The 72,089-nt window shown below is 43.5% G+C and overlaps 2 long non-coding RNA genes across 4 annotated transcripts; both read right to left on the bottom strand.

Annotated features, from left to right (window-relative positions):
- Window positions 1–33,113: 33,113 nt before the first annotated feature.
- Window positions 33,114–48,151, bottom strand: LOC131901052 (uncharacterized). 2 transcript variants are annotated; one of them, XR_009376306.1, is made up of 5 exons: window positions 47,586–48,151; window positions 47,001–47,270; window positions 36,798–36,875; window positions 36,209–36,479; window positions 33,114–33,204 (listed from the first exon to the last, which is right to left on the bottom strand). It is a non-coding gene; the product is annotated as an uncharacterized LOC131901052 (long non-coding RNA). The 2 variants fall into 2 exon arrangements; XR_009376307.1 differs by having other exon boundaries at window positions 47,590–48,151.
- Window positions 48,152–49,724: 1,573 nt separating this feature from the next.
- On the bottom strand, window positions 49,725–51,131 carry LOC131901053 (uncharacterized). Of its 2 annotated transcripts, none has more exons than XR_009376308.1 (2): window positions 50,763–51,131; window positions 49,725–50,287 (listed from the first exon to the last, which is right to left on the bottom strand). It is a non-coding gene; the product is annotated as an uncharacterized LOC131901053 (long non-coding RNA). The 2 variants fall into 2 exon arrangements; XR_009376309.1 differs by having other exon boundaries at window positions 49,725–50,276.
- Between the last annotated feature and the right edge of the window lie 20,958 nt (window positions 51,132–72,089).

Below are 72,089 nucleotides of genomic sequence, written 5' to 3'. Positions count from 1 at the left end.
GGAGTTCTGACGCCATCTCTTGGCCACCCAGGCCATGATAAGAAGAGGAGACTTAGACCATAAAAATTTGTTTTCAAGCTGTGTGGTAGTGCATTCTTTTAGCACTCCTGACACAGAGGCAGGAAGATCACTATGGGTTTTAAATCCTCTGCTACATAATCTATACACACATACACACACACACACACACACACACACACACACACACACACACACACAACAGAGTATTGTAAAGTTGGGACAATACAATACCTATCAAAGTCATTTCATGTCTCTGCCACTGGTGACCATAGAACCATTTTCAAAAATAAATATTGCTAAGCATGTGAGCACATGCCATTAATTCCAGCCATTGGAAAACCCAAACATTTAACAGTGGGCTACCATCTTACCATGCAACCTCAACTGAGAATCATGAGCTGGGTGTCCCAAAACCAAGTCATAAAGTAGGATATGAACAGCAGCAATCTATTATCAAATTGAAATGGTATACTGTTGATTGGGACCAAGAAGGTCCTGAAGGCACAAGCAACTTACATGAAGAAGTTGTCCAAATGCCTATGCTTTCTACTGCTATTACAATATCTTCTGCTGCCAAGCACACACCTACAGCCTCAAGTGGGGAGGGGATTCTTTAGGATTGGTTGAATGAGGAAGAGAAGACTAGAGCTTGGTTTACTGATTGTTCTGTACATTATGCAGGTACCACGAAGAAGTGGACAAGTACAACATTTCAACCTCATTCTGGGAAAACCCTGAAAGATACTACTAGTGAAGGGAAATCTTCACAGTGGGCAGAAGTTCAGGCAGTACGCATGGTCATACCATTTGTTTGGAAGGAGAAATGACCAAATGTGCAACTATTCACTTATTGATGGGCTGTAGCCAATGGAATGACTGGATGGTCAGGAACATGCAAAAAGCATACTTGGAAAATTGGTAAGAAAGACATCTGGGGAAGAAGTATGTGGATAGATCTCTCCAAATGGGCAAAGGGTGCGAAGATACTTGTATCCCATGTGAATGCTCACTATTAGTTGACTTCAGATGAGGAGTTCAAAAATCAAATAGATAGGATGACTCTGCAGATAGTCAGCCTCTCCTCAGCCATTTCTGAGATTCCCCAATAAAACCATGAACAGTGTGTCCTTGTTGGCAGAGATGAGATCTATGTATGGTTTCAACAACATGAACTTCCACCCACTGCAGTTGACCTGTCTATTGCTCCTGCTGAGTGTCAGATCATCTAAAAGCAGAGACCAACACTGAGCCCAAGATATGGCACCATTACCTGGAGTGACCAGCCAGCAATCTAGTGACAGGTTGACTACATTGGACCACTTCCTCTGTGGGAAGGACAATTCTGTCCCTACTGGAGCAGATACATATTCTGGTCATGAATTTGCCTTTCCTACATACAATGATTCTGCCCAAACCACCATCAGTGGATTTACAGAATGTCTTATCCATCAACATGGTATTCCACACACTATTGCATCTACGAGGGAACTCACTTCCCGGCCAGAGAAGCACAACAGTGGGCCCACCCATACTTGAAATGTATGATGACACACTCGCTGATATTTAAATAAATAATGGACCACTAAATAATGGGCATCTCATTCTATATAATACAGCAGAAAAAATACCTATCATTAAATGAACAAAGGCCACAGAAGGAATAAAAGACCAGGAAATTATCATCACTACATGGATTTGTCAAACAGACAGCACATTTTAGTGTCTACCTGAAATGTTACAAAATAGAAACTATAGTGCAGTGATCTCTACCATCAGTCTTGAGGGAACATAGTAATTTACTTCCTTCAAGGCTACAATGAAAAATAAATGTGATTTCTTTTTCTTGAAGCTGAAGACAACTGTGACATCTAAAGTGTTTACCTAATTGTTTACATGAATAGTTTTTCTCTTGCATGAGTTTGTCCCCATTTCCTGAGTCAAAAAGCATACAAATTGGCTTTAAAATATTTACAGCACTAGTGACGTGGCTGGGCAGTTAAAAACTATTCATTCCCAGGACCAGGGTCTGATTTTTGAAAACTTCCTGTAATTTCTGCTACAAGATCCAAGGGTTTCATATCCTCAGGAACCACAACGCACAATCACATATCCACACAAACACAGTGACATTACAAAATTAAAAATCAAACAACTCTTTAAACCATTTTTCATGAAGATTTTTTTCTTGTAAGCATTAATTCCTGTAACAGGTATGGAGGCATGTAATGGCTTGTAGCATTTTTCATGATGAATTGGATCATGTAAGAGAAAGCTAACATGTATGCTTGAAGTCACAGAAATCAATCATTCTATGTTGGTGGTATCATTTGGTAAGATTTAGGAAATGTTGCCCTGCAGGAAGAAACATGCCACTGGTGGGAGGCTTTGACAATTACATCCACACACCATTCATAGTTCCCACACTCTGCTTCAGGGTGAAGTTTCATGATGTGAGTTCATGGCCTCCTGTTTTAGCTGTCATGTCTGACACTTGTTGCCATGCCACTTTCATGGTGAGTCTGTATCCCTCTGGAACCAAGGGCCAAATTAAATTTTTTTATAAGTTTACCTAGAAAATATACTACAACAACAGAAAAAGAACTAACAAAAATTCATAAAGTTTTACACCTGAATTAGATATTTATTGCAATTTAAGACAAGTACAAAATCTAAAAGGGTTTCATTATCATTTCAATTTATAGTGCAAGTTTTACAGCTCTAGAGAGAAAGTAACCAGCCTATCATAAGTCAGGCTATACTTTTTTCTGTGAAAGGAAGATATCCTAGATACTTATAGCTCAGAAGAGAAAGGAACACTGACTATTGGATGTCAGGCTCTACCTTCAGCTGCAAAGGGAGATAGCCTGAATACCTATTGCTGAGAGGCAAAAGGTACCCTGTCTATCGTGAAGTCAGGACATATCTGAACCTGTGTTTCAGGGGGAATTGTCTCCCCACAGAATGTCATAATTTGGCTTCTCTCCAAAAGGGAGCCCTTACAACTGGGCTCTGCACCATTCTGCTAAGAGTGTTTACCAGGAGAGATGTCCATTGTTGCTCTGCTCCACTCCTTCGAGGGAGATTCTCAGCACAGCTATCACATGTTTCTCTTCTTTGCTCTACTAGGGTGTTTCCAGCAGAGATGTCCATTTCTTCTCAGCTCCAGCCCAAATTCTTACTTCTATGATTCACTCAAGTAAGGGGGAAATTGCTGCAGAAGCATAACAGAGTCCAATGAAAAGCTGTTATACTCTACTTCTCTAACGGAGTTTGCCAGCAGAGGTGTCCATTTCTTCTCTTATCCAATCCAATAGTGAGTTTCTTATTTCCTTCAATTAAAGGTCTCCACTTAAAACACATTCAAGAGATTTATTTAGGAGGAAGGATTCCAGGAAACTGGCTGCCTTTTCAAGGGTGGAAAAAGGCAGCTGCCACCTGAACAGGCACAGGGCTTGAACAAATACAAAAACTGGCTGGATTTTATGCTCAGGAATTGGTTAATTTCAAACTCAGTGTTTGGTTGGTTTTGTGCATAGTTGGTCAAGGGCAGAGTGTGTTTCTTTGGTTCTGGTTTCAGGTCTAACATGTGTTTCTTTCACTGGCCCCTTTTAACAATTTTATTTATTTATTTACTTATATTTTATTTATGAGTGTTCTACATGTATGCCTGCATGACTGAGGAGGGCATCAGATCCTCTTATAGATGGTTGTGAGCCACCATGTGGTTGTTGGGTATTGAACTCATGTCCCCAGGTCCTCTGGAAAAAGCTGCTCTTAACCATTGAACCATCTGTCCAGCCACCCCCTTTTAACCCTTTTGGTCTGGCTTCAGGGTCAGGGTGTTTCTATATCTGGTTCTGGATTCAGAAACAGCCTGTGTTTCTTTGACTTTGGTTTCAGGGTTGGGGCATGCTTCTTCCTCTGGTTTCAGCGTCAAAAATGTGTCTTTGATGGGCTCCATTTTCAGGGTCAGAGTGTGTTTCCATGGCTGGCCCTTTTACCCTACACATAAGCTTTCAAAATTTATAAATTTGGTTTTCTTCATTAAGTTTGCTGGTGCAAACAATATAAAAATGGACAACATAATGTTTGAACAGTTTGTTGACACTGTCAAATATTTGCCTTCAGAATACATACATTTCTGTAACTGATTATAACTGTGTGGGCTGTAGATCTTTCCAAGTACTTTATAATAAGATGCCATGAGTATCTTTTTCCGAGAGTCAAAGACTCTTGTAGTGTAGAAAGGCTTTAATAGACTGATTGTACACCAAATGTTTTACTCTTGTATAACTTTACCACACTGACTATACTTATACGTTTCTCTGCAAAACGAGTTTTTCCTAATGATTTTGAAGATTACTGATACATGCAAAGGCTTTACCACACTGATTACATTCATAGGTTTTTCTCTCCAGTATGTGTTCATTTATGCCTTTGAAGATTACTGTGATGTGAAAAGTCTTTACCATGCTGATTACATTCATATGGGTTCACTCCAGTATGTGTTCTTTTATGCACTTGAAGATAACTGTTACATGCAAAGGCTTTACCACATTGATTACATTCAAAGGGTTTCTCTCCAGTATGTGTTGTTTTATGCATTTGAAGAGAACTATGATGTGCAAAGGCTTTACCACACTGATTACATTCATAGGGTTTCTCTACAGTATGAGTTCTTTTATACATTTGAAGATGACAATGTCAAGCAAAGGCTTTACCACACTGATTACATTCATAGGGTTTCTCTCCAGTATGTGCTCTTTTATGCATTTGAAGATTATTATTTTGTGCAAACGCCTTACGGCACTGATTACATTCATAGGTTTTCTCTCCAGTATGTGTTCTTTTATGTATTTGAAGATTACTATGATATGCAAAGGCTTTACCACATTGATTACATTCATAGAGTTTCTCTCCAGTATGTGTTCTTTTATGCCTTTGAAGATGACTGTTATGGGCAAAGGCTTTAACACACTGATTACATTGAAAGGGTTTTTCTCCCATAGGTGCACTTTCATGCCTTTGAAGATGACTCTCATATACAACAGTTTTACCACATTCAGTATATATGAAAGATTTCTTCTCTCCATTTTAACTTCTTTCATGCCTGCAAGCACATGTAAAATCTTTACCATAATCATTACACTGTTGACTCTTTATATCTGTATGAATTAAATTTAAATTTGGTCTAATTGTAAAGAGGAATCAGATCTTAAGATTTCATCACTATTTTTACACACATGTTTTATTTATGCAGTCCTAGTACTCATAGGGCTTCTCTGTAATGTGAGTTTGTTAATGTATTAACACTGAAGCTAAAAAATCAATTACGTGTATACTAGAATCAAATTCAACAAGTATACTCAATGTGGGGACTGCTAAATATCTTCTCATTGTTATGAGAATGAGGTATATTATGTCTTCCATATTCCTATGCTCATATGGCCTGTATCCAAAGTGACATATGATACACCTAGCAAAGGAAGAAGAACAAATAAAAGATTTCCACATTGAATTTCATTTGACTTTCTGTCCTCATAGACTTGTGGTATAGGGATTAAGGTTTCTCCTTGACAACATCCCATGACTTTTGACTCTAACTGCCCCACTCACTAAACAGCACAGTGACAACAAGTATATGAGTCACAAGTAATTGTTACACTAGCTTTACTATGGACTATTTGCTCAATAAAAAGCTTTGACAATATACTTATCAGCTCTTCACTGTGTATAAATTTTGTAATATGAATGTTATGAAATAAAAAGACAGACAGTTCTACAGCATAGCTCTCATGATGCTGTGATTTTAATGGTGATAAATTTTGAGAAATTGTTTCATTGACATTGTTCTTAGAAGAATGCCTGGCAAATGCAATTCACCAACCTGAAAATGAGGTTTATGGTGTTGTGAGAATTTAATAATGATCAATGAACTTAAGTGGTACTTATTTACACTGCTGCTTTTGTTTAAAATTTCCAGGACACAATATAATTTCTTCACAGGCATTTTTTTATCAGCTTTCACAAGAAAATTACCTTACATGTCTTCTAGAATTTTGGAAATGTTCCTCAATATTATGATTTTCCCAACTGTATCCTTAAATAGAGTACCAGAACATTTATATTATTGAAAGCATTGTAAAATTTATGTTACTATCTTCAGTGAATCTTAGAAACATGCCTGATTTATTCACCTCACTCTTCTTTCTCAATCAAATCACATAGTAACATCCAAAACCAAAAAACAGTTGTCCCCTTATTTTAAAATGTGAAAGAAAATACACTGTCTTACCTATAATAGTGAGGTTCCTGTAGGTCTCAATCATCACATCTTTGTAGAGATTCTTGTGAGAAGGATCTAGCAAAGTCCACTCTTCCCAAATGAAGTTAACATGCACATCATCATAGGTCACTGCATTCTAAAAGATCTCATACATATGTACAGCAGAAAGCATGACACTGAGAACATTATAAATGTATACTTCTTTGAGAGTATATTCATACAACTCTGGTGCTCCTCATACTTATTTCCTGACATTCATATTATAATGTAACCGAAAAGTCACTTTAGAAAGAAACTGAATGGGAGGGTAACATCTGTCATTTCTGTTCTCTTTGAATAGGATACCACCTTACAAGAGAAATGCCTATCAACAAACATAGAGACAGGGTAACTGATGAACAGTACAGAGTACACATCAGAGAAAATATATGAACAATAACTAACTACAGAGAAGAAAAAAAGATGGAAGAGCCGAGTGTACTGTCTTATGACTTTAAACCCAACACTCCAAAGTCAGGTGCAGGTATATCTGCCTCTGACTTGAATGCCACAATAGTCTAGGCAATCAGGTCCAAGACAGCCAGAACCTAGTTCAGCAATTATTCTTGTGGTAAGATGGAGAAGTATCATTGGGTATATGCACAAGAGAAGTATAACTGGGTCTTGAGTTGGGTTGACTCCCAATTTTCTAAGAATTGCATAGTGTTTTCCACAGACCCTGTACAAATTTCAACTTGTGATAACAATGAGTCCCCTTGCTCCACATCCTTGCTAGCGCTACCTGTCACTTGTGTTATTGATCTTAATCATTCTTATAAGTGTAAGATGAAAGCTCAAATAGTTTCCATATTCATTTCCCTGATGACTAAGGATGTTGAACATTTTTTAAGTCTTTTTCAGCCACTTTAGATACCTCTACTGAGAATTCTGTTTAGAGGTGTACCTCATTATAATTGCATTGCTTGGTTTGTTGTTGTCTAGTTTCTTGAGTTCTTTATTATCTTGTGTGAGAAGACCCAGAAGCACATAAACAAACATGTTGTACTCACTTATATGTGAAAATTAGTTGTTAAATAAAGTACTATCACAGTAAAAATAGTTAATCACATTAAAACCCATAGATGCGTAGAGGCTAAGTAACAAGAGCAGCTCTAGGGTACATGCATTAATCTTGTTGGGAGAAGGAAATAGAATAGATTTTGTGGGTGTACTGGAGGCAGTTGGGGATGGGAAGAGGAAGGGTCAGGTGAGTAAGGAAGGGACAGATGGGTAAAAGACAAGAAGAAATAACTGGAATAGGGAAGATTTTAGCAGAGGACATGGAAACAGTGCATTGCAAACTTTATGGAGTCTAAAAGGGTGGCCCTAGTGAGTACCCCTAGTAATTGAAAATATAGAGGCTGGCTGGCAATGGTGGCACATACTCTTAATACCAGCACTTAGGAGGCAGAGGCAGGCAGATCTCTGTGAATCTGAGGCCAGCTTTCTCTACAAAATGAGTTCCAGGGCAGGCTCCAAAACTTACACAGAGCAACCCTGTATTGAAAACCCCCCCAAAAAAAAGAAAGAAAGAAAGAAAGAAAGAAAGAAAGAAAGAAAGAAAGAGAATACAGAGGCTGAGCCAATGATCTTCTGTAACCACACAAAGCTCCCAGTGGTGGGATTGGGACACCAAGCCAGACACACAACATTCAGCTGACACTTGACACAGTATCCTGCCTGAAAGATATGCTATGGCAATGGTGGCTCAGAGCTTCTGTATTGTCTAACCAATGACTAGTCAAAATTGATGACCAAGCTATGAGTGAATTCCATGCCTGACACTGCCAAGATAGCTCTGTTTCAGACAGGTGAGCTGTATTCCCAAAGGGCTTACATAGCTCTATCTATGACATGTTTCTGTCATGTCTTTGGCTTGCTACTTCTATTCCTTGTGGTATCAAAGAAAAGGAGACAGGAAGAGAGACAGAAAGACAAAGAGACAGAGAGACAGAGAAAAGAGAGAGACACAAACAAAGAGAGAGGAGCTCCCTAAGAACTCACTGAAATAGAACTTAGTGAGTCACCAGAACTGTAACAAGGCTCTGTATTAATTCTTAAGAATGGCTCTTATCACAAGATGACACTTTCCAAAAGTCCTTCTTCCTACAAATATCTGTGCTAAATCTATAATCAAAATCTCTTTTTATGCATGTTTCATCACTTAAGGTAGAAACTGGTGGCTCTCTTCAAGTTCTAGTTCTAGCCAATCTACTACTTAGTGAGTTCAAGGTGAGACAGGATTAGAATGTGAGACTGTGTCTCAAAACAGATGTATTCAAAAATCACTACTTAATAAACCTCAAGGCTGTGAAAAAGGTTTAACAAATAAAGTACTCACCTTGTACCTATACCTTTACTTCTGTCTTATAAAAACAGTTGCCACAATGCATGCTTTTAATCCAGTAATTTTTAAGGCACCATAAAAGGCAGACATAAGAAGTCTTGCAAGTTTATTTACATGTGATATTAAACTAGGGACCCTGTCTCAAACATGCTGAAGGGAAAGGACCAACACCCAAAATATTCTCTGACTAGTATACCCAAACCACAACACACACCCATGTCTTTCCACACATAAATGAGGACATAGATACAAAGAGTTATAAGCAAATAAATAATAGAGTTACAATTAGATGATGTAGCACACAACTTTTATTCCAATACTTGGGCAGCAGAGGCAGGAAAAGATATGGGAGTTTGGAACCAAACTTACCTATATTTTAAGTTCAAGGAAAGCTAGAGATACATGGGTAAATCCTGTCTCAAAGTAAAATTCCAACTCTGATTTGTATTGTCTCATTCTGAAATCCTTTTCCAAAATGCACTAAAGTGTCCCAGCTTAACCTCAGCAGAGGTCTCATGGTTCAGGACAATATCTCTTAAAATCATTTCAAGTGTCAGCCACTGGTCCCTGTCAAATCATTCTCAGAAATAAATATAGCTTAGTATGTTAGCAGAGCCAAGAAGTTCTCCTTAAATTCAAGCCAGTTTGGTCTACGAAAGGAGTATGATAGTAAGACATTCCTTAATAACACACAGAACACACACACACACACACACACACACACACACACACACACACACATAGTTAAATATACTTTGCTTTGTTGTTTGAGACAAGATCTCATGAGAAAGTTCCAACTAGCATAATCCTCACACTATATAGTTTAATGGATAATATATATTGAATATTTTAAAACAAATCCCAGAAAACATTTCATTCTATACCATTGGCCCATTATTCAAAGCATGAAAGTTTTCTGAACAATAGGGACCTTTCAAACAATGGTCTTAGTACTCTTTTTTTTTCAAACAATGGTCTTTATATTCCCTTAAACTTCAGTAGATTTGGAAGTGGGAGAAATTTTATACTGTTTACATTCCTAGGTTGTTTCCCCTCCATCCAATCCATATACAAAATTAAAATCCATCTTTCCTTAAACTTCTTCTAATTTAGAAACATTTTAACTAATTTATTTGTAAATTGAGCTATTTACAGATTTTGTTTTAATACTAAGGCTCTAACTGTGGAAACTCAAACAATACCTATAAGAGTAAACATTCCAGCTACCAGTAACCTAATGAATTTTTAAGAATATTTTTCTAAAATAGTTGAAAATTTTCCAAGTATTATATTGAAATTTTTGGAATATCACTGTTTTTAATTTTAGTGGAATTAAAATAAAGAAGATTTCTGATAAACAATTTTATTGTTATTTATTGTGCTATCAACACTTTTGAGTTAAATACCTGTGGTTCTTTGTTACATGAAATAAAGAATGACTATAGTGGAGTACTAGGATTTATATTAATAAAACATGAAGAGAAACTACATGCCTATAGATAATATGATTCTATCAAAACTAAAATTACAGTGTTTCTCATATTATTTCCTCTCTAAAGAGTAATGAATCATGTACTGCCTAAGTTAGGGTTTCTATTGTGGCGAAGAGACACCATGAACATGGTAACTCTTACAAAGGAAAAATATTTAATTTGGGTGGCTTACATTTTCAGAGGTTTAGTCCATTATGATCATGGTGAACATTGCAGCGTATAGGCAGACATGGTGCTGGAGAAGATGCTAGGCATTTACACCATGATCTACAGGTAATCTGGGACACTGGACATGGTTTAAACATACATGAGTATTGGTGAAATTATTAAGGCCACTCCACGTAGTTAAAAGTAGATTTATTTAATGATGTATCTTACAAATTAAGGGGTAGGTGTAGGGCCCTGGTCTTCTCCCATATTGAGTAAAGCCGTTGCCTGCTTGCTGACCTTGACCAGATGTCCTCCCTATTCTAATTCCCTGCCGGTATCCACCCTCCTGAATGCTTTAGGGAAGTTCCTTGTTTGTGTATCCTGCATATTGGGCGTTAACAGCTTAGATGCAAGAATGTAGAACATTCAGTAGCAAACTTCTGCCCTCCGGGGATCCGCCATTGTGCTGTAAGCCTGTATTTAAGGTTTCCTCCCTCTTTCAATAAATGGCATTTGGCATTTGGCATTCTGCTGAGGCAAATGACCCGCTGTCTCTTGTCCCTTATTTTTTAATCCACAGCCCCTCGCTCGGACATGGTGAATGGGTGACAGTAACGCGGGCATTACCGTTACAAATGGAGGTCCCTACCGAGATTCTACCAAGACGTTACCGAGATCCGAGAAAGAAGGGACGAGCTGATGGACACCCGAAAGGTAAGGCTGGCCAGCAATTTAAAGAAAAAAAAAGAAAAGATAAGGGTGAATTGAAATGGGTGCAGCTAGCTCACAGTCAGTTGATTGGACTGTTGAAGCAGGAAGGCACCGAAGTTAAGAAAGGGCAAGACAGCTAAAGATTTTAAATAAAAAAGGAAATCTTCCCAAAAGAGAAGAGGGAAGGAAAGGAAATTTCCCATTAGAAAAGGGAGAAAAAAATTTAATCAAGAAAAAAGGATTTTCCCGGTAAAAAAGGGGAAAAATTTTGAAACTAGGCCTAAAGATTGGGGCCCTGTAGAGGAAGGATGAACAAAAGAAAAAAGCCTCTTCCGAGTGATATGGAGGAAGAAAAGACTTTTTCCAATTTTAGAATTTTCAGGATAGCTGAAACTCTGAGCTCTTTCTGCAGTGCAGCATCTGAATTACAAAGAATCGGCAGGTAGGCCTCATTGCTGCTGGCTGAACTAGCAAACAAGCCCAGAGCTTAAAGTTTTGCTGTCTGTTTGCTTAATTTTGGTTCAAATGTTTTTTATTTCTTTCCCTCAGAATGGGAATAATTCAATATTTAGGATCCCTTCATGGGAAATGTTTTTCTGTTTTTCCCTTATGGTGGGAATAACTCATTAGGTAGTCCCTTCATGGAAGTAAGAGAAAGTTTAAACGTGAGTGTGCTTGTGCGGGGCACGCGACCAGCATGGCAGTAAAGATGTGTGTGAGATAGCCCGGAGCAGCAGGCGGGAGGCTTAGCCACAAGGCCGATGAGGGCAACAGACTCACGGGCAGGCAAACAAGCAAAGGCCAGGAGAGGGACTAGCACTAAAAGTTTAAACGGGCCCAACTTCTGGTGAAAAATGGTTTCAGTCAGACATGGAATGCTAAGTCAATGTTGTTGAATTTCCAGGGATATTAATTATTCATTGTATAAAGGATGTTCTGTCCTTTTGACTGTCTTAATAAATGTTTGGATGAATATTTGATTCTCATGGTAGATAAACTAAGGAACAGAATTCATAATTGTGAACTATGTATTAGGTATGCTCTTGTCTGTTGATCATTACTGAAAATTTGGCCCTGCAATTTAAGTTGCTTTCTAGAAATTCTTGGTTTAATTCTATAGAAATATAACACCTGAAATGTATTGGGTTGTTAGCTTATTAAATAATGTTGCTAAGATAAACCCATAAATAATAATCTTTTATTGATAAAGAGGTTACAAAATTATTTTTCCAGTAAATAAAATACAAGTAAATTGTTTGGTCCACATTGTTAATATTTGGCAATTTACATTAATGTTACTTGGAATCTATAAAAAAGGATCCTCTTTTTAAGATTTTATAAAAATACTCAGAAGTATTACCTAAAGTTACCTCTTAATCCTGTAGAGACTGTATTTAATGCTTTTATAATTGGTATATGTAAAAAGGACCATGAAAATAGAAGCTGGTGATAAAATTGCTCGATTAATATTGCTTTCCTATTTTAATTGCAAAATGGCACCTATATGTAGAACTGGAGGCTTTGAAAGTATAGGAAAAAGGTGTTTTGACAAACAGTTATCAATGATAAACAGCCTAAATTAAAAATAAAATTATATGGGATTGAGATTAAAAGATTACTGGATTCTGGTGCTGGACATATCTATAACTTCACAAGAATCCTGAGATCCCAACTGGCCTCTACAAGAAGTCAGGAAAATGGCGGCTATTACAAGATCTTAAAGCCGTAAATAATACCATGCTTCTCATGGGAGCAACACAGCCTGGTTTGCCTGCCCCATGGCATTTAATTGTGATTGACTCATATGGATGATATTTTATTGGCTGCTAAAGATAAAAAACTTGTTTTTGATGCCTTTTCTAAATTACAAGAGGTTTTTAGCCTGGCTAATTTACAGATTGCCCCAGAAAAGGTACAGGTATCTTTTCCCTATCATTATTTAGGTCATGAATATTTTGTTTTACTCATTCACCTACTGGAGTGTTTTGGCAAACAGGTCCTATTCTATGGGTACATTCCCCAGCTTCTCCAGCTAAAACCATCACTCCGTATCCACAGGCTGTTGCTCAGATTATATTTAAGGGAATCAAGATCAGTGTTCAAACTTTCGGTAAGGAGCCAGATATTGTGGTGACCCCATACACCCAGTCTCAAATAACATGGTTGCAAGCTAATGATAATGATTGGACCATATTGACATGCTCCATGCAGGGTCGGTTTGATACTCACTACCCCTCCAATGATGTGTGTCATTTTTTTAAATTGCATCCTGTTATATTTCCCAAGATAGTACAGATGACTCCTATTCCTCAGGCCCGTGTAGTATTTACTGATGGCACTTCACGTGGTTTTGCTGTGGTGGTTTCTGGTAACATAGTAAAGAAAATAAAAGTCCAGGGCACTTCTGCCCAAATGGCAGAGGTACAGGCGCTGTGGCTTGCTTTACAGATGTTTTCTGATGAGAGTGTAAATATTTATACTGATAGTCAATATGTGGCACATGCCATTATGCCTTTGGAGACAACAGCCTACATACCATCCATTTCTCCCATTCATGAATATTTATTGGAAGTGCAAGGACTTATATGGTCCTGCTCACATAACCTTTATGTGGGCCATATTAGAGCTCACACTCAATTGCCTGGACCTCTAAGTGAAGGTAATCAGAGGGCTGACGCCATTACTCGTGTGGCTGTCACATTAGTTTGTTCTGCCTTTGATAAGGCTACTCAGTTGCATCAATGTTATCATCTTAATGCTGGATCTCTTCGTCATCATACAGGCATAACCCGGGAACAAGCCATCCAGATAGTTAAATCATGTCCTATTTGTGTTGAATTTTTACCTGTTCCTCATTTGGGAATTAATCCCCGAGGACTTTTACCTAATCACGTGTGGCAGATGGACGTCACGCACGTGCCTTCCTTTGGAAAATTACAATATGTCCATGTGTCTATTGATACATATTCTTCTCTAATTTTTGCTTCTGCTCATTCAGGGGAAAAGATTAAGGATGTAAAGAATCATTGCCTTAATGCTTTTGCTTACATGGGAGTGCCAAAATGCATAAAAACTGATAATGGTCCCGCCTACAGCAGTACGGGATTTTCAAAATTCTGCCAACATGTTTCTATCATTAATAAGACTGGTATGGTATTCCTTATAATCCTCAAGGACAGGCTATAGTAGAATACTGCCATCTTACCTTAAAAACATATATTTCTAAAGTAAAAAGGGGGGAGCTAGGGGCTCATCTCTCCTCTCCACATTCTATTCTTTCCCTTGTTTTATATATTTTAAATTTTTTATTGGTGGATTCTGCTGGAGTATCCACTGCAGATAAGCACTGGAGGGCTCCTGTTGCAAATCATCCTCTGGTGCGATGGAAGGATCTTTCTACTGGCACTTGAAGGGGACCCGATCCGGTGTTGGTGTGGGCCCGGGGATCTGTTTGTGTCTTTCCGCAGGACAATGAAGTTCCTCTTTGGGTTCCTGAACGCTGTGTGCACCCTGTGGCTGCTGCTGAATCCTGACATGGCAGAGACCTATTGGGCCTTCATAAAAAACTCTCCCCTTCTGATGCCAATGGGGATTGAGAGCCCAATACGGCCAGCCTTGGCAAACATTATTGTAAGCCTAGGAAGTGTAGCCATGTGGTTGGATTCTTCAGAAGGTAATGTATGGTAACCTTTTTTTTAAAAAATGTTGAGAATGTGTCACACCTTGGAGATTAAGAATAACTCTGAAGGTCAATGACCTTCATTTGTTAACAGTAGCATGCCAGCTAAGCCTTTTCACATTTTGCAACCCTCTTCAAGCTGGTGTAGTACCTACTTTTCAGGAATGGCTCTGTGCAACATTTATTGGCCTCCTGAAATTCATCTAGCCTCTTTTGTAGACACCTTAAAATTTGTGAGCCTGAATGTAGCCATTTATGAGACCATTAGTTCTGCTCCTTGTTTGCTGTTTTTGTTTTTGTTTTCTTTATGGTTCTTAGTTGTTCTTTTGCAGACCTGCCAGCCTAAGTAGTGCTGGGATGAAGAAAAATGGGCCTTGGTGGTTCGCGTTCCTGGAGCTGCGTCCATGCCAGTGGACTGTGGCAGTTAGACATAGATGATGCTCACACGCTCCAGAAGAGACTGACATCGCTGTTGCCATTGTTGCTGTTATAGCGGTGGTGGCCACTGCTGCTACTATTTCTGGGATGGCTATTTCATAATTGAGTTCTACAGCTAGCATAATGGAGACCCTGGCAGCAAAAGTAGCTACCACAGTTAGTTAATCTTTCATTCTATTGGGCATGATAAATTTAATTCAACAGTTATATACATTTAAATTGGCTTTGAAAGTTGCAAAAATTATTCAAACTCAAGTTCCATTTGCGTATGGGATACCACCTTACAAGGACTCCAATTTGCAGTAAGGCTCGTTTAAGAAGGGAATGGCTCAATCGCCTTTAGCCTCCTGGCTATGGGTGGGTTAGGACTACTGTTGGTCTTTTCTGGGTCGCACAGATTGCAAGCCCAGTGCCACTTTGAGATCTTTGGCAACAGTTTACTCTACAGCTCACGTGGTTGAGCCTGTATGATAATGAGTATTCAGAGACGGGTAATGCTTGGGGGGCGCTCACCAACCTAAGACAGAGCACTTGCGGGGCCTGGGCAGGTGTCTCCATGACGGGTAAGGTGACCTGCTGACGTCCCATGCAACCTAAGTCAGAAGCTCATTTTTTAGTAAAAAGGGGGGACCTGTAGGGCCCTGGTCTTCTCCCATATTGAGTAAAGCCGTTGCCTGCTTGCTGACCTTGACCAGATGTCCTCCCTATTCTAATTCCCTGCCGGTATCCACCCTCCTGAATGCTTTAGGGAAGTTCCTTGTTTGTGTATCCTGCATATTGGGCGTTAACAGCTTAGATGCAAGAATGTAGAACATTCAGTAGCAAACTTCTGCCCTCCGGGGATCCGCCATTGTGCTGTAAGCCTGTATTTAAGGTTTCCTCCCTCTTTCAATAAATGGCATTTGGCATTTGGCATTCTGCTGAGGCAAATGACCCGCTGTCTCTTGTCCCTTATTTTTTAATCCACAGCCCCTCGCTCGGACATGGTGAATGGGTGACAGTAACGCGGGCGTTACCGTTACAGGTAGGTAGGTCGCGGGGTCTGGGGAAGGTGTATCGCAGTCCAGCGGTGTTCTCTGGAGCTCTGCTTTGTCCACCTCCACCATCCAGGGTCCTGGAACAGAGAGAGTGTCCCCCGATCCAGATCTCGGGTCCCCAGGCGCCTCCCTCGGCCCCGCCTTGTAGGCGTGACAGTTGCCGAAGTCTCAATGGGGGTTGGAACTTCCAGATCAAAGCTGGAATGGCTACCCACTACACATGAGACCAAAAATCCTACCTCCACAGTGACACACTCCCTCCAACAAGCCACACCTTCTAATAGTGCCAATCCCTATGAGTTTACGGGGGAAAATTCCATCCAGACTACTACAATTACTAAGTATTAATGTTCACAAAGAAGTATGATATGTCCTGTGTGAGAAAACAATGAACCCATTCTATTGAGAAAGACTAAAAGTATAAGTTTGTTTCTATACCATAATTTATTAGACCTTGAAATTTTTAGTAGGGCCCACCTAATGCCTTATGATAGATTCAGTGAAATATTTAGCTTACATTTAATCTAATGTGGAAATAATGACAAGGTTGCTCATTGTCCTCTAAGTGAACATGGGGTCTAGTTGTGTATTTCATCAATATCAATTATGTTTTTTGAGATGACTGTTTTAATAACTTTGCTGCCAATAACTTTTACAGGTTAAACTTTTATTTTTCCCAATTTTAAGTACATAGTATAAAGCTATACCATTATTAATTCCAAGGAATCCTGGCATATTATTTGTTATTCATGGTCAAATGTATATGTGAATCAGAAGCCTAATTGGAATGAGTATCATAAGAAAGGTCTTTTAGACAAGTAAAAATAGCTTAGTCAATAAATTCACTACACCCAAAGCTGTACCTGATAAGTAGAACTCAGTGACATCACTCACTAATGACAAGCAGACACAGGCCCAGATCCTCATTAAACACACTTGACAGTATATAAGCAGAAATCAAGAGTAATGTTCTGGTCTATACATCTGGAGAGACACCACGGTATTATACCCTACATGTGAAAAGTCTCCCCCAGAATGCCAAAACTCAAAACAGATGTCTGTTAGAGATTAGATCTTACCTTCAGCAAACATACTTAGAACAGGTGAGCAGCCTTGGGGAAGGAGTCTTAGGACCTTAATTAGAAATTAGGAGTGAAAACTTTGTAGGATGACCATCAGCATCATAAAATATAATTTTTGTCACCCTAACTACATATATCTTTCTTGCTCATGACATTACTCTTTTCCCCAGTTGTAGATGTAACCAACCGTCTTATTAAATAAGAAACACAGAGCCGATTCAGAGAAGAAAGCCAAGAGGTCAGAACTAAGAGCCTTACCCTTCCTGCTTCAGCTATCCTGCTTCAGCCAAGAGAGCTCTCCGAAAAAGAGACCTACTTCCTGTGTGTATGTCTTTAAATAGTCTAGATGTTCTGCCTTCTCATTGGTTGTAAACTAAACACGTGACTGCCTTGTCTTGTCATTGCCTGTATGTACCGCCCTCCAGGTCCTTAAAGGCGTGCGCCACCATCGCCACGCACTCGCTATGGCTCTATAACTCTGACCCCCAGGCAACTTTATTTATTAACATACAATTAAAATCACATTTCAGTACAAGTAAAATACCACCACATTTCCCCTTTTCTATTTTAATAAAAAGAGAAAAAAAAGAAAAAGGTTATAACTAACAAAAGAAAAACTATATACAAAAGCACAATAACTATATACAATATATACAAATAATAAATGTCTAAACAATGTCTAGTCCATTAGTATTTGACAAATTCAGAGATGATAATTTCATTATCCTATTTTGTTAAGTCCAAAATGTATCTAATTCACTTTCTATCCTAATTAATCTTCAACTAACTAACCTTCAACTATAACTAACTAATCTTCAACTCCCTCAGAGACCCAAGAAGGAAATAATATTAGCTAACAAAAATAAAAACAGAAAGTGCATGCAAGCAACTTCCAAAAAATTTGTGAGTTGACAGAAACAGCCAACTGCCTGGACAGTCACCTGAGGTTTCTCCGCAATGCTGGGGCATCATCTTCAGCCTATATAGGCTTAGCATATCTGACAGACTCATTTGTGAAGTAGGATGTACACAAGGTCAACAGTTCAACCTCACATTGGGTGAGAGCAGTCCATGCACCAGAAACACCTGAATTTCACTAATGTCATGTCATGATTCAGGATTTTAAATTCTGGAAAATGTTGATGGTTTTTTAGTTCAGCTCTCCATTCTTCTTGGCTGTGTACATATGGCTTCATCTCAGCATCCCGTTCTTCTCCACATCTCTCTATCAAATGCCAGTCTACTATTGAGAGGCGTGAGCTTAGTTACTCTTCAAGAATAACTGTTTCAGCTGCTGTTCCATAGCACATCAGAAGCCATCGGCCCACTGCCTGTTCAGCTGCCTTCGAAGAAAAGGGCACTGTACCTTTTCCGAGTTGCGAAGGCCACGTTAGGGATGGTGCCATATTGTCCTGGCCTCAGAAGATGCCTTTTGATAAAGCCATAACCACGCTTGTTTAGGCAAGAATCAGTAGTCCTTTGTTTCATGTCCTGTCTGTCCATTTTGTCATCAGTTGATTTGAGGATACTTTGTTGTCCAGCGGCTAACTTTTGCCACAATGAAAGCTAACTCCATATGCAGTTTCTTCAATGCCCATATTTTCTCTGAAGTAGATTGGTACTGCCAGGAGCCAACATGTCTCATAGTCATAACAAAAAAGAAAAATTTTCTAAGTTATTAAAACATTTTAAATGCCATATTCTGTAGATCTCTGAAGGGTTTGAAGATGACCTATCTAAAATATATCTGCTCAATTTTTAAAACATATCTAATATGACTACAAGTTCTATTGTAATGTCTAACTACTAACTATCATTTCTTTATATCCTAATGGTAATAATAACATTCAAGGATCAGAAAACTGCATTGTTAAATGAACGATATAAGTACAATTAGAAATATACATATAGCATTTTCTAACAATATCAATTTCAATATATATAATTTGTATATAATATAAAACAATCCAATCCAATGTAAAGTATTTAAAACTAGTAATTGTCTTTTTCTTCTTCTTTCTTTCTCTCTTTTTTTTAAAATAAGAACCTTAAATCTAATCTGCTTAGTCTTTTTCCTAACCCTTGACAACTTGTAACCAACCCCCCTAAACAATGAAAATTATCCCAGACCCAAAACCCATAAAAAGACCAAAAAACCACCCACCCCACACCACCTCTTTGGGAATGTGGGCGTCGTATTCTTAAAATTGCTTCCTGCTGGGTATGGGCGAAGTTATCTTTATCCTGAAAGAAAAATTTTAGGTTAATTGTCAAATTCTAGAAAAGGTAACTATATCCAATTGTCAAATTCTAGGAAAGGTAACTATATCCTTCATTATCCATTCTGTGTATAATGCCAAAGTTCAGGGTTTATCTCAAGTCCTTATTCAAGTAGTCTTTGAGACTGGATCATCTCAGCTAGTCATCTCAAAATTGCTCTGAGCACCTTGTAGTTCAAAGCTGATCTGTAGATGATGTTTGTCAGCTTAGTGATGTTATTATTGTCCACGTGGAATTGTTGTTGTTGTGGGGCCCCAACTTCTTCCTGGAGACTTCAGTTGATGTTAGGCCTGGCCGTGAATTCCTGCAGAAAACTGATAAGAGACTCGAACACAAAGACATATATATGCAGCTAATTGAAGCCTTTTTTTTTAGAATTAATCAGTACTCTATGACCATTCATATCTTAGCAAAGTTTAAAATGTATATATATCTATATATCTATATATCTATATATATTAATCTTGTAAGTTTTGATATAAAATTTATACTTTAAGAAAAGTTTAAAGAATCAGAATAGAATCAAAGAGTTGAGATTAGTAATAGAATAGTCCCTTAATTAATTTGGCTTTTCTCCTGTCTCATAGCAGAAGATGGCTCTTTTATTCTGGCATGATACAGGGAGTTTGCATTTTCCTTTTAACAACATGCTTGAGTTTAAAGAAGGAGAGAGCCATTCTCCAACTCCAAAGTCAGCTTTAAATTTTAATTGGACTGGGACTATTAGAAGACCAATAGTGTTAAATCTTTAGAGAAAAGCAGAAACAAACATTTAGGAAGACATAAAATTTTTTAGATAATATATAACCATACGCCATTTCACTCTGCTTCCTGGGATAGATGATTTGTCCCTTTTCTTCAGTTGTCTTATTTGTCCAGTGTTCTTCAGATTCCTTAACCTTCATTCCCCTAAAAGACAAAAACAAAAACCTTTCCCCAAGACTAATTTTGGGGATGTTCCATTTTGGCAAGTTATTATCTGATTAAATGAAAAGACATGTGTTACTGGTATAAGTTAGTTTAAATTGGATGTTCATGTTGGTTGATGAGCTATCACCTCCTCTAATTAAGAGGTTTCTCTTGTTCAAATCGAACCTTTATCAATTTTGATGGTACCCACAACTTATCTTCTCCTGTAGAAACAAAAGCAAAACCTCGTCCCCAATGTAACACATACCCTGGTTTCCATTCTGAGGTCAGCACATCCTTAAAATATATAGGCTGATTTAATTCTGTAGTTTTTTCTATTATCCAATGTCTCTCTGCAGCTGTTGTTCCTTTCTCATTGGCATTAAGAAAATTCAAAGTTAATAGAGCATTATGCAGTCTATTTCTGGGGGTTTTTGTTGCCCCTTTCTGTTTATTTAGCATATCCTTTAGAGTTCTGTTTGATCTTTCTATAACTGCTTGACCTGTAGGATTATGTGGTATGCCTGTAATATGCTTTATATTGTAATAAGCAAAAAACTGTTTCATTTTAACAGAGACATATGATGGAGCATTGTCAGTTTTGATTTGTGCAGGTATACCCATGATGGCCATAACTTCTAGCAAATGAGTGATTACAGAATCAGCTTTTTCAGAACTCAAAGCAGTTGCCCACTGAAATCCTGAATAAGTATCGATAGTGTGGTGTACATATTTCAGTTTTCCAAATTCTGCAAAGTGAAACACGTCCATCTGCCAGATTTCATTCCTTTGAGTACCCTTTGGGTTACATCCTGCTGGTAATGGTGTTTGATTGTAGAAGGAACAAGTAGGACATTTCTTTACTATTTCTTTGGCTTGTTGCCAGGTTATGGAAAAATCCTTTTTTAAACCTTTACTATTGACATGATGTTTTTTATGACATTCTGAGGCCTCCAGCACATTTCCTATTAATAACTTATCAATCTCATCATTGCCTTGTGCTAGAGGGCCTGGCAGACCAGTATGGGATCGAATGTGAGTTATATATAAAGGATGACTCCTTTTCCTGATTGTATCTTGTAATTGAATAAATAATGAAGTTAATTCTGAAGCATCAGGGATAAATTCTGCAGTCTCAATATGTAATACTACTCTTTCAGCATACTGAGAGTCAGTTACTATGTTGAGAGGTTCTGAAAAATCCATTAATACCAACAGAATAGCATATAATTCTGATTTTTGAACTGAATTATAAGGACTTTGAACCACTTTACTTAAATTTTCTGATTTGTAACCTGCCTTTCCTTGTTTGTTGGCATCTGTATAAAATGTATGAACTCCAGATATGGGCTTTCCCCATACAATTCGAGGCAAGATCCAATCAGCTCTCTTTATAAGATCAATTCTATCGCTTTTGGGATATTTGCTGTTAATTTCTCCCAAAAAATTACTGCAAGCTCTTTGCCAAGGTTCACTTTCTGTCCATAATTTTTCAATGTCCTCCTTAGTTAAAGGTACGACAATTTCTGCTGGGTCTATTCCTGCTAATTGACGAAGTCTCAATTTTCCTTTCCAAATCAAGTCAGAGATTTTTTCCACATAAGTTTTTAATTTTTTGTTTGGTTTATTTGGTAAAAATATCCACTCTAATATAATATCTTCCCTCTGCATTAATATTCCTGTGGGAGAATGCCTACAAGGTAAAATAACCAAAATGCAATCCAGCTTTGGATCAATACGATCCACGTGCCCTTCATGTACTTTCTTTTCTACCAAGGCCAATTCTTTCTCAGCTTCAGGTGATAACTCTCTTGGACTATTTAAGTCCTTGTCACCTTCTAAGGTTTTGAACAAATTATGCAGTTCATCATTTTTTACCCCAACAATAGTTTGTAGATAAGAAATATTTCCAAATAATCTTTGAAAATCATTAAGAGTCTGTAGTCTATCTCTCCTAATTTGCACCTTTTGGGGTCTAATTTTTTGTAGCTCTATTTTATATCCTAAATAATTAATAGAATCTCCTCTTTGTATCTTTTCAGGAGCAATTTGTAATCCCCAGGAAGGCAAAATTTTCTTTACTTCTTCAAACATTCTTTCTAAAGTATCTGCATTTGAGTCAGCTAGTAAAATATCATCCATATAATGATAAATTATAGATTTAGGAAATTTTTTACATGTCACTTCCAATGGCTGTTGTACAAAATATTGGCACAGAGTTGGGCTATTCAACATTCCCTGTGGGAGGACCCTCCATTGAAATCTTTTAACCGGTTGAGAATTATTATAAGTAGGCACTGTGAAAGCAAATCTTTCTCTGTCTTTTTCTTGTAACGGTATTGAAAAGAAACAGTCTTTTAAATCAATAACTATGAGAGGCCATCCTTTTGGTAACAGAGTAGGCAGAGGAATTCCAGATTGTAGAGAGCCCATTGGCTGAATTACTTTGTTAATTGCTCTAAGGTCTGTTACCATTCTCCATTTACCAGATTTCTTTTTAATAACAAATACAGGAGAATTCCAAGGGCTGGTTGATTCCTCAATATGCTGAGCATTTAACTGTTCTTCTACCAGCTCTTCTAAAGCCTGGAGTTTCTCTGTTGTTAAAGGCCATTGCTGGACCCATACAGGCTTGTCTGTTAACCATTTTAAAGGTAGAGCTGTTGGTGTCTTTGGAAGATCATCAGTTGTTGTGCCCTGTTCTTGTATAATATGGATGGCTGGTGACCACTCAGAATAATGCCTTCTAATATTTCTCTCAGAAACATGTGCTAATTTATGATTTGTTTCTGAGATTGGAGGGATGTGAATCTGAGTATTCCATTGTTGAAACAAGTCTTGACCCCACAAGTTCATAGCTATGTTAGCTACATATGGTTTCAATTTTCCTCTCTGTCCTTCTGGACCTATACACTCGAGCCATCTTGCACTCTGTTTCACCTGAGATAATGTCCCAATTCCTAACAGTTGAACATTTACCTCCTGAAGAGGCCAAGTTGGATGCCAAAATTCTGGTGCAATTATGGTAATGTCTGCACCTGTGTCTACCAGACCAGACAACAAAACACCATTTATTTTTATCGATAATTTTGGTCTTTGTTCATTAATAAAAGTTTGCCAAAAAATTTTCTTTATATTTGCTCCTGAATTTTCTATTCTCTCTGTTTCATCATCCTGACCAGCATGACTTATTCCAATAGGCATTTGGTTATTTAATTGCTCTGGGTAGGGGTTTCCTCTATGACTGCAGGAAAGGTTTGAACTGGATTTGCTATTGGGGCTTGCATGAGGCCCCTCTGGGAGTTTCCCGAAGACTGAGGCAAAGGATTACCCTGTCTGTCCCTTGTTGATCACATTCGTTGTTCCAGTGTTTTCCCTTACCACACCTTCTGCATACTCCAGAAGGAAGGAGCATTCTGTTGCCATTGTTCCTTGAAGAAACATTGTTTCTAGGAATGACCTGTTTACAGTCCCTTTTCAAATGTCCTTGGTTTCCACATCCAAAACATCTAATATTCCTCAAACCTCTTGAAATTGCTTCTCCTACCCACGTATCATCATGCTCATGAGCTTCAACATTAACCGTATCTCTAATCCAATCTTCCAAAGGTGTAGATCTTGCCTTTAACGGCCTGATTATTGTTTTGCATGCTGCATTCACATTCTCAAAGGCCAAAGATTCAATTATTATCTTACTAGCTTCTGAATCCAGGACCATTCTCTTTACTGCTGAAGCCAGTCTTTGTAAAAAAATCTGTGAAAGATTCTTTTGGGCCTTGTACAACCTTTGTAAATGACTCAGTTTTTTTTCCTGGTTCCTCAACTCTGTCCCATGCATTCAAGGCTGCTGTTCGACATAAAATTAGGGTTTGGACATCATATAAACATTGTGTTTGTGCTGAAGCATATTGGCCTTCTCCAATAAGCTGATCCCGGCAGACTTGTATTCCTTTATCCCTCCACTGCTTTTCTATGTTTTTAGCTTCGTCCTTGAACCAAGTTAGCCACTGAAGCCTTTGACTGGGTTCAAGAACAGCTTGTGCCAGCTCCCACCAGTCCTGTGGTACAATGCTATTATATGTTGACCATGAGTTTAACATTTGCTTTACATATGGGGAATGAATGCCATAAGATACTATTGCCTCCTTAAACCTTTGTACATCTAACATTTCAATTGGAGCCCAAATATTTTGTGTAGTCATTTGATCAGGCGACTGCTGTACGGTTACTGGACAAACTAAGGGTGACTGTGTGAAAACAGGCTTTCTTTCTGTACCCCTATGATCCAATCTTGAAGCAACTTCACTGTTAGTTTCTTCTGTCTGAGTTTTTACAGGTTTAATAGGTTTTTCTAAAGCTGTCATCCTGGCACTTAAATTGACTATCTTTTTAAATAGTAAAATGAGGATAAACATAGTAATAAAATGCATAATTCGATCAACATTAATCTTCTCATATAGCTGTTCCATTGTCAGACTGTCTAAAATTGCAAACAAAGCCCAATTTTCTTCCAATGTACACAGAAAACCCATTTTTTTTTAATGTGGAAAAAAATTTCTTTTAAATAGTTTCCTTTAAAATATCTGATATGTTAAGTGACTTACCAAGTCCTTGTAGAACAGTACCAATCCGAGGGAACTTCAAACAGCCACCTAGTGTCCGAGGTGTGAGTCCAGAGAGAGAGAGAGAGAGAGAGAGAGAAAGAAAGGTGTGTGTGCAGGCTGGGACAGATGAGAGAGGCCGTGGGGGAGAGAGAGCAAGCAAGCGTAGCCACAAGTTCTGCCTAAGAGCTTGAATCCAGCCACGTGTTCCCGCTTGAGCCTAGTCAAGCCTTGGCTCTGGCTACCTTAAGCTCCAACCACGTGCGTTGGTTTTATAGGCAGGGGCCCTGTTCGGCAGGGCAGGCCTGAGTTGTTTGTAGCACTGGCTTTAAGCAAGTAGCTCAAGGTTGGTCCGGCCTGAGGCCAAGCCGACCTGGGCCCGGGCTAGGGAGCCGGCCGCCCTGGCGGGAAACCAGACCTGCCAGCCGCCCTGGCGGGAACCCGGACCTGCCGCCAAGCCAAGTTAAGCGGTTTTAATGGATTCTTGCCCCACGTTGGGCGCCAAATGTAGATGTAACCAATCATCTTATTAAATAAGAAACACAGAGCCGATTCAGAGAAGAAAGCCAAGAGGTCAGAACTAAGAGCCTTACCCTTCCTGCTTCAGCTATCCTGCTTCAGCCAAGAGAGCTCTCCGAAAAAAGGGCCTCTTTCTGTGTATATGTCTTTATATAGTCTAGATGTTCTGCCTTCTCATTGGTTGTAAACTAAACACGTGACTGACTTGTCACTGCCTGTATGTACCGCCCTCCAGGTCCTTAAAGGCGTGCGCCACCACCGTCACGCACTTGCTATGGCTCTAAAACTCTGACCCCCAGGCAACTTTATTTATTAACATACAATTAAAATCACATTTCAGTACAAGTAAAATACCACCACAAACACCCAACACCCCACAGGCAGATTCTCATTTGCTCTCGCCTCACTTTCTCTCTCTCTCATTTATCTATCCTCCTCTACCTCCACCTCCACCTCTATCTCTGTGTCCCTCTATCCCTCGCTCCTATGTACAGTCCCATCCCTGGTATCCAGGGTAGCTAGGCCATGATGAGTTGGGAAATGCTTTGCACTCCCCAACAGGAAGCCTTCCTTCCATGAGCACTGAAAGTCTCCAGAGGACCTCCTGTTCATGGCTGACATCTTCCATCATTGAGCCTAGAAGAAAATCACTCTCCCTAGCACCTGGAGACAAGCCTGTCTATGCTCTTCCAACTCTCCCTCTCTACAAAGTTTCCTGAAGACATGTCCTGAGGCTAAAAGGGGAGCTTCCTGTTGCTGGGGGTTTGGGTGGAGGCCCTGACTTCCCATACATGCTTGCCACGCCACTCCAAAGAACTGTCCTGACACCTTTGATGATTCCTACACAATGCTCTCATCCACCATGCCACAACATGCGCCTGAGACGCAAACCTAACACAGGATGCACCACTCCAAACCTTGTGCTCATGGAGCTGGAGATGAAGGATGGAGACCTAAAAGGCTTCCCCTACATGCCCACCTGTCCTTCCCCTTCAACACGGACCTGACCACAATAACTCTTATATACTGTGCCTCTCAGCCACCTCTTATGGACCCAAACAGGACTACACCACAATAAACTCAGGCACTCACAAACACCCAATACACACACACACACACACACACACACACACACACACACACACACAGCAGGTCTAGGACTCCACATACTGCCCTCTGTTAATTTCAGAGCCTTCTCCAAGTATTCTTCCTGTTGAGATGGTGTCTGGACAGGGCAGTGCAGGACAAGGGGCTTTCCGACCTTTGACCCTGGGGGTTCTACCTGGTTTAAGGCAAAGGTGAGCTAAGCAGGAGAACACAGGAAGGAGTATTCAGCCTGCATGTGTGTCCTGCATGACAGAGAAGAAGCTTCTCCCAGGAGGCAAGGGCCGTGAAACCTGGCCTCCATGGTACTTAAGTCCTGCCTGGCCTGTTTGTGAGCACCCCTGAGACCAAACCCTGCTCTGGATGCTTCTACTGGGATTCACCTTGAGCCACCACACTGCCTTGAGCTCTGGGATCACTGGGTACACACAACCAGCTTGCATAGAATGATGATTGGGGGGGGTCCCCGGACCAATTGTTGGATTCTGGGGATGTGGCTCTGGAGCAGGAACCTTTTCTGACAGGTCCCAGTCCCTGAATTCCACCTGTAGCACACCTCAAGTGGAAGGCCATTTGTAAAAGAAACAAAAGGCAAGCCAGAGAGAAGGCCTGGCGGCCAGAGAGGAGAGGGGATGGCAGGAGGAATTAAGTGGATGACAGACATTTGGTCACAGTGGCTACCAGCAACCAGGCCTGAGACCCTGAAAACCTTCCAAAGAGGCAGGGCAGAGTTTGTGTGGTCTCCGGAAGTGAGCTTTGGATACTGCTAGGGAGGCTCAAAAAAAGTTAGGGGCTCCCTGGGTGGCCTTGTGGACCAAGGTAAGGGCAGGCGGGTTGGCACTCTGGGGCAAAATTTCCCCACAAGGACACCAATGCAGCCCAGGCTGCACAATCCCCTGCAGAGAGGTCCTCTGCTGCTGCCAGACATGGCAGCAGTAGGATCCGGGAGGCTGTGCTTCCGTGACCTGCAAGCCAAGCCTCCTGTCGCCTGCCTGGAGCTGGTCACCTGGACCCTGCTTCCTCCTCCAGCTCTCCTGGGTCATGGAGTGGGCAAGAGAACCGCTTTGGTCCTGGGGGACCCAGGCGGGAGCCCTGCCCTAGCCAGCCTGACTCCATTTCCTGGGACACACAGGGACTTGCTGGCGGAATTGGCAAACTTAATCCGCGTGATGGCAGCAGTGCACCGAGAATGCCAAAGGCCAAGGGCGAAGGGTGCTCTCCCTCTGCCCTTCGCAAAGCAAGCAAAAATTAAAAAATTTAAAAAAAAGCATTCTCCTGCCAAGCTCCAAGATGGAGGCCAACCATGTAGACCAGGACTGGACAGACATGAGGCTCTAGAGCTGCTGCTAGGGATCCCAGGGTGTTCAGTGATCGGGGGTGTGGTGGGCAATGGAGGTTACCGACCTTAACAGGTTCCTCCATGCCCTGCACTGCCCTGAGACACCGGGCTTTGGGCACATGGCAGCCCATGAAGGCCCCCCCTGAGGGTATCACGTGGTACCTGGAGAGGGGGCAGGTGGTGGATGGTGTGATGGAGGGGGCCAAGTGGGGAGTGTGTGGATGTGGGCATAGAAGCTCTTTAGAGCCCGCACCAGACCCTAAGGGAATCCTCCACAAACCACATGCCAATCTGGACTATAGGGGAGGAGCCTCAGAAACATACTCATGGATTTGGGGACCAAGGGCTGAACGTCGCCCCCTAGCTGCCAAACCAGGGTATTCTAACAGCTGCATCCCTGCCCTTTGCCCAGCCTTCACCCCAGACACATAGACACACACACACACACAGACACAGACACAGACACACACACACACACACACACACACACACACACACACACACAGAGCAGCTTTCAGAGATCCAGTGGCTATGTACATGACTCCACCCACCAGGGTGACCAGTACAGCTGCCAGGATGGCCTTGGGTCTTCTGGCCCACCCTTCCAGGTCAAGCCGGCCACCCAAAAAGGGGCCTCCCAGGCTGACTCTGGTCCTGCTAGGGCAGTGCCTTGGTGGTGACTCAGAACCCTGAGCACACGGGAAGATTTCAAACCAAGTGAGACGACCACCCAACTCCAAGAGACGCTAGGTCCAGCATGGAAGTCCCACCTGGCAGAAGGCCGCTGCTGGATGGACACAAGGCAAAAGGGCAGGCCGCTGTGTGCACTGGTCAAGACTCCAGGGTCGGGGGCCTGAGTCCCGTGTCCCATGCTCCGATGGTCTGATATTGAGATACGAGAAGAGAAGGGCTTCCTTCCAAAACCTTGGCCTCCAGGGTAAAGTGAATTCAGATGGATGCTGCTCCATATCACCAGAAGCAGGGACCACTGGGGGCCCGGGACTTCCACAACCTCGCCTCAACAGGCAGGCCAGCCAGGGCCCTGAGGTGGAGACAAGGACACATCAAAAGAAGAAACATTGCACCCACCTGCCCTCTTGCCTACCAAACTCTGGGTTCAGGCCCCCACCTTAATCGTCTCCTAGGCAGCACCAGGCAACAATTCTGACCTACTTCCAGCTCTCTCACAATCCCTCTCCCCTGCACAGCCCTTCACCTCCCACCCCTAACCTCCCACTTCCCGACCCTACCCTACACCAACTACCAGGCACCACTCAGGAAACTTCTCTTTCCGTTCTCTAACTTCCTCAAGACCCTGTCAGGCATGGAACTCTCTGTATCCTCTATGGACACCCACCTACCTGTGGCAGGGCCTAGGCACACACAGGACTCGGCTCTCTCAACAGATTCAAGTGGACCGAGGACAGGTAACATCAAAGCTGAGGGACAAGAAGCAATTCTCACTCTTAACTCCAGGATGCCTGCAGCACCCACCCACCCTGTCCGTCCTTATGGATGTCCCACAACATTCCAGGTGTCCTACACAAAATTCCCTCCAGGAGCCCATGGAACAGAAACAAGTCTCCATAGACAGAGTGGATCTGCCCACCATCCTGCATGAAAAACAGCCACAAACTAGAGAACACCCAACACCCCACAGGTAGATTCTCATTTGCTCTGGCCTCACTTTCTCTCTCCTCCTTCCCCCTCCCACTTCTCTCTCTCTCTCTCTCTCTCTCTCTCTCTCTCTCTCTCTTTCTCTCTCTGTGTCTCTCTGTCTCTGTCTCTCTCTGTCTGTCTGTCTCTTGCTCATTTATCTATCCTCCTCTACCTCCACCTCTATCTCTGTCTTTCTCTATCGATCGCTCCTATGTACAGTCCCATCCCTGGTATCCAGGTTAGCTAGGCCATGTTCAGTTGGGAAATTCTTTGCACTCCCAACAGGAAGTCTTCCTTCAATGAGCAGTGAAAGTCTCCAGAGGTCCTCCGCCAAACTGCTGACATCTTTCATGATGGAGCCTAGAAGAAAATAACTCTCCCTGCCACCTGGAGACAAGCCTGTCTATGCTCTTCCAAATCTCCCTCTCTACAAAGCCTCCTGGAGACATTTGCTGAGGCTAAAAAGGAATCTTCCTGGTGCCTGGGTGAGGGTGGAGGCCCTGACTTCCTAGACCTGCCTGGCAGGCCACTTCAAAGAATGGTCCTTCCACCTTCCTGATGGTTGCTACACAATGCTCTCATCCACCATGCTCCGGGACGCCCCTGAGGCCCAAACCACACACAGGATGCACCACTCCAAACCTTGTGCTCACCTGAGCTGGAGCTGAGAATGAAGCCCTAAAAGGCTTCCCTACATGCCAACCTGTCCTTCCCCTACATCCCATAGCTGGCCATGAGAACTCTTATACACTGAGTCTCTCAGACACTGCTTACGGCTTCTCACAGGACTAGAACACAATAATGCCAGGTGTACACACACACACACACACACACACACACACACACACACACACACACACATAGAGACATCACAGTTCTAGGACTTCAGATAGTGCCCTGTTATTTTCAGAGCCTTCTCTAAGTATTTTTCCTGCTGAGATGATGCCTGGACATGTGAGTGCAGGACAAGAGGCTTTCCGACCTTTGACCCTGGGAGTTCTCCCTGGGTTTAAGGCAAAGGGAGCTAGGCAGGAGAACACAAGAAGGAGTATGCTGACGGCCTGGTTGTCCTGCATGACACAGAGGAGGCTTGTCAGGGGAGGCAGGGACCATGAAACCTGGCCACCATGGTACCTAAGTTCTGCCTGGGCTCTTTGTGAGCACACCAATGTCGATGCTTCTACTGGGATTCACTTTGAGCCAGCACACTGCCTTACTGGGTACACACAACCAGCTTGCATAGGATGAGGATGGGGGGGCGGGGCTGGCAAACCACATGTAGGGATCAGGGGATGGGGCTCTGCAGCAGGAATCTTTTTGGACAGGTCCCAGTCCCTGAATTCCACCTGTAGCACAGCTTAAAGGGAAACCTTGTCAAAGGAACAAAAGGCAAGCCAGAGAGAAGGCCTGGCAGCCAGAGAGGAGAGGGATGTCAGGAGGAGATAAATGGATGACAGACATTTGGCCAAGATGGCTAGCAACCAGGCCTGAGACCCTGAGCACCTCCCAGAGATGCTGGGCAGACTTTGTGTGGTCTCCGGAAGTGAGCTGTGGTTACTGCTGGGGAGGCTCAGACAAAAGCTAGGGGGTCCCTGTGTGGTCTTGTGCACCACGGTAAGGGCAGGCGGGCCGGCACACGGGTAGGAAATTTGCCCAAAATGACCATGATGCAGCCCAGGCTGCACAATCCCCTGCGGAGAGGTCCTCTCCTGCTCCCAGACATGGCGGCCACAGGACCCGGGAGGCTGTGCTTCCCTGAACCCCAAGCCAGCCACGTGTCGCCCGCCTGGAGCCGGTCACCTGGACTCTGCTTCCTCCTCCAGCTCTCCTGGGTCATGGAGCGGGCCAGAGAACCGCTTTGGTCCTGGGGGACCCAGGCGGGAGCCCTTCCCTAGCCGACCGGCCTCCATTTCCAGGGTAGCACAGGGACCTGCTGGCGGAATCAGCAAACTGAATCCGCGGGATGGCAGCAGTGCACCGAGAATGCCAAGGGCCAAGGCAGAAGGGTGCACCCCCTCGGCCCTTGGCAAAGCCAAAGAAAAAAATAAAAAAGCCCAAGCTAGTCTACAAAGCTCCAAGATAGAGGCCAACCACGTAGGCTAGGACTGGCCAGACATGCAGCTCTAGGGCTGCTGCTAGGGATTGGAGGGTGTTCAGCAGGTGGGGATGTGGTGTGTAGATCGGGCTCACAGACCTTAACTGGTTCCTCCACTGTTTCCTCCAAGCACTGCACTGCCCTGAGACACTGGCTTTGTGCCAGCCCCTGAAGGCCCTACCTGAGGGTATAGTGGGGTGCGGGGAGAGGGGGCGGGTGGTGGAGGGTGTCATGTAGGGGGCCAAGTGGGGACTGTGTGGATGTGAGAGCAGGCGCACTGGAGAGCCTGAGCCAGACCCTGAGGGAGTCCTCTACAAACCACATGCCAATCTGGATTATAGGGGAGGAGCCTCACAAGTATATTCATGGGGTTGGGGTCCAGGGGCTGAGCATCTCCCCCTAGCAGGCAAACCAGGGTATTCTCACAACTGCATCCCTGGACTCACCCCGCCCTCACCCCAGACACACAAACACACAGAGAAACACACACACACACACACACACACACACACACACACACACACACACATCCACTGGCTGTCTACATGACTCCAACCACCAGGGTGACCAGTACAGCTTCCAGCATGGCCTTGGGTCTGCTGACCCAAGCTTCCAGGTCAAGGTGGCCCGGCAAGAGGGCCCTCCAAAGCTGTACCCGGTTCTTCTAAGGCAGTGGGATGGAAGGTGTTACACCAAGGGAGACGACCACCCAACTCAATGGGACCCTAGACCCAGCTCGGGCTTCCCACCTTGCAGAAGGCTGCTCCCGGATGGACATAAGGCAAAAGGGCAGGCAGCTGTGTATGCTTGTAAGGGATGCAGAGTCAGCGGCCTTAGTCCCATGTCCCAAATCCAATGATCTAATACTAAGATGGGAGAAGAAGGACTTCCTTCCAAAACCTTGGCCTTGGTAGTGATGAGCGTTCAGATGGATGCTGCCCCACATCATGTGAAGCAGGGACCATAAGGCCCGGGACATCCACAACCTTGCCTCAACAGGCTGGGCGTCCAGGTCCCTGAGGTGAAGACAAGAACACATCAAAAGAAGAAACATTGCACCCACCTGCCCTCTTGCCCTACCAAACCCTGGGCCCAGGCCCCCACCTTAACCATCTCCTAGGCAGCACCAGGCAACCATTCTGACCTACGTCCACCTCTGTCACAATCTCTCTCCTCTGCACAGCCCTCCACCTCCCACCCCTAACCTCCCACCTCCCGACCCTACCCTACACCAAATACCAGGCACTACTCAGGAAACTTCTCTTTCCGTTCTCTAACTTCCCCAAGACCCTGTCAGGCATGGAACTCTCTGTATCCTCTGTGGACACCCACCTACCTGTGACAGGGCCTAGGAACACACAGGACTCGGCTCTCTCAAGAGATTCCAAGTGGACCGAGGACAGGTAACATACAATCTGAGGGACAAGAAGCAATTCTCACTCTTAACACCAGGATGCCTGCAGCACACACCCACCCTGTGTGTCCTTATGGATTTCCCTAAACATTCCAGGTGTCCTCACACAAATTTCTCTCCACGGGCCCAGACCCATGGAACAGAAAAAAGTGTCCACAGACAGAGTGGGTGTGCCCACCAGCCTGCATGAAAAAAAAAAAAACACCAACAAACTAGAGAACACCCAACACCCACAGGCAGATTCTCATTTGCTCTCGCCTTACTTTCTCTCTCTCTCATTTATCTATCCTCCTCTACCTCCACCTCCACCTCTATCTCTGTCTTTCTCTGTCCCTCGCTCCTATGTACAGTCCCATCCCTGGTATACAGGTTAGCTAGGCCATGTTCAGTAGGGAAATGCTTTTCACTCCTCAACAGGAAGCCTTCCTTCAATGAGCACTGAAAGTCTCCAGAGGCTCTCCTCCACACTGCTGACATCTTCCATGATGAAGCCTAGAAGAAAATCACTCTCCCTGCCACCTGGAGACAAGCCTGTCTATGCTCTTCCAAATCTCCCTCTCTACAAAGCTTCCTGGAGACTTTTGCTGTGGCTAAAAAGGGAGCTTCCTGGTGATGGGGGTGGGTGTGGCAGACCTGACTTCATGGACCTGCCTGTCAGGCCACTTTAAAGGACGGTACTGCCACCTTCCCAATGGTTCCTACACAATGCTCTTACCAACCACGTACTGGCATGCCCCTGAGCCCTAATCCACACACACGAAGCACCACTCCAAACCTTGTACTCACCTGAGCTGGATCTGAAGGATGGAGCCCTAAAAGGCTTCCCTACATGCAAACCTGTCTTTCCTCTACATCCCAGAGCTGACGACCATAACTGGTACATACTGTGCCTCTCAGGCACTGCTATGACTTCTCACAGTACTGGGCCACAATAATCCCAGGTATACACACACACACACACACACACACACACACACACACACACACACACACATACACATAAGCGCTCCTGCATGCTTAACAGTTGTAGGACTCCAGATAGTGCCCTCTGTTAATTTCAGAGCCTTCTCTAAGTATTCTTCCTGCTGAGATGATGTCTGGACATGAGAATGAAGGACAAGGGGCTTTTGGACCTTTGACGGTGGGAGTTCTTCCTGGGTTTAATGCAAATGAAGCTAGGCAGGAGAAGACAGGACTATGTGTGTCCTGAATGACACAGAGGAGGCTTGTCAGGGGAAGCACGGGCTGTGAAACCTGGCCACTATGGTACCTAAGTCCTGCCAGGCCTCTTTGTGAGCACCCCTGAGTCCAAACACTGTTCTGGAAGCTTCTATTGGAATTCACCTTGAGCCACCACACTGCCATACTGGGTACGAACAATCAGGTTGGATAGGATGATGTTTGGGGGGTTGAGGGTTCCAGATCCCTTACAGGGATCTGGGGATGTGGCTCTGGAGCTGGAACCTTTTCTAACAGGTCCCAGTGCCTAAATTCAACCTGTTTCACAACTCAAGAGAAAATCCAGTTGTAAAAGAAAGAAAAGGCAAGCCAGAGAGAAGTCCAGGCAGCCAGAGAGGAGAGGGGATGGCAGGAGGAGATAAATGGATGACAGAAATTTGGCCAAGGTGGCTAGCAACCAGGCCTGAGACCCTGAGCACCTCCCAGAGATGCAGGGCAGAGTTTGTGTGGTCTCCGGAAGTGAGCTGTGGATACTGCTAGGGAGGCTCAGACAAAAGCTAGGGGGTCCCGGGGTGGCCTTGTGCACCACAGTAAGGGCAGGTGGGCTGGCATGGAGGCAGGAAAAGTTCCACACAACCACACCCATGCAGCCCAGGCTGCACAATCCCCTGCGGAGAGGTCCTCTCCTGCTCCCAGACATGGCGGCCACAGGACCCGGGAGGCTGTGCTTCCGTGAACCCCAAGCCAGCCACGTGTCGCCCGCCCGGAGCCGGTCATCTGGACCCTGCTTCCTCCTCCAGCTCTCCTGGGTCATTGAGTGGGCCAAGAAACCGCTTTGGTCCTGGGGGACCCAGGTGGGAGCCCTTCCCTAGGCGGCATGCCTCCATTTCCAGGGTAGCACAGGGACCTGCTGGCGGAATTGGCAAACTGAATCCGCAGGATGGCAGCAGGGCACCGAGAATGCCAAGGGCCAAATGCAAAGGGTGCTCTCTCTCTGCCCTTCACAAAGCAAAAAAAAAAAAAAAAAAAAAAAAAAAGCCAAAGCTCCAAGATGGAGGACAACCATCTAGGCTAGGACTGGACAGACATGCCACTCTAGGGCTGCTGCTAGGGATTCAGTGGTGTGCAGAAGGTGAGGGTGTGGTGTGTAGATGGGGGTAACAGACTTTAACTGGTTCCTCCATTGTAACCTCCATGCACTGCACTTCCCTGACACACTGGGCTTTGTGCCAGCCCCTGAAGGCCCTGCCTGAGGGTATGGTGGGGTGCAGGGAGAGAGGGCAGGTGGTGGAGGGTGTCATGGAGGGGGCCAAGTGGGGAGTGTGTGGATGTGGGGGCAGGCTCACTTGAGAGTCTGAGCCACACCCTAAGGAAGTCCTCCACAAACCACATCTGGACTATAGGGGAGGAGCCAAAGAAACATAATAATGGGGTTGGGGTTCAGGGGCAGAGCATCGCCCCCTAGCTGCCAAACCAGGGTATTCTAACAGCTACATCCCTGCCCTAGGCCAGCCTTCACCCCAGACACACAGACACACACAGACACACACACAGACACACACACACACACACACACACACACACACACACACAGCAGCTTTCAGAGATCCAGTGGCTGTCTACATGACTCCACCCACCAGGGTGACCAGTACAGCTTCCAGCATGGCCTTGGGTCTGCTGACCCAAGCTTCCAGGTCAAGGTGGCCCTGCAAGAGGGGCCTCCAAGGCTGTACCTGGTTATCTAAGGCAGTGGGATGGAAGGTGTTACACCCAGGGAGACGACCACCCAACTCAATGGGACCCTAGACCCAGCTTGGGCTTCCCACCTGGCAGAAGGCCGCTCCAGGATGGACACAAGGCAAAAGGGCAGGCAGCTGTGTGCACTTGTGAGGGATGCAGAGTCAGCGGCCTGAGTCCCGTGTCCCAATGTCCGATGGTCTAATACTAAGATGGGAGAGGAGAAGGGCTTCCTTCCAAAACCTTGGCCTTGGTAGTGATGAGCGTTCAGATGGATGCTGCCCCACATCATGCGAAGCATAGACCACTAAGGCCCGGGACATCCACAACCTTGCCTCAACAGGCAGGGTGTCCAGGTCCCTGAGGTGAAGACAAGAACACATCAAAAGAAAAAACATTGCACCCACCTGCCCTCTTGCCCTACCAAACCCTGGGCCCAGGCCCCCACCTTAATCGTCTCCTAGGCAGCACCAGGCAACCATTCTGACCTACCTACAGCTCTGTCACAATCTCTCTCCTCTGCACAGCCCTCCACCTCCCACCCCTAACCTCCTGCTTCCCCACCCTACCCCACACCAACTACCATGCACCATTCAGGAAACTTCTCTTTCTGTTCTCTAACATCCCAAAACCTGTAAGGCAAGGAAATCTCTGTATCCTCTGTGGTCACCCACCTACCTGTGGCAGGGCCTAGGTACACACAGGACTCATCTCTCTCAAGAGATTCAAGTGGACCGAGGACAGGCAACATAGAAGCTGAGGGACAAGAAGCAATTCTCACTCTTAACACCAGGATGCCTGCAGCACACACCCACCCTGCCTGTCCTTATGGATTTCCCACAACATTCCAGGTGTCCTCACACAAAATTCCCTCCAGGGGCCCAGACCCATGGAACAGAAAAATGTGTCCATAGACAGAGTGGGTCTGCCCAACAGCCTGCATGAAAATAACACCAACAATCACGAAAACACCCAACACCCCACAGGCAGATTCTCATTTGCTCTCCCACCCTCTCTCTTGCTGTCACCCCCCCTCTCTCATTTATCTATCCTCCTCCACCTCCACCTCCACCTCTATATCTGTCTCCCTCTATCCCTCACTCCTATGTACAGTCCCATCCCTGTTATCCAGGGTAACTAGGCCATGTTCAGCTGGCGGGAGTGGAGGCCCTGAATTCCTAGACCTGCCTGGCAGGCCACTCCAAACGACAGTCCTGCCACCTTTCTGATGATTCCTACACAATGCTCTCATCCACGATGCCCTGGTACTCCCCTGAGCCCCAAACTACACACAGGATGCACCACTTCAAACCTTGTGCTCACCTGAGCTGCACCTGAAGGAAAGAGCCCTAAAAGACTTCCCCTACATGCAAACCGGTCCTTCCCCTAAGTCCCAAAGCTGAGCCACAATAATCCCAGGTATACATGCACACACAAACACACACACACACACACACACACACACACACACACACACAAACACACATATACACAAAAGCGCTCCTGCATGCTTAGCAGTTGTAGGACTTCAGATAGTGCCCTCTGTTAATTTCAGAGCCTTCTCTAAGTATTTTTCCTGCTGAGATGATGTCTGGACATGTGAGTTCAGGACAAGAGGTTTTCGACATTCACTCTGGGGGTTCTCCCCGGGTATAAGATAAGTCCAACTAGGCAGGAGAATACAGGACTATGTGTGTCCTGCATGAAACAGAGGAGGCTTGTCAGGGGAAGCACGGGCTGTGAAACCTGGCCACTATGTTATCTAAAGTCCTGCCTGGCCTCTTTGTGAGCACACCTGAGTCCAAACACTGTTCTGCCTGCTTCTACTGGAATTCACCTTGAGCCACCACACAGCCATAGTGGGTACGAACAATCAGGTTGGATAGGATGATGATGGAGGGTTGAGGAGTCCAGACCCCTTACAGGGATCTGGTGATGTGGCTCTGGAGCTGGAACCTTTTCTAACAGGTCCCAGTCCCTGAATTCCACCTGTAGCACAGCTCAAGAGAAAAGCCAGTTGTAAAAGAAACAAAATGCAAGCCAGAGAGAAGGCCTGGCAGCCAGAGAGGAGAGGGGATGTAAAGAAGGGAGTTAAATGGATGACAGACATTTGGGCACAGGGGTTAGCAACTAGGCCTGAGACCCTGAGCACCTCCCAGAGAAGCAGGGCAGAGTTTGTGTGGTCTCCGGAAGTGAGCTGTGGATACTGCTAGGGAGGCTCAGACAAAAGCTAGGGGGTCCCGGGGTGGCCTTGTGCACCACGGTATGGGTAGGCGAGCTGGCATGCAGGCAGGAAAAGTTCCACACAACCACCCCCATGCAGCCCAGGCTGCACAATCCCCTGTGGAGAGGTCCTTTCCTGCTCCCAGACATGGCTGGTCACCTGGACCCTGCTTCCTCCTCCAGCTGTCCTGGGTCATGGAGCAGGCAAGAGAACCTCTTTGGTCCTAGGGGACCCAGTCGGGAGCCCTTCCCTAGCCAGCCCGCCTCCATTTCCAGGGAAGCTCAGGGACTTGCTGGCGGAATCGGCAAACTGAAAATTCGTGATGGCAGCAGTGCACCGAGAATGCCAAGGGCCAAGAGCGAAGGGTGCTCTCCCTACGCCCTACGGAAAGCAAAAAAAAGCCAAAGCTCCAAGATGGAAGCCATTTATCTAGGCTAGGACTGTCCAGACATTGTGCTCTAGGGCTGCTGCTAGGGATCCGAGGGTGTGCAGAATGTGAGGGTGTGGTGTGTAGATGGGGGTCACAGACCTTAACTGGTTCCTCCACTTTAACCTTTAAGCACTGCACTTTCCCTGACATACTTGGCTTTGTGCGAGCCCCTAAAGACCCTGCCTGTGGGTATGATGGGGTGCGGGGAGAAGGGACTGTTGGTGCAGGTTGTCATGGAGGGGGCCAAGGGGAGAGTGTGTGGATGTGGGAGCAGGCGCATTTGAGAGCCTGAGCCAGACCCTAAGGGAGTCCTCCACAAACCACATCTGGATTCTAGGGGAGGAGCCTCACAAACATACTCATGGGGTTGGGGTTCAGGATCGTAGCCCCCTAGCAGCCAAACCAAGGTATTCTCACAGCTGCATCTCTGCCCTTTTCCAGCCATCACCCAAGAAACACACACACACACACACACACACACACACACACACACACAAACACACACACACACACACACATACACACACACACACAGCTGCTTTTAGAGATTCAGCAGCTGTCTACATGACTCCACCCACCAGAGTGACCCTTACAACTCCTTGGGTCTACTGAAACAAGCTTCCAGGTCAAGGGTCCAGCAAAGAAGCGGCATCCCAGGCTGACCCCGGACTTGCTAGAGCAGTGGGGTGGTGGTGTCCCAGAACCAAGAGCACACGGGAAATTGTGTCACCAGGGGAGACTACCGCCCAACTCAAAGGGACCCTAGGCCCAGCACCAGGTTCCCACCTGGCAGAAAGCTGCTCCCGGATGGACACAAGGGAAAAGGGCAGGCAGCTGTGTACACTGGTCATGACTCCAGGGTGGGGGGCCTGAGCTTCGTGTCCCATGGTCCGATGGTCTAATATTGAGATAGGAGAGGAGAAGGGCTTCCTTCCAAAACCTTGGCCTCCAAGGTGAAGTGCATGCAGGTGGATGCTGCCCCACATCACCAGGAGCAGGGACCACTGGAGGTCGGGGACATCTACAACCTCGCTTCAACAGGCAGGCCAGCCAGGGCCCTGAGGTGGAGACAAGGACACATCAAAAGAAGAAACATTGCACCCACCTGCCCTCTTGCCTACCAAACCCTGGGCTCAGGCCCCCACCTTAACTGTCTCCTGGGCAGCACCAGGCAACCATTCTGACCTACCTCCAGCTCTGTCACAATCCCTCTCCTCTGCACAGCCCTCCACCTCCCACCCCTAACCTCCCACCTCCCGACCCTACCCTACACCAAATACCAGGCACCACTCATGAAACTTCTCCTTCCATTCTCTAACTTCCTCAAGACCCTGTCAGGCATGGAACTCTCTGTATCCTCTGTGGACACCCACCTACCTGTGGCAGGGCCTAGGCACACACAGGATTCAGCTCTCTCAAGAGATTCAAGTGGACCGAGGACAGGCAACATAAAAGCTGAGGGACAAGAAGCAATTCTCACTCTTAACACCAGGATACTTGCAGCACCCACCCACCCTGTCTGTCCTTATGGATTTCCCTAAACATTCCAGGTGTCATTAACAAAATTCCCTCCAGGGGCCCAGACCCATGGAACAGAAAAAAGTGTTCATAGACAGAGTGGGTCTGCCCACCAGCCTGCATGAAAAAAAAACACCAACAATCACGAAAACACCCAACATCTCACAGGCAGATTCTCATTTGCTCTCGCCTTACTTTCCTTCTCTCATTTAGCTATCCTCCTCTACCTCCAACTCCACCTCTATCTCTGTCTTTCTCTGTCCCTCTCCTATGTACAGTCCCATCCCTGGTATCCAGGGTAGCTAGGCCATGTTCAGTTGGGAAATGCTTTGCACTCCCAACAGGAAGTCTTCCTTCAATGAGCAGTGAAAGTCTCCAGAGGCTCTCCTCCAAACTGCTGACATCTTCCATGATGGAGCCTAGAAGAAAATCACTCTCCCTGCCACCTGGAGACAAGCCTGTCTATGCTCTTCCAAATCTCCCTCTCCACAAAACCTCCTGGAGACATTTGATGAGGCTAAAAAGGGAGCTTCATACTGCTGGGGGTGGAGGCCCTGACTTCCTAGACCTGCCTGGCAGGCCACTCTAAAGGTTGGTCCTGTCACCTTTCCGATGGTTCCTACACAATGCTCTCATCCACTGTTCCCTGGCACGTCCATGAGACCCAAACCACAGACACGATGCACCAGTCTAAACCTTGTGCTCACCTGAGCTGGAGCTGAAGGATGGAGCCCTAAAAGGCTTCCCTACATGCCAACCTGTCATTCACCTTCAACCCTGGCCTGACTATCATAACTCTTAAATACTGTGCCTGTCAGGCACTGCTTATGGACGCTCACAGGATTAGGCCACAACAAACTCAGGCACACACAAACAACCAATACACATACACACACACACACACACACATACACACACACACACACACACAGAGCAGTTCTAGGACTGCAGATAGTGTCCTCTGTTAAATTCAGAACCTTCTTTAAGTGTTCTTCCTGCTGAGATAATGTCTGGACAGGGCAGTGTAGGACAAGTGGCTTTGTTAACTTTATCCTGGGAGTTCTCCTTGGGTTTAAGGCAAAGGGAGCTAGGCAGGAGAACACAGGAAGGAGTATTTGGACTGCATGTGTCTTGCATCCCAGAAGGGAGGCTTGTCAGGGGAGGTAGGGGCTGTGAAACTGGCCTCCATGGCACCTAAGTCCTGCGTGGCCTGTTTGTGAGCACCCCTGAGTCCAAAACCTGTTCTGGATGCTTCTACTGGGATTCACTTTGAGCCACCACACTGCCTTACTGGGTAAACACAACCAGCTTCCATAGGATGATAATGGGGCGGGGGGAGCTTTCAGACCCCTTGTAGGGATCTGAGGATGTGACTCTGGAGCAGGAACATTTTGTGACAGGTCCCAGTCCCTGAATTCCACCTGTAGCACAGCTCAAGTGAAAAGCTATTTGTAAAAGGAACAAAAGGGAAGCCAGAGAGAAGGCTTGGCAGCCAGAGAGGAGAGAGATGTCACGAGGAGTTAAATGGATGACAGACATTTGGCCAAGGTGGCTAGGAACCAGGCCTGAGACCCTGAGCACCTCCCAGAGATGCAGGGCAGAGTTTGTGTGGTCTCCGGAAGTGAGCTGTGGGTACTGCTAGGGAGGCTCAGACAAAAGCTAGGGGGTCCTGGGGTGGCCTTGTGCACCACGGTAAGGGCAGGCAGGCCAGCACAGAGAAGGAAATTTCCCCACAAGGACCCCCATGCAGCCCAGGCTGCACAATCCGCTGTGGAGAGGTTCTCTCCTGCTGCCAGACATGGCGGCCATAGGACCCGGGAGGCTGTGCTTCTGTGACCTGCAAGCTAAGCCTCGTAGTGCCCGCCCGGAGCTGGTCACCTGCTTCCTCTTCCAACTCACCTGGGTCATGGAGCTGACAAGAGAACCGCTTTGGTCCTCGGTAACCAGGTCAGAGACCTTCACTAAGCCGCTGGCCTCCATTTCCGGGGAAGCACAGGGACTTGCTGATGGAATCGGCAAACTGAATCCGCGTGATGGCAGCAGTGCACCGAAAATGCCAAGGGCCAAGGCAGAAGGGTTCTCTCCCTCCACTCTTTGCAAAGCAAAAAAAATAAAATTAAAAAAAAAAAAAAAAAAAGCTGGGCTACAAAGCTCCAAGATGGAGGCCAACCATCTAGGCTAGGACTGGCCAGACAGGGGCTATAGGGAGGCTGCTAGGGATCCGAGGGTGTTCAGGGGGTAAGGGTGTGGTGTGTAGAATGGGGTCACAGACCTTAACTGGTTCCTCCATTGGTTCCTCCATGCACTGCACTGCCCTGAGACACTGGGCTTTGTTCCACCCCCTGAAGACCCTGCCTGAGGGTATGGTGGGGTGAGGGGAAAGGGAGCCGGTGGTGGAGGGTGTCATGCAAGGGGCCAAGCGGGGTGTGTGTGGATGTGGGAGCAGGCACACTTGAGAGCTTGCCCCAGACCCTAAGGGAGTCCTCCACACACCACATCTGGATTCTAGGGGAGGAGCCTCAGAAACATACTCATGGGGTTGGGGACCAGGGGCTCAGCCTCGCCCCCTAGCTGTCAAGCCAAGGTATTCTCACAGCTGCATTTCTGTCCTTGCCTGCTCTCACCCCAAACACACACACACACACACACACACACACACACACAAAGACACAGACACAGACACACACACACACACACACACACACACACACACACACAAAGCAGCTTTCAGAGTTCCAGCAGTTTTCCTCATGAATCCACCCACCAGGGTGACCAGTACAGCTGCCAGCATGGCCTTGGGTCTGCTGACCCACCCTTCCAGGTCAAGCCGGCCACCCAAAAAGGGGCCTCCCAGGCTGACTCTGGTCCTGCTAGGGCAGTGCCTTGGTGGTGACCCAGAACCCTGAGCACACGGGAAGATTTCAAACCAAGTGAGACGACCACCCAACTCCATGAGACGCTAGGTCCAGCACCGAAGTCCCACCTGGCAGAAGGCCGCTCCCGGATGGACACAAGGCAAAAGGGCAGACAGCTGTGTGCACTGGTCAAGACTCCAGGGTCGGGGGCCTGAGTCCCGTGTACCATGCTCCGATGGTCTGATATTGAGATACGAGAGGAGAAGGGCTTCCTTCCAAAACCTTGGCCTCCATGGTGAAGTTCTGAATTCAGGTGGATGCTGCCCCATATCACCAGAAGCAGAGACCACTGGGGGCCCGGGACTTCCACAACCTCGCCTCAACAGGCAGGCCAGCCAGGGCCCTGAGGTGGAGACAAGGACACATCTAAAGAAGAAACATTGCACTCACCTGCCCTCTTGCCTACCAAACCCTGGGCTCAGGACCCCACCTTAACCATCTCCTAGGCAACACCAGGCAACCATTCTGACCTACTTCCAGCTCTGTCACAATCCCTCTCCCCTGCACAGCCCTCCACCTCCCACCCCTAACCTCCCACCTCCCGTCCCTACCCTACACCAACTACCAGGCTCCACTCAGGAAACTTCTCTTTCCATTTTCTAACTTCCCCAAGACCCTGTCAGGCATGGAACACTCTGTATCCTCTATGGACACCCACCTACCTGTAGCAGAGCCTAGGCACACACAGGACTCAGCTCTCTCAACAGATTCAAGTGGACAGAGGACAGGTAACATCAAAGCTGAGGGACAAGAAGCAATTCTCACTCTTAACTCCAGGATGCCTGCAGCACCCACCCACCTTGTCTGTACTTATGGATGTCCCACAACATTCCAGGTGTCCTACACAAAATTCCCACCAGGGGCCCAGACCCATGGAACAGAAAAAAGTGTTCATAGACAGAGTGGGTCTGCCCACCAGCCTGCATGAAAAACAGCCACAAACTATAGAACACCCAACACCCCACAGGTAGATTCTCATTTGCTCTCCCACATTCTCTCATCCTGTCCCCTCCCTCCTCTCTCTCCCTGTAACCCCTCCCCTCTCATTTATCTATCCTCCTCTACCTCCACCTCCACCTCTATCTCTGTCTCCCTCTGTCCTTGTCTCCCATGTACAGTCCCATCCCTGGTATCCAAGGTAGCTAGGCCATGTTCATTTGGGAAATGCTTTGTATTCCCCAACGGGAAGCCTTCCTTCCATGAGCACTGATAGTCTCCAGAAGCCATCCTCCACACTGCTGACATCTTCTTGATGGAGCCTAGAAGGAAATCACTCTCTCTGCCACCTGAAGACAAGCTTGTCTATGGTCTTCCAACTCTCCATCTCTACAAAGCCTCCTGGAGACATTTGGTGAGGCTAAAAGGGGAGCTTCCTGGTGCAGGGGGTGAGGTTGGAGGCCCTGACTTCCTAGACCTGCCTGGCAGGCTACTCCAAAGGACAGTCCTGCCACCTACCCGATGGTTATGACACAATGCTCTCAGCCACCATGCCCGGGCACACCCCTGAGCCCCAAACCACACACAGGATGCACCACTGAAAACCTTGTGCTCACCAGAACTGGAGCTGAAGGATGGAGCCTTAGAAGGCTCCACTACATGCCAACCTGTCCTTCCCTCAACCCTGGCCTGACCACCATAACTCTTACATACTGTGCCTCTCAGGCACTGCTTATGGACACTCACAGGATTTGGCCACAACAAAACCAGGAACACACAAACACCCAATACACACACACACACACACACACACACACACACACACACACAGAGCAGTTCTAGGTCTACAGATAGTGTCCTCTGTTAATATCAGAGCCTTCTTTAAGTGTTCCTCCTGCTGAAATGATGTCTGGACAGGGCAGTGCAGGACAACGGGCTTTTTGAACTTGACCCTGGGAGTTCTCCCTGGGTTTAAGGCAAAGGGAGCTAGGCAGGAGAACACAAGAAGGAGTATGCGGCCTGCATGTATCCTGCATGACACAGAGGAGGCTTGTCAGGGGAGGCAGGGACCATGAAACCTGGCCACCATGGTACCTAAGTTCTTCCTGGCCTCTTTGTGAGCACCCCTGAGTCCAAACTCTGGTCTGGATGCTTCTACTGGGATTCCCCTTGAGCCACCACACTGCCTTGAGCTCCTGGATCACTGGGTACACACAACCAGCTTGCATAGGATGATGATGGGGGCGGGTGAGGGACCTCGCAGACCACTTGTAGGATTCTGGGGTTTTGCTTTGGAGCAGGAACCTTTTCTGACAGGTTCCAGTCCCTGAATTCCACCTGTAGCACAGCTCAAGGGCAAACAATGTCAAAGGAACAAAAGGCAATCCAGAGAGAAGGCCTGGCAGCCAGAAAGGAGAGGGGCTTTCAGGAGAAGTTAAATGGATGACAGACATTTGGCCACAGTGGCTAGCACCAGACCTGAGACCCTGAGCACCTCCCAGAGATGCTGGGCAGAGTTTGTGTGGTTTCTCAAAGTGAGCTGTGGATACTGCTAGGGAGACTCAGACAAAAAATGGGCGGTCCTGTGTGGCCTGGTGCACCACGGTAAGGGCAGGCAGGCTGGCACACAGGATGTTTCCCCAAAACGACCATGATGCAGCCCAGGCTGCACAATCCCCTGCGGAGTGGTCCTCTGCTGCTGCCAGACATGGCGGCCCCAGGACCTGGGAGGCTGTGCTCTTGCCAGCGGCAAGCCAAGTCTCGTGGCACCCGCCCGGAGCTGGTCACCTGGACCCTGCTTCCTCCTCCAGCTCTCCTGGGTCAAGGAGCGGGCAAGAGAACCTCTTTGGTGCTGGGAGACCCAGGCGGGAGCCCTTCCCTAGCCAGCCCGCCCCCATTTCCAGAGAAGCACAGGGACTTGGTGGCAGAATCGGCAAACTGAATCCGCGTGATGGCAGCAGTGCACGGAGAATGCCAAGGGTCAAGGACGACAGGTGTTCTCCCTGTGCCCTTCGCACAGCAAAAAAAAAAAAAAAAAAAAAATTAAAAATTAAAAAAAGCCAGAGATCTCCTCCCAAGCTCCAAGATGGAGGCCAACCATGTAGGCCGGGACTGGACAGACATGAGGCTCTAGTGCTGCTGCTAGGGACCCCAGGTTGATCAGCAAGTGGGGGTGCATGGGGCAGATTGCGGTTACAAGCCTTAACAGGTTCCTCCATGCCCTGCACTGCCCTGAGACACTCGGCTTTGGGCACTTACCAGCCCAGAAGGCCCCGCCTGAGAGTATCATGTGGTACCTGGAGAGGGGCCAGGTGGTGGAGGGTGTGATGGAGGGAGCCAAGTGGGGAGTGTGTGGATGTGGGCATAGAAGCTCTTGAGAGCCCGCACCAGACCCTAAGGGAATCCTCCACAAACCACATGCCAATCTGGACTATAGGGGAGGAGCCTCAGAAACATACTCATGGATTTGGGGACCAAGGGCTGAACGTCGCCCCCTAGCTGCCAAACCAGGGTATTCTCACAGCTGCATCCCTGCCCTTCGCCCAGCCTTCACCCCAGACACATAGACACACACACACAGACACACACACACACACACACACACACACACACACACACACACAGAAGTTTTCAGAGATCCAGTGGCTGTCTACATGACTCCACCCAACAGGGTGACCAGTACAGCTGCCAGGATGGCCTTGGGTCTGCTGACCCAAGCTTCCAGGTCAAGGTGGCCCGGCAAGAGGGGCCTCCAAGGCTGTATCCGGTTCTTCTAGGGCAGTGGGATGGAAGATGTTACACCAAGGGAGACGACCACCCTACTCAATGAGTCCCTAGACCCAGCTCGGGCTTCCCACCTGGCAGAAGGCCGCTCCAGGATGGACACAAGGCAAAAGGGCAGGCAGCTCTGTGCACTTGTGAGGGATGCAGAGTCAGCGGCCTGAGTCTCGTGTCCCAAGGTCCGATGGTCTAATACTGAGATGGGAGAGGAGAAGGGCTTCCTTCCAAAACCTTGGACTTGGTAGTGATGAGCGTTCAGATGGATGTGCCCCACATCATCCGAAGCAGGGACCACAAGGCTCGGGGACATCCACAGTCTCTTCTGAACAGGCAGGGCGTCCAGGGCCCTGAGGTAGAGACAAGGACACATCAAAAGAAGAAACATTGCACCCACCTCCCCCCTTGCCTACCAAACCCTGGGCTCAGGTCCCCACCTTAACCGTTTCCTAGGCAGCACCAGGCAACCATTCTGACCTACCTCCACCTCTGTCACAATCTCTCTCCTCTGCACAGCCCTCCACCTCCCACCCCTATCCTCCCACCTCCCGACCCTACCCTACACCAACTACCAGGCACTACTCAGGAAACTTCTCTTTCTATTCTCTAACTTCCTCAAGACCCTGTCAGGCATGGAACTCTCTGTATCCTCTGTGGACACCTACCTACCTGTGGCAGGGCCTAGGCACACACAGGACTCAGCTCTCTCAAGAGATTCAAGTGGACCGAGGACAGGCAACATAGAAGCTGAGGGACAAGAAGCAATTCTCACTCTTAACTCCAGGATGCCTGCAGCACACACCCACCGTGTCTGTCCTTATGGATTTCCCACAACATTCCAGGTGTCATCACACAAAATTCCCTCCAGGGGCACAGATCCATGGAACAGAAAAAAGTGTCCATAGACAGTGGGTCCTCCCAACAGCCTGCATGAAAAAAACACCAACAAACTAGAGAACACCTGTAGATGTAACCAACCATCTTATTAAATAAGAAACACAGAGCCGATTCAGAGAAGAAAGCCAAGAGGTCAGAACTAAGAGCCTTACCCTTCCTGCTTCAGCTATCCTGCTTCAGCCAAGAGAGCTCTCTGAAAAAAGGGCCTCTTTCTGTGTATATGTCTTTAGATAGTCTAGATGTTCTGCCTTCTCATTGGTTGTAAACTAAACTCGTGACTGCCTTGTCACTGCCTGTATGTACCGCCCTCCAGGTCCTTAAAGGCGTGAGCCACCACCGCCACGCACTTGCTATGGCTCTAAAACTCTGACCCCCAGGCAACTTTATTTATTAACATACAATTAAAATCACATTTCAGTACAAGTAAAATACCACCAAATTTCCCCTTTTCTATTTTAATAAAAAGGAAAAAAAAGAAAAAGGTTATAACTAACAAAAGAAAAACTCTATACAAAAGTACAATAACTATATACAATATATACAAATAACAAATGTCTAAACAATGTCTAGTCCATTTGTATTTGACAAATTCAGAGATAATAATTTCATTATCCTATTTTGTTAAGTCCAAAATGTATCTAATTCACTTTCTATCCTAATTAATCTTCAACTTTAACTAACTAACCTTCAACTATAACTAACTAATCTTCAACTCCCTCAGAGACCCAAGAAGGAAATAATATTAGCTAACAAAAATAAAAACAGAAAGTGCATGCGAGCAACTTCCAAAAAATTTGTGAGTTGACAGAAAAAGCCAACTGCCTGGACAGTCACCTGAGGTTTCTCTGCAATGCTGGGGCACCATCTTCAGCCTAAATAGGCTTAGCATATCTGACAGACTCATTTGTGAAGTAGGATGTACACAAGGTCAACAGTTCAACCTCACATTGGGTGAGAGCAGTCCATGCACCAGAAACACCTGAATTCCACTAATGTCATGTCATGATTCAGGATTTTAAATTCTGGAAAATGTTAATGGTTTTTTAGTTCAGCTCTCCATTCTTCTTGGCTGTGTACATATGGCTTCATCTCAGCATCCCATTCTTTTCCACATCTCTCTATCAAATGCCAGCCTACTATTGAGAGGCGTGAGCTTAGTTACTCTTCCAGAATAACTGTTTCAGCTGCTGTTTCATAGCACATCAGAAGCCATCGGCCCACTGCCTGTTCAGCTGCCTTTGAAGAAAAGGGCACTGTACCTTTTCCGAGTTGCGAAGGCCACGTCAGGGATGGTGCCATATTGTCCTGGCCTCAGAAGATGCCTTTTGATAAAGCCATAACCACGCTTGTTTAGGCAAGAATCAGTAGTCCTTTGTTTCATGTCCTGTCTGTCCATTTTGTCATCAGTTGATTCGAGGATACTTTGTTGTCCAGTGGCTAACTTTTGCCACAATGAAAGCTAACTCCATACGCAGTTTCTTCAATGCCCATATTTTCTCTGAAGTAGATTGGTACTGCCAGGAGCCAACATGTCTCATAGTCAATAACAAAAAAGAAAAATTTTCTAAGTTATTAAAACATTTTAAATGCCATATTCTGTAGATCTCTGAAGGGTTTGAAGATGACCTATCTAAAATATATCTGCTCAATTTTTAAAACATATCTAATATGACTACAAGTTCTATTGTAATGTCTAACTACTAACTATCATTTCTTTATATCCTAATGGTAATAATAACATTCAAGGATCAGAAAATTGCATTGTTAAATGAACGATATAAGTACAATTAGAAATATACATATAGCATTTTCTAACAATATCAATTTCAATATATATAATTTGTATACAATATAAAACAATCCAATCCAATGTAAAGTATTTAAAACTAGTAACTGTCTTTTTCTTCTTCTTTCTTTCTCTCTCTTTTTTTTAAATAAGAACCTTAAATCTAATCTGCTTAGTCTTTTTCCTAACCCTTGACAACAACTTGTAACCAACCCCCCTAAACAATGAAAATTATCCCAGACCCAAAACCCATAAAAAGACCAAAAAACCACCCACCCCACACCACCTCTTTGGGAATGTGGGCGTCATATTCTTAAAATTGCTTCCTGCTGGGTATGGGCGAAGTTAACTTTATCCTGAAAGAAAAATTTTAGATTAATTGTCAAATTCTAGGAAAGGTAACTATATCCTTCATTATCCAGTTTGTGTATAATGCCAAAGTTCAGGGTTTATCTCAAGTCCTTATTCAAGTAGTCTTTGAGACTGGATCATCTCATCTAGTCATCTCAAAATTGCTCTGAGCACCTTGTAGTTCAAAGCTGATCTGTAGATGATGTTTGTCAGCTTAGTGATGTTATTATTGTCCACGTGGAATTGTTGTTGTTGTGGGGCCCCAACTTCTTCCTGGAGACTTCAGTTGATGTTAGGCCTGGCCGTAAATTCCTGCAGAAAACTGATAAGAGACTCGAACTCAAAGACATATATATGCAGCTAATTGAAGCCTTTTTTCTAGAATTAATTAGTACTCTATATGACCATTCATATCTTAACAAAGTTTAAAATGTATATCTATATCTATATCTATATATATTAATCTTGTAAGTTTTGATATAAAATTTATACTTTAAGAAAAGTTTAAAGAATCAGAATAGAATCAAAGAGTTAAGATTAGTAATAGAATAGTCCCTTAATTAATTTGGCTTTTCTCCTGTCTCATAGAAGAAGATGGCTCTTTTATTCTGGCATGATACAGGGAGTTTGCATTTTCCTTTTAACAACATGCTTGAGTTTAAAGAAGGAGAGAGCCATTCTCCAACTCCAAAGTCAGCTTTAAATTTTAATTGGACTGGGACTATTAGAAGACCAATAGTGTTAAATCTTTAGAGAAAAGCAGAAACAAACATTTAGGAAGAAATACAATTTTTTAGATAATATATACCCATACGCCATTTCACTCTGCTTCCTGGGATAGATGATTTGTCCATTTTCTTCAGTTGTCTTATTTGTCCAGTGTTCTTCAGATTCCTTAACCTTCATTCTCCTAAAAGACAAAAACAAAAACCTTTCCCCAAGACTAATTTTGGGGATGTTCCTTTTTGGCATGTTATTATCTGATTAAATGAAAAGACATGTGTTACTGGTATAAGTTAGTTTAAATTGGATGTTCATGTTGGTTGATGAGCTATCACCTCCTCTAATTAAGAGGTTTCTCTTGTTCAAATCGAACCTTTATCAATTTTGATGGTACCCACAACTTATCTTCTCCTGTAGAAACAAAAGCAAAACCTCATCCCCAACAGAACACATATTCTGGTTTCCATTCTGAGGTCAGCATATCCTTAAAGTATATAGGCTGATTTAATTCTGTAGTTTTTTCTATTATCCAATGTCTCTCTGCAGCTGTTGTTCTTTTCTCATTGGCATTAAGAAAATTCAAAGTTAATAGAGCATTATGCAGTCTATTTCTGGGGGTTTTTATTACCCCTTTCTGTTTATTTAGCATATCCTTTAGAGTTCTATTTGATCTTTCTATAACTGCTTGACCTGTAGGATTATGTGGTATGCCTGTAATATGCTTTATATTGTAATAAGCAAAAAACTGTTTCATTTTAACAGAGACATATGATGGAGCATTGTTAGTTTTGATTTGTGCAGGTATACCCATGATGGCCATAACTTCTAGCAAATGAGTGATTACAGAATCAGCTTTTTCAGAACTCAAAGCAGTTGCCCACTGAAATCCTGAATAAGTATCGATAGTGTGGTGTACGTATTTCAGTTTTGCAAATTCTGCAAAGTGAAACACGTCCATCTGCCAGATTTCATTTCTTTGAGTACCCTTTGGGTTACATCCTGCTGGTAATGGCGTTTGATTGTAGAAGGAACAAGTAGGACATTTCTTTACTATTTCTTTGGCTTGTTGCCAGGTTATGGAAAAATCCTTTTTTAAACCTTTACTATTGACATGATGTTTTTTATGACATTCTGAGGCCTCCAGCACATTTCCTATTAATAACTTATCAATCTCATCATTGCCTTGTGCTAGAGGGCCTGGCAGACCAGTATGGGATCGAATGTGAGTTATATATAAAGGATGACTCCTTTTCCTGATTGTATCTTGTAATTGAATAAATAGTGATGTTAATTCTGAAGCATCAGGGATAAATTCTGCAGTCTCAATATGTAATACTACTCTTTCAGCATACTGAGAGTCAGTTACTATGTTGAGAGGTTCTGAAAAATCCATTAATACCAACAGAATAGCATATAATTCTGATTTTTGAACTGAATTATAAGGACTTTGAACCACTTTACTTAAATTTTCTGATTTGTAACCTGCCTTTCCTTGTTTGTTGGCATCTGTATAAAATGTATGAACTCCAGATATGGGCTTTTCCCGTACAATTCGAGGCAAGATCCAATCAGCTCTCTTTATAAGATCAATTCTATCGCTTTTGGGATATTTGCTGTTAATTTCTCCCAAAAAATTACTGCAAGCTCTTTGCCAAGGTTCACTTTCTGTCCATAATTTTTCAATGTCCTCCTTAGTTAAAGGTACGACAATTTCTGCTGGGTCTATTCCTGCTAATTGACGAAGTCTCAATTTTCCTTTCCAAATCAAGTCAGAGATTTTTTCCACATAAGTTTTTAATTTTTTGTTTGGTTTATTTGGTAAAAATATCCATTCTAATATAATATCTTCCCTCTGCATTAATATTCCTGTAGGAGAAGGTAAAATAACCAAAATGCAATCCAGCTTTGGATCAATACGATCCACGTGCCCTTCATGTACTTTCCTTTCTACCAAGGCCAATTCTTTCTCAGCTTCAGGTGATAACTCTCTTTGACTATTTAAGTCCTTGTCACCTTCTAAGGTTTTGAACAAATTATGCAGTTCATCATTTTTTACCCCAACAATAGTTCATAGATGAGAAATATTTCCAAATAATCTTTGAAAGTCGTTAAGAGTCTGTAGTTGATCTCTCCTAATTTGCACCTTTTGGGGTCTAATTTTTTGTAGCTCTATTTTATATCCTAAATAATTAATAGAAGCTCCTCTTTGTATCTTTTCAGGAGCAATTTGTAATCCCCAGCAAGGCAAAATTTTCTTTACTTCTTCAAACGTTCTTTCTAAAGTATCTGCATTTGAATCAGCTAGTAAAATATCATCCATATAATGATAAATTATAGATTTAGAAAATTTTTTACGTATCACTTCCAAAGGCTGTTGTATAAAATATTGGCACAGAGTTGGGCTATTCAACATTCCCTGTGGGAGGACCCTCCATTGAAATCTTTTAACCGGTTGAGAATTATTATAAGTAGGCACTGTGAAAGCAAATCTTTCTCTGTCTTTTTCTTGTAACGGTATTGAAAAGAAACAGTCTTTTAAGTCAATAACTATGAGAGGCCATCCTTTTGGTAACAGAGTAGGCAGAGGAATTCCAGATTGTAGAGAGCCCATTGGCTGAATTACTTTGTTAATTGCTCTAAGGTCTGTTACCATTCTCCATTTACCAGATTTCTTTTTAATAACAAATTCAGAAGAATTCCAAGGGCTGGTTGATTCCTCAATATGCTGAGCATTTAACTGTTCTTCTACCAGCTCTTCTAAAGCCTGGAGTTTCTCTGTTGTTAAAGGCCATTGCTGGACCCATACAGGATTGTCTGTTAACCATTTTAAAGGTAGAGCTGTTGGTGTCTTTGGAAGATCATCAGTTGCTGTGCCCTGTTCTTGTATAATATGGATGGCTGGTGACCACTCAGAATAATTCCTTCTAATATTTCTCTCAGAAACATGTGTTAATTTATGATTTGTTTCTGAGATTGGAGGGATGTGAATCTGAGTATTCCATTGTTGCAACAAGTCTCGACCCCACAAGTTCATAGCTATGTTAGCTACATATGGTTTCAATTTTCCTCTCTGTCCTTCTGGACCTATACACTCGAGCCATCTTGCACTCTGTTTCACCTGAGATAATGTCCCAATTCCTAAAAGTTGAACATTTACCTCCTGAAGAGGCCAAGTTGGATGCCAAAATTCTGGTGCAATTATGGTAATGTCTGCACCTGTGTCTACCAGACCAGACAACAAAACACCATTTATTTTTATCGATAATTTTGGTCTTTGTTCATTAATAAAAGTTTGCCAAAAAATTTTCTTTATATTTGCTCCTGAATTTTCTATTCTCTCTGTTTCATCATCCTGACCAGCATGACTTATTCCAATAGGCATTTGGTTATTTAATTGCTCTGGGTAGGGGTTTCCTCTATGACTGCAGGAAAGGTTTGAACTGGATTTGCTAGTGGGGCCTGCATGAGGCCCCTCTGGGAGTTTCCCGAAGACTGAGGCAAAGGATTACCCTGTCTGTCCCTTGTTGATCTACATTCGTTGGTCCAGTGTTTTCCCTTACCACACCTTCTGCATACTCCAGAAGGAAGGGACATTCTGTTGCCATTGTTCCTTGAAGAAACATTGTTTCTAGGAATGACCTGTTTACAGTCCCTTTTCAAATGTCCTTGCTTTCCACATCCAAAACATCTAACATTCCTCAAACCTTTTGAAATTGCTTCTCCTACCCACGTATCATCATGCTCATGAGCTTCAACATTAACCGTATCTCTAATCCAATCTTCCAAAGGTGCAGATCTTGCCTTTAACGGCCTGATTATTGTTTTGCATGCTGCATTCACATTCTCAAAGGCTAAAGATTCAACTATTATCTTACTAGCTTCTGAATCCGGGACCATTCTCTTTACTGCTGAAGCCAGTCTTTGTAAAAAATTTGTGAAAGATTCTTTTGGGCCTTGTACAACCTTTGTAAATGACTCAGTTTTTTTCCTGGTTCCTCAACTCTGTCCCATGCATTCAAGGCTGCTGTTCGACATAAAATTAGGGTTTGGACATCATATAAACATTGTGTTTGTGCTGAAGCATATTGACCTTCTCCAATAAGCTGATCCTGGCAGACTTGTATTCCTTTATCCCTCCACTGTTTTTCTATGTTTTTAGCTTCGTCCTTGAACCAAGTTAGCCACTGAAGCCTTTGACTGGGTTCAAGAACAGCTTGTGCCAGCTCCCGCCAGTCCTGTGGTACAATCCTATTATATGTTGACCAAGAGTTTAACATTTGCTTTACATATGGGGAATGCATGCCATAAGATACTATTGCCTCCTTAAACCTTCGTAAATCTAACATTTCAATTGGAGCCCAAATATTTTGTGTAGTCATTTGATCAGGCGACTGCTGTACGGTTACTGGACAAACTAAGGGTGACTGTGTGAAAACAGGCTTTCTTTCTGTAACCCTATGATCCAATCTTGAAGCAACTTCACTGTTAGTTTCTTCTGTCTGAGTTTTTACAGGTTTAATAGGTTTTTCTAAAGCTGTCATCCTGGCACTTAAATTGACTATCTTTTAAATAGTAAAATGAGGATAAACATAGTAATAAAATGCATAATTAGATCAACATTAATCTTCTCATATAGTTGTTCCATTGTCAGACTGCCTAAAATTGCAAACGAAGCCCAATTTTCTTCCAATGTACACAGAAAACCCATTTTTTTTAATGTGGAAAAAAAATTTCTCTTTTAAATAGTTTCCTTTAAAATATCTGATATGTTAAGTGACTTACCAAGTCCGTGTAGAATTCGAGGGAATTTCAACAATTAAAATCACATTTCAGTACAAGTAAAATACCACCACACATGATCATCTAGGAAGAAAAGGCATTTAGTCACTTCAATGATCCTCATAGTTTGCAACATCCCCTAAACTATTTCAAATGTTCAAAGCCTCTTCTGACATACAAGATGGTCTCTTCATGGTGACATTTGTGAAATCAGAAAATGGATTATAACTTTCCAAAATACAATGGCACAGAAAACCATTTAAAATATAACATAGAGAAATGGAGACATATCAAGGGAAGATTAGGCAAAGACAATACTGAAACAGAGCAGGACAGACATCAAATTCTCTATCTCTATCTCAGATGCATGAGGATTCATTATCAACAGGCTCACATGGCCCTATTCATGCAATTTCTCATATAATTCTCTCTTTACTTCATCTCCATATATGCAGCTAGTGCTCCATGGGAGATGTCCCATACCTTAGGTATCCCAACATCATGTGGTCACAAAATGTAATCCAGGCTGTTGCAAAATATTATTTTAAGATGTGTTATATTTGTCTATGCTGTGAAACAATTATTTTAAGATACAAAAGAAACTTGCATTCTTTTATGTTGCATATATTTAACTCTGTAAGACTGTGATACTTTGCCTGTCTAAAATACCAACTGGTCTAACAAAGTGTTGAACAGCCAATAGCTTGGCAGAAAAAGTTAGGCAGGGCTCTCTGGCAGAGAGAACAAATTGGAAGAGAAAACTGAAAAGAAAAAAGGAAGGAGCAAGAAAAAGAGAGGACACCAGGGGGTAGTCACCCTGCTATATAACAAACCGTGGAGTAAAAAGTAAAGAAAGATATACAGAATACAGAAAGATAAAAGCCCAGAGGTGTAAGGTACATGAGAGAACTTAAGTTAGAAAAAGCTGCCTAGATACAAGCCAAACTAAGGCCAGGCACTTATGAAAAAGAATTAGCCTCTCTGTGTGTGATTTATTTGAGAGCTGAGTGGCAGGCCCCCAAAAGACTAAAGAGTTAAAAAACGAAACCAGTAATACCAGGCTTCATCCTCACAACTTCATGCAATGGACTCTCACAGGCTCCTCACTGGGTTTCTGACTCTTAAACGTAGAATTCTGCAACAATGCTGAACTGAACCCCAGACTAAGAATCTATGATGTTAAATATTGATTCTTTCTTGTTTCCAGGAGCAGTAGATGATGGGTGATCTTGCAAAGTTTGACTTCTTAATTCAGATGGACACTGACATGCTTGGACCACAGGTGCAGCAGGTTTTGTATGAAGTTGCTTTCTAGGAGTAGGAATTACCTTGTTTAATCCTTCCATGAATTAAAGCCAAATAAAATTTTGTAGTCAAAATATCATACAAATGACCTCTAGCTTATTTTATTTTTTTATTTTATTTATTGATTTATTGATTCATTTATTTACTGATTTATTCATTCATTCATTCATTTTTTGGTTTTTTGGACACAGGGTTTCTCTGTGTAGCTTTGCACCTTTCTTGGAGCTCACCAGGTAGCCCAGGCTGACCTCAAACTCACAGAGATCCACCTGGCTCTGCCTCATAAGTGCTGGGATTAAAGATGTGTAACACCACAGCCAGGCTTAATAATTTATCTATTTTTTTTTCATTTTTTAGACAGAGTTTCTCTGTGTAGCTTCTGAGCCTATCCTGGAACACACTCTGTAGCCCAGGCTGGCCTCAGACTCACAGAGATCCACCTACCTCTGCCTCCCAAGCACTAAAGGCATGGGCCATCACTGTCTGGCTGCTTAATTTTTATTGAGTCTATTTCCTACTGAAATTCTATACTCTCAATCTCCACTTTCTGCTATTATTCTTAACATTTGAATCTTCCTGGTCATCAAGACAGGTCAGTAAAGTTCACTGTGAAACTTTCTATGATTTTTGCCCCCTAAAGTCCTGATATCATCCACATTCTTTCAAAAGACAACATTCTCAGGTTCTACCTACCAACAAAATTACCTTTGGTGTTCCATTTTTTGTTCTAACTTCCCTTTATCCTGCTGGGATTAAATTTTGCATTCCACATGTTCTATCAACCTTTTGACATAGAGGTTCAGGCTCCAGTTTGCACATTGAACAACTTAAATAGGGACAGAAGACAGCAAGTCTACCCCCTTGTACACATAGGAAACTTACACAGTAAAGACATTTCCAAAATTATTACTTAAGTACCCCATTGATGTGAAACAGCAGGACATTCTTCAGTGACAGGGTCCTGAGGTGAAGATCACAAGGGATGAGAAAGAAAGCAAAATATAAGGTAGAAAAGATAAAAGCTAGGGTGGGGAGGTCTTGCTCAAGGTATGTCTCATGTCAAATATGCTTCTTAAGAAGAACAGCACCTTTATACTACTTCTAGGGGCAAAATGGAAGGAAATGGGGAACTTCTAGGAAGTCAGCAGAAAGTATCATACAATAGGATAGACTCAGAGAAGAGGCTAATCAAACCATGCTGCACAAGAGGAAAAAGGTTATCTCAAGCATATTACTGACTAAGCCCACAGTGATCTGTGGATGGATAACCATAGCCATATTTGGTGAAAGAGTTAGATTCTTGGGATCTGAAGCAACTCCTCCACATAGGCCCTGATTCAAGACCATTGCCTGCTCTTCAAAGAATATTCCTGGTTTTAGGGAAGGAGATCTATTTTATTGTCAATATGTTATGCCTTTAGGGAAAGCTCCCAAGGCCTAGGCCCCAGGCTCTTACTAGCTCTCCCAAGAATTTTCAACATCCCTGCTTGAGGGCCTAAAGAAATGTAAGAGTGTTCTACTTTTCTTTTTTCTTTTTTTATTTCTTTTTTTTTTTTCATTGAGAGAGGTTTTCACTGTGTAGTTTTAGATCCTTTCCTGGACATAACTCTGTAGACCAGGCTGGCCCCAAACTCACAGAGATGAACCTGACTCTGCCTCTTGAGTGAGTGCTGAGTAAAGTCCAGCATCACCACCACTGAACTGCTAGTGTTTTACTTTTTAAAAAGTTGTCACCTGGTGTCTGCCCATCTGTCAGAACTAGGATTTTCTCAAGAAGAAATCTGGAACTTTATGGCATGCCAGGACTTAAGGTTGTTTATGACTCTGTAATGCCTCAGTGAGCAGCTTGTTAGATTCCCATCCTTTGATATAGTGTTAGGCCTAGTGGCTTGTTGTAAATCAGAGGTGGCTCCTTTGTCATGGTTTACAGCCAAAGGACTGGACATTCCTGGTGAACAAAGTGTATCCTATTGTCCTAATCTCTAACAGGCCTGGCTACAATACAAATCTTTCAGTGTTCTTGTTTTGTTTTGTTTGTTAAGACAAGGTTTCTCCATGTAGTTTTGGAACCTGTCTTGGATCTTGCTGGACCAGGTTGGTCTAAAACTCACAGAGATCTGCCTGGCTCTGCCTCCTGAGTCCTGGCATTTAAGGTGTATGCAACCACTGCCTGGTAGGTTTTTTTTCCAGGCAGTACTCCCTCAGTTAAATTCTATTTTGTGAGACTTACTGTGTCTCAAGAATTAGTAATGCTTTATATCATTATTTCAACTCCTCTCTCTCACATCTTAGTTGTGGAGTGGTACCCAACACATGAGATGCCTTTTACAACCTCCACAAAATTAACTATAAATGAATCTTACACATGAAAGTTAAATACAAAGTGCTGAACCTCTAGAAGGTCCTGGACAAAATAGGCCTGCTTTCAATGAGTGCACCAAAAGCATGTTGAAGTTCACTACAAAAATGTTTCTATACACACCTCCCTACTCCCAATTCTGTGAACAGATTCGGCCCACAGAGCAAAGATATCCAGAGGCCTGCCCTAGGAATAGGAAGTTTCAAGGACCATTTGGGACCTCACAAGACAGGGATTCTGGCTCAAGTTTCCCACCCAGATCTGAGAAGGACCCACCACTCTGGCTCCTGAACCTTACTCACAATGCTGTGGTTTCCCAGCTCACCCAGGTTCTCTGGTCAGCTCTCTGCACCAGCACACACAGCACAGCACACAACACAAAACTGCTGCTGCCAGTTTCTCTTCAAAGTCAAGCTTGAAGCTTGCAGCTGGAAGAACCCTGCACCACTTCTGACTGGCAGGTCACCTGGAGGGCTTGATTGGCTAATGAGGCCTAAGTGACAAGAACACCTCCCATAGGGTTACACTGTGCTTAAAGTCACAGCACAATGGTTCCTGATCCTGCCTTCCACCACAGACCCAGACCTTTTCTAAACATTTGCATTTCAATAGCACTTGCCCCTGGTTCCAATAGCAGATCATGCTATCTTCTGCTCTTTGTAGGTACTTCCCCTTCTTCATCCTGGACACAGTGTGGCTAGCATATACAGCCCACTATACTATGTCGGGTGGAGTGATTCCATGTCACACAGGTGGAAGGATGCCCAGAATATTAACCAAAGAGAGACTAAAAGACAGAAAAGGAGATGTTTGTTTTGTGACTTCAAGTTGAGGTTAGGTGAACTGAACCCACTTTTTACCTAGTTGTCACAGGGACTTCTTACAACCAAGAAAGAAATGCAGGAAGTAGATCACAAACAAGGTAATAGGTCTTTCTCTTCAGATATAGCTTCATTGCTTTAGGAGTTTTATTCCTGAAAATCAGAGCACAGTGTTGGCAAATGAATAATAATAAAGGGTAAGCTTCAAAGAAAGTTGAATATTTAAAGCATAATGAAGCTAGGAAGAATATGCTTGGAAGCACTGTTAATAGTCAGCATATCTTACTCCTAGGGCAGTTGAAAAAACAAAACAAAAAACCATTGCATTATTCAAGCTTCTGTACATGAACAGTGTTATGAATTGTATAAAGAAGGCTCTGGCAGGTAGAGAGCCAAGGTTCCCTGCTGCTGGTGACAGACAAAGACGACATTCAGACAGCACTGAGTGAAGAGGTCTATTTAGTGGAGGAATAGATAAGGGGAAGAGAAAGAGGAAAAAAGGGTGGAGGGAGAAAGAGAGGGAGGAGTGCAGGGGTCCGCACTCTTCCTGGGAGGAAAGCAGGAAAGAAAGATAGGGAAATGGGTGGAAATTTCTCTTAAGAATAAGCTTTTATGTCAGGACATTGAATGCCGACAAGGGGCAGGATTAGAATATTAACAAACAGGACTGGTAGAATGAATCTCTCCATGTGTGTACAAAGTGGATTTATCAGAATGTCTCACAAGCTGTGGTAGAGCTAGTCTAACAATGGCTGTCTACCAATGGAAAATTGAAAAGTCCAGTAGTGGTTCAGTACATGAGGCTGGACATCTCAGCTGGGCTGGTCTTCAGTATACACCACAATTTTAAGGAAGTAGGCTCTACTGCTAGTAAAGTAAAAAAAATTGGTACCCAGAGCTAGGGCATGCAGGTGAAGAGAGAACTTCCTTCTTCAATATCCTTTATATATGTAGGCTGACCCCAAGAGTTGCTACCCAGATTAAAGTTGGATCTTATTCTTTGTTGATTGTTTTTTTTTTTGGTGATTTCAAGAAAGGTTTTATCGTTGTATCCCTGAAATTCATTCTGTTGAGCAGCCTGGCCTCAAATTCAAAAAATCCAAATGCTTCTGCTTCCTGGGGTTAAAAGTGTGCACTGCCACCAAGCAGCTAAAAGTGGATCCTATCACCTAAAATGATCCAAATTAAAGAAGTGTCTTTAACTTCAAAACCTTTAAGAAAAATCCCTCACATGTTTACACAAATATTTTGGATTTTAATTAATTAAAGAGGTAGTCAGCTTGACTATTAAGAATAGCCATCACTCCAGACAAGACAGATAAAATGAGAAAGATTTCTTAACTTCAGGAGGCAAGGAGAGCATGGGAGTTATTTCCAAAACAATGCTTTTCCTTAACAAAGGAAGCATGTGGATTTTGATTAGGAAGTCTGGACACATTCCTGTAGCACTCTGCATATTCTTAAGCTTACTAAGTTAACAAATCCACTTCTGATCATGATCACAATATAAAAGCAGAGACATTTATGGATATTCCTACCTCAAAGTTGTGCAAGAACATATATAAATGATGGAAAGAAATGTCTCTAACATGTTCATCTTGTACCACAAGGTCTTAACTGAAAATGAAGGAAATGACCCAGTAAAAAGCAGATTGCTTTGGGGCCTATGTGACCTGTCAATCTTGATGTTTGATCTAAAAGATAACTGTACCATTGCTACAATTCTCACAGATACAAAAGATAGAGAACACAAATACAGATATCTTCAAGGAAAAGTCACCTAAGAGCACTGTTTACTTTGCTCCTAGATAGACAATTATAATGATCTCTATCAACCTTAGATCAAAACTGCTTTTCCCTCTGAGGAGGCTGGCATAGCAGGGGGTCACAGCAGCTTCCATGCTACACCAGCAGGAGTTCACTTGAATGAGCCCTGGCTTATTTTATGGCTAAGGGCTATGACATAACTGTAAAAAATTTTATTCTTTCCTTTTTCTTTCTTTTTAAAAAATTATGTATACAATGTTTTGCCTGCATGTGTCTGTGTGTAGTGTCTAACAAGACCAGAAGAAGAAAGGATTTACCTGGGACTAAAATTATAACAAATGGTTAGCTACCACATCACTTTCCCCTTTTATGTCTTCATTCTATCCCTTCGCAAATCCTTTCCAACTTCTTATTTATTAAGTTAGGTGAATTAGTAGGCTGAAATACATTAATACAACCTGCTGCATCCATTTTTGTTGGATATATATATGTATATCCATCAAATATATATGAAAGAGAGAGAAATAATGGGCTGACCATGTTGTATTGGATAAACAATTAGGGATCTCATCTTTGCCTGAGGTTAATTCTCTATGGAGAATTCCACACTTTCATCAGCATCTGGTATCTAACCCTGACTGGGTTACCTTGGATGGAACATGTAATCAAGAATAGAAAACATAGGTAGGAAAATGAATCACCAGTTAAGAGTACTGAAGATTCTTTCAGAGCATCTGGCTTCCATTCTCAGTACATTTAGATGGTCACTAATATCTGCAACGCCAGTATCAGGGGTTCTGACACCATCACCTTGCCTCCCTGTCCACCATAACAAGAGGACACTTAGGTCATAAAACTTATTTCTCAAGCTGGAAGTGGCAGGCATTCTTATAATGCCAGCAAACTGGACTCAGAGGCAGGAAGATCATTGTGAATTTTAAAGCCTATGCCACAGTCTGCACAAACACATGCACATACACACACATACACACACACACACACACACACACACACACACTCACACACACACACTCACACATACACACACAAAAAGAAGAAAACTGAATTACATACAAGAAAAGGACCGGGGCTGGAGAGGTGGCTCAGGGGTTAAGAGCACTGGCTGTTCTTCCAGAGGTTCTGAGTTCAGTTCCCAGCAACTACATGGTGGTTCACAACCATCTGTATGGAGATCTGGTGCTCTCTTCTGGCCATGTAGACAGAACACTGTGTACATAATAAATAAATTAATAATTAAAAAAAGAAAAGAAAAAAAAGAGACTGCAGAATTAGAACTATACAATACTTCTTAAAGTCATTTCAAGTGTCTGCCACTGGTCCCATAGAATCATTTTCAAAAATAAATATGGCTAAGATCAAAAACACTGAAGACAGATTATGTTGGAGAGGATGTGGAACAAGGGGAACACTCCTATACTGTTGGTGGGAGTGCAAACTTGTAGAGCCGCTTTGGAAATCAGTATGGTGCTTTTCCCAGAGAATTGGAAATCAATCTCCCTAAAGACCCAGCTATACAACTCTTGGGCATATATCCAAGGAATGCTCAATCATACCTCAAGGACACATGTTTGAACAGAGCAGCGTTATTTGTAATAGCCAGAACCTGGAAACAGCCTAGATGCCCTTCAACTGAAGAATGGATGAAGAAAATGTGGTACATATACATAATGGAGTACTATTCATCAGAGAAAAACAATGACATCATGAAGTTTACAGGCAAATGGATGGAACTAGAAAATATTATCCTGAGTGAGGTAACCCAGACTCAGAAAGACAAACATGGTATGTTATAACGATATTTTATTTGTACTGAAATGTGATTTGTATGTTAATAAAATTTCCCGGGGGTCATAGTTATTAGCAAGCCATAGTGAGAGCTGGGTGGTGGTGGTACACGCCTTTAATTCCAGCACTTGGTAGGCAGAGCTACGTAGATCTCTCTGTGTTCAAAGATGCAGCCAGCATTGGCGACATATGCCTTTAATCTCAATACCAACCATAGAAGCCCTGGAGGTCTGTATAGTCAGGCAGTGACCAGGCGGTCATGTGGTTGGGTTTACAACCAATGAGAAGGCAGAACAGAAACTCTATAAAAAAGACAGACACAGGAAGTATGTCTCTTTTTCAGAGAGTTACAACAACAGCAACAGTGAAGGGTAAGGTTTTTAGCTCTTAGCTATTGCTCTGACCTCTTGGCTTCATCTCTGTATTGGCTCTGTGTTTCTTATTTAATAAGATGGTTGGTTAATCTACAGTATGTCCTCACTCATAGGTGGATACTAGGTGTAAAGCAAAGGATAACCAGATTGCAACTCAGCTACAGAGAGGCTAGCTAGTAAAGAGGACCTAGGCAAGAATTTGATTTCCAGCATATACGTAAAAGCTCACAGTCAACTTTAATTCTAGTTGCAGAGAAAGAGAGACTGACTGAGTGGGAGAAATATATCAATTGGATGGTGAACAAATGAATGCAGCTGTGTCCTTTCAGAGGGGAACAAAAGAAGCAGGGATCAGTCTGAGTCCCTGTATGGACACATTTAGATGTATGACCAGGCCTCTCCAACTGCTGCTTGGAGAATCAAACGTACAAAGCCTTTTAAAGTAAGTAACAAAAAAATTAACTCAAACTCACAGCAACTAACATCTCACACTAGACAGCACTTGATAGAATCTTATCAAAGTCATGCTGGGAATTCATACTACTGCCTCAGTCCGTGAGTACTATGACTCATGCCACAGGCTCTGTTTTTGTTTCTTTTTAGAGGAAGCAGAATAGTCTTTGTCCTCATGTCATTCCTGTCCACATTTGAGGTTCTGCCGTTGGGAGGAGTTCAGAGACATGATTTTGGCCTACCCTGAAGATGCAGCCCACCAGAAACACAGACCTTATATAAAATGAAGTAATGATGACAGAGTGAACCTGAGATTGAAACCACAGGGTTTGAAAGAATGAATACTTATTCTTCACTCTCTCTTCTGTGATAAAGATCAGGTGATCTCACTGTTACTTTCTTTCAATGGTCATTTCCTGTAGCTGAGTGGTCAGTCTGCACCTTCTGCTTCACCTGCATCTTGGTGAGGAAGGATTGGTGGGATGGTGGCTCTCTGGTGCTCCTTGTGGGTAGATGAACATAAATGAACTTGCAGTATCACAAGGCAAAGATAATGGACAGACCACCCTGAGTCCTAATCAAATGTTTGAGAAAGCTTGTTTACCAGTGACTCGGTGACACCACAAATTATTTTGTCCTGTGCTTCAGATGCCCCCTCTGGGGAACTCAGCTGTCTCCTCTATTTGAAGGGAAGTGGTTATCTCAGCTATCTGGTTTTCTCTGCCCTCATAGCACATGCTCCAAGTAACCAAGGAGATAGCCTCTTCAGACTCATTCACAGCTGCATACTCAGAATTCAATTTGGCTGCAGAGTCCACAAGCCTGTGGGTTTACAAGTCAGGAAAAAATTGCCATAGTTCAAAATCACCCCAGTCATTTAGAGGTTCCCCAAATATCTTGACAGGTCACTCTAACCATATAACTATTGATGGAGAAGACATATAAGGGCAGAACATGGTCACCAGACTCAACAAGTCTCCTCACTGACAACTGAGGAACACAGAGCAGCTGGGAAGTAACTAAAGTTAGCCAAAGTGGTTGAAGTAGAGTGATGTCCTGCCTTGAAATGGGCACATCTCATTAATCCCTCCCACTTTAATGTCGGTCTCATGTTTACTCATCAATGCCTATCTACAAAAGGGATGAAAGCCAAGAGTTCCCAGCATAAATCATTGGCCTTACCAGTTCCCGACTTCTGAGCCAGAACAATTAATATCCTGGAATCCTTGAATTTCAAGAGGCATGACAAGCAGGGAAGTTCTGTTGGTTCCCAGAGACTCCAGCTTTCTGTTCCCCATTACTGGAAGATTCAGCACAAGTCCACTTCCTCCAGGAAGATTCCCTTTTCTTGCACAGAACTCATTACATGATTCTCTTGACCATTTCTTTCTTGACATTTTACATTGAGGCTGAAGGTCAGCTTTCTTCAGTCACTCTCTGGTTTCTCTAAACTCTCCATTCTCTTTCTGAATTAGACTCTTCAGTATGCCATCATGTTCATCAGTAAATGGTGAAGGCACTGAATAAACTTCCCAAGGACAGTGGGTGTTGCCACAACATAGTGACATCACAGAGGATGCCAGGGCTCTCCAGGATACATTAGAATGTCTAGGGAAGAGCTGCAGATGTCATGGGAACTGATATTGCTAAGAGCTTTCCTTATACTAGATGTCAAGTTGTCCTTTGCAGGAGCCTCTCCTGGGATACAAGGGAAGCCCTTCAGCATCCCCTTCATCCAAAGCCAGAGATCTCTCCCTGATTGATTGAACATCCTTCAGTTCTTTCCCTGTGTAGAACTGAATCTTTATCTCCTACTGAAATTTTATGTACACAAGGTAATAATATCATAGAAATTTATATATGCTAAAGTTCATCATAAGTACCTGCAACTGAGGTGACTGGCCACACTAGTGGAAACCCATGAACTGTGGACTGGTGGCTGTGAAGCCCCCATGAGACTGGACTAGGTCCTCTGGATACAGAAGATGGTTGTTTGGCTCGAACTGTTTGAGAGGCACCCAGACAGGGGATAGGGATCTATTCGTGGTCAATGGGCAGGCTTCTAGAACCCAGTGCCTGTGGTGTGACACCTTGAACAGGCTTGGTTTAGTGTGATTTGGTCATGGAGCCCAGTGAGACTAAAATCTGTGTCATCAGCATGTGTGTAGTGGGTGTTGTACTCTCTGTTCAGTAGCTCAAAATGGTCTGCTATTACTGGGTAGTAAAGATGGCCAGATAGCTGGAGTCTTCTACACAGAACATGAGTTTCCCTTAGAGCAAAGGATATTCAGGAAAATCCTTTGCAAGCCCCTTCATAGTTAGCAACATAGACACTCGGGTTCCACTGGAAATTTCTTCTCTGTCTTGCTATTCTTATTTGGAACATTTGTTTGTTTGAGTGGAAGTGAACCATCCCAATTTAAATTGGAGAAAAATATTTAAATAAACTACTGTAACAGAATATGTTTGGGAGTTGTAAAAGTTTTTCCACTGAAAAAAATCAGAATTTAAGAGGATCCTGTTACATGCTGGGGGCAGACATCAGAGTCAGCAAAGCTTGCAAAAACAGAGTTTTTTTCTTTTAGCACTTTGATGGAAGAAGCACTTCATTTTCTTTAATTTAATAGTTAATTTAATTTTACGTATCAGCCATGTATTCCCCTGTCCTCCCTACTGCAAGTCCCCCCCTCGCTCTCCCCCAATCCACCCCCCATTCCAATCTGCTCCAGTGCAAGGACTCCCCTGGGGATTCAGCTCAGCCTGGTAGATTCAGTGAAGACAGGTCCAGTCCCCTCCTCCCTTCACCCAGGCTGAGCAAAGCTCTGGGCTCCAAAAACCCAGCTCATGCACTAAGGACAGGTTCTGGTCCCACTGCCTGGGGGCCTCCTAAATAGTTCAAGCTAATCAACTGCCTCACTTATCCAGAGGGCCTGGTCCAGTTGGGGGCTCCTCAGCTATTGGTTCATAGCTCATGTGTTTCCACTAGTTTGGCTATTTGTCCCTGTGCTTTTTCCAATGATGGTCTCAATATCTTTTGCTCATACAATCCCTCTTCTCTCTCGCTGATTGGAATCCTGGAGCTCCACCTGGGGCCTGGCCGTGGATCTCTGCATCTGCTTCCATCAGTCATTGGAGGAGAGTTCTAGCATGACAGTTAGGGTGTTTAGCCCTCTGATCACCAGAGAAGGTCAGTTTGGGCTTTCTCTTGAACATTGCTAGTAGTCTATTATGAGGGTATTGGGAGGCAGAGCCAGGTGGATCTTTGTGAGTTCAAGGCCAGCCAGGTCTACAGAGAGAGATCCAGGAAAGGCACAATGCTACACAGAGAAATCCTGTCTCGAAAAAAAAAATGGGCTTGGGGATTTAGCTCAGTGGTAGACTGCTTGCCTAGCATGCGCAAGGCCCTGGGTTTGATCCTCAGCTCCAGAAAAAAAAATTAATAAAAGTTTGATTTGAACAAGACAGACCTCTTAATTAGAAGAGGTGATAGTTCCTCAACCAGAATGACCATCCAATTTAAAGTAACTTGGCCGATTGGTATTACATCACACATAAAATTCATAAGTCTTCCTTAATGTTTGTTTTTGCTCTTCTCTACAAACACTTATCACAAATGGTGTTTATGTAGTCCCAGATCAATTAAAAATTAAAGGTGGCTTTGGAGTTGGATAATGACTCTCTCCTTCTTTAAAACCAAGCATGTTGTTAAAAAGAAAATGCACAATCTCTGTATCATGTCAGAAGAATCAACTGATATGGGGCAGAAGAAAGCCAAAATTAAGGGACGATTCTCTTCTATAGCAACTGTTCTCATAATACTTTGATGCTATTTTGATTCTTTAAACTTTCCTTAAAGTATGAATTTTTTATCAAAATTTATATACATATACATATATATAGATAGATAGATAGATATATATTTGTAACTCAACATAAATCCAGTTACTCTGATCCTGATAGAAGAGAAAGTAGAAAGTAGTCTTCAACGCATTGGCATAGGAGATCACTTGCTAAATATAACACCAGTATCACAGTCACTGAGAGAAACAATCAATCAATGGGACCTCTTATACCAGAGAAGCTTTTGTAGAGAAAAGGACACAGTCAACAAGACAAAGTGACAGCCTACAGAATGGGAAAAGTTCTTCACCAACCCCACATCTGACAGAGGGCTGATATCCAGAATATATAAAGAACTCAAGAAATTAGACATCAAAATATCCAACAGTCCAATTAAGAAATGGGCTATAGAGCTAAACAGAGAATTCTCAACAGAGGAAACTCAAATGGCTGAAAGACATTTAAGGAATTGCTCAACCTCCCTAATCAGCAGGGAAATGTAAGTCAAAATGACTGTGAGATACCACCTTACGCCCATCAGAATGGCTAAGATCAAAAACACTGAAGAGGACGTGGAGCAAGGGAAACACTCCTACATTGTTGGGGGAAATGCAAGCTTGTACTTTTCCACTTTGGAAATGAATATGGTGATTTCTTAGAAAACTGGGAATCAATCTCCCCCAAACACAGCTATATCACTCTTGGGCATATACCCAAGGAATGCTCAATCATACCACAAGGGCACATGCTCAGCTATGATCATAGCAGTATTATTTGTAATAGCCAGAACCTGGACACAATGTAGTTGCCCTTCAACTGAAGAATTGATAAATAAAATGTGGTACATATACACAGTGGAGTACTACTCAGCAGAGAAAAACAGTGACATCATGAGGTTTGCAGACAAATGGATGGATTTAGAAAAAAAACACGCCGAGTGAGGTAACCCATACTCAGAAAGACAAACTTGGTATGTATTCACTCATAGAAGGATAATAGATGTAAAATGAAGGATGACTAGAGTGCTACTCACAACTCCAGGGAGGCTACCTAGAAAACAGGACCCTAAGAAAGACACAAGGATCACCCAACAACAGAGAAATGAATGAGGTCTACATGAGCAAAATGAACATGAGGGGAGTTAATGAAGGGCAAGTGTCGGGAGAAAGAAAGCTTAGGGGAACAGGAGGTCCCAGCTGGATCAGGAACAGAGAGGGAAAACAAGAAAAAAGAGACCAAGAAAAATGAAGACCCCATGGGAATAGGAAGAAGAAAAGTGCTAGAGAAGTCCCCAGAAATAAACAAGGATACCTCCACAATAGACTATTGGCAATGTTCAAGAGAAAGCCCAAACTGACCTTCTCTGGTGATCAGAGGGCTAAACACCCTAACTGTCATGCTAGAACTCTCCTCCAATGACTGATGGAAGCGGATGCAGAGATCCACGGCCAGGCCCCAGGTGGAGCTCCAGGATTCCAATCAGCGAGAGAGAAGAGGGATTGTATGAGCAAAAGATATTGAGACCATCATTGGAAAAAACACAGGGACAAATAGCCAAACTAGTGGAAACACATGAGCTATGAACCAATAGCTGAGGAGCCCCCAACTGGACCAGGCCCTCTGGATAAGTGAGGCAGTTGATTAGCTTGAACTATTTAGGAGGCCCCCAGGCAGTGGGACCAGAACCTGTCCTTAGTGCATGAGCTGGGTTTTTGGAGCCCAGAGCTTTGCTCAGCCTGGGTGAAGGGAGGAGGGGACTGGACCTGTCTTCACTGAATCTACCAGGCTGAGCTGAATCCCCAGGGGAGTCCTTGCACTGGAGCAGATTGGAATGGGGGGTGGATTGGGGGAGAGCGAGGGGGGGACTTGCAGTAGGGAGGACAGGGGAATACATGGCTGATACGTAAAATTAAATTAACTATTAAATTAAAGAAAATGAAGTGCTTCTTCCATCAAAGTGCTAAAAGAAAAAAACTCTGTTTTTGCAAGCTTTGCTGACTCTGATGTCTGCCCCCAGCAGGTAACAGGATCCTCTTAAATTCTGATTTTTTTCAGTGGAAAAACTTTTACAACTCCCAAACATATTCTGTTACAGTAGTTTATTTAAATATTTTTCTCCAATTTAAATTGGGATGGTTCACTTCCACTCAAACAAACAAATGTTCCAAATAAGAATAGCAAGACAGAGAAGAAATTATTAATAGCTGGACTCAATACATACTACATGAGTTATAGTAAGTCACCAAAATCATTTATGTGCTTTTATTAAAATACAACAATGGGCACAGGTGGCATTTATTTGTTATTAGATTAGCCAGATAAGGATTAGAATTCTGAGATTAGAACAGGCAAACACAACTCTATATTTAGGATCAAACATGTTGATTTCTACCTTCCCTCTTCATCTTCTTTACTTTTAGCATCTGAAAGTGGCTAATTAATAAAGAATAGCTAGCTGGTGAGTCTTTCCAAATGGCAAAGGACAGGAGCCACGCACAACATTTGATAATGGTCATGAAGAGAATTGCTAATTTTTTTCAACCAAGTGAAGTGATTCTCTGTTCTCAAGTATAATTTTCAGCATTTTTTAAATTTAATATCTGATTCTTTTGTTCCCAGAAAGAGATGTTCTCCAGAAATAGATGTGCAACTTAGCTCATATAAATGCTAGCATGTAACCCCACACACAAAAAGAAACATGAAAAAAAAAGTCCCACTTATGAAGGAAGTGATTTTGTAAGTCATGCCTTGTGACAGCACCCATCTCCATGATGTATCCCAATCCATCTTTCTCTAGGTAGAAGAAACTGGCATGCAGAGAGGCTAAACTGCCAAAGACATAACCAACAATTTCCTGGGTGTTCCTGCTGTCCTGCCCTTGTTTTGCACTCTGTTCCTCAGACCTGCATTCTAAACCTGTACCTGTGGCTATTTCAGACCTTATTTCCTTGGATAACCTTTCATGTAGCTCAAAAGGGCCTGTTTCATGTCCTAGAAGGAGAAAGACAAAAATCAAAGTGACTTTTCACATCTGATAAGGTCTATTTACTTTCAAAGGAGGAAATTTGTCAAAGATCCATTTACAGAAACCTTGTTGAAGAGGCACAGAAGTTAGAGTGATACCGACAAGTTTTCACAGGGATCTATGTACATCAGCCCTGGAGTTAATCTCCAACATAAGGTAACTAGTGGACACATTGCCAGTCATTACTTATTCCCCAGCATACCTGGAATTTATGGTGCTACATTGCTCTCAGATTTAAGGAGCCTCTTCTGACCTTCAAGGAAGGACATAGCATAAGATTGAAATTCATTGTCAAAACAATGAATTCAGATTCAGTTCCCCATATCTGAAAATTCCAATGGTCAGGAAATTCAAGGAAAAATACATTCATTGAAGTGAAGCTTGTATATAACACATTAGAAGAATTTAGCATGGTGCTTGTTATAGCAAGACAATTTCAGGGGACACTTATTGACAGGGTGAAGTGGTTTGTGAGTCTTTGGGTGTCTCTGGGCCTTTGTAAAACTGTGACAGGAAAACACAAGTTGGGTTCAGGAGGAAGTAGGATCTCTTCTTCTGAGACAGATAAGGTGCTGTTGAGCATTTCATGAAACATACATCTCAGTGACTTGTGAAAACCCCTCTGTCATATAGTGCTTTCTTAATATCTTTATTGCACTGAATTATCAGGCACAGCAACTTAGAATGGGAAAAACTGATCATAGCCCACAATTCCAGGTAATAGTTCCATTTTTGGAAAATCAGGATAGGAACTCAGCTAATCATGTCACATCCACAGCCAAGAGCAGAGATAAACAAATGTACTCATGCTACCTGTTTACTTATGCTTATGCTCCAGCTTCTTCATATGTACACAATATAGGTTGCAGACAATGAAATGATT

The sequence above is a fragment of the Peromyscus eremicus genome, unplaced genomic scaffold (assembly GCF_949786415.1).
Source record: "Peromyscus eremicus unplaced genomic scaffold, PerEre_H2_v1 PerEre#2#chrX_unloc_2, whole genome shotgun sequence".
In the NCBI taxonomy this organism is placed as follows: Eukaryota; Metazoa; Chordata; class Mammalia; order Rodentia; family Cricetidae; genus Peromyscus; species Peromyscus eremicus.
This window is presented reverse-complemented; position numbering and strand designations above follow the sequence as displayed.